We start from the raw sequence: 71,457 nt of genomic DNA on the forward strand, positions 1-71,457 counted from the left end.
ACCAATATTATTATTACCCCTATTCGAGTGAGTGTTCTATTTGTCCCTTATCGACTTGCATATGTTCTAGTCTTTTCTCATTTTCATTTTTGTTTCTTAACAGAGATTGCCCAGATGGCGAAAAAGAAATCCGCTCCCGAGCTGATCCCTCCCAATCCGAAACGTGTCAAAACTTCCAAGGCTTCGGCTGCCAGCAAGCGGACGGCCTTGTCTACTTCGAAGGTTTCGGAGCCTCCGAGCTCTTCTCCGGTGAAAAGCCTGGCCGAACCTTCTTCTGCCTCTGACCCTCTGGCTCCGGTTGTTACCTTCCTTCACGAGCGTTTTCCCGCCGAGAAGGTTCAGGAGGTTCTCAAGTTCGAGCCTTTAGAGCGGCTTAACCAGGCCACCGACTTGGTGGTTTCGGTATGTTTTTACTCATCTAATCGGCATCTTTCCCTTTCTTGACAACTTGTTGTGGCTGACCTTTTGATCATCACAGAGCTTTGTCAGCATGACCGGTCTTGTCGGACTGCTAGGCTCCGAGCTCACCTCTTTGAGACAACGGAATGATCGATTCCTCAAGGAGAGAGATGCTGCCAGGGACGAGACAGCCAAGGTTCGGTCAGAGCTAAATCGGAAGTTCCGAGCAGATCTTGAGGCTGCTCGCTTAGCGGCGGTGGAAGAGTACAAAGCTTCCGAGGACTATCGCAACATGCGCGATGATCTCTACACCGCTGGAATGACCGAGGCTGTTCGGCTCCTTGGTCCGAAGAATCCTACTCTGGATGCGACGGACCTCGATCTCGACTCGGAGTCAAGGGCTAGCGATGATTTGGGCGGAGGAGGCGACCAGGATTAGGATTTTTATTTTATTTTTTCTTTTCACTTTCTATTTTCAGCTAACCGCTTGGGTTTTGAACAATTGATCCGTGGTCGGATCTTTATTATGTAATTTTTGTTAACCCGCTCGGGTTTTGAACAATTGATCCTTGGTCGGATCTTTATTTCATGTTAATTTATCTGTGTTTCTGACTTCGGCAAAAAAGTAAAAAGTATTTCTGAATTTTGGCAAAGTAAAGTATAACTAGGTATATTTTAAATTTTAAGTTTTCTAAACAACTGTTTGCTAGTTAACCAGCCGCCCAGTTTACTTTGTTGAAATTATAAAAACAATGTGACTTAACTCCGAGTAGAGAAACGAAAGATAAATAATTTCTAGAAATCATAAGTACGTGCGACCAAGCCGCTTTTTTAAATTGTAAACACAACACATGCGACCAAGCCGCTTTTTTAAATTGTAAACACAATACATGCGACCAAGCCGCTTTTTGAAAGTTTAACAGATAAAAAAAAAAAAACTTAAACGTAAAATCGGCGAAAGTGCTCAGCATTCCAGGGGTTTTTCTCCATATCGCCGCTCAACTGTTGTAGTCGGTAGGCCCCATTTCCGAAGTCTTCTCGGATGATGTAGGGTCCTTCCCAGTTTGCGTTGAAGACCCCTTCCTGGTGGATTTTTGTGTGGAGAAAAACTCTTCTGAGGACTTTGTCGCCGACTTTGAATGATCTTGGTCGGACCTTCCTGTTGAAATACCGAGTAACTTTTTGCTGGTTAGCTAGATTTCTTAATCTGGCTTTTTCTCTTTTTTCTTCTAACAGGTCTAGGTTAATTTTTAGAATGTCGTTGTTTACCTCTGTTGAGTAATTTTCTCTCCTTACTGTTGGTATTAAGACGTCGGTCGGTATGGCCGCGTCGGAACCGTATGCGAGGGAGAAAGACGTTTTGCCAGTTGAGGAGTGCTCGGTGGTTCTGTATGACCAGAGAACTTCTTGGAGCATATCCACCCACTCTGACTTTTGCTCGCCTAATTTTGTTTTCAAGCCATGTTTTATTGTCTTGTTGACTGCTTCCACCAGGCCGTTGGACTGTGGTCTGACTGGAGTAGAAAAAACCTTGTTAATGCCATATTTTTCGCAAAAACTTTTGAAAGAATCGCAGTCGAACTGAGTTCCGTGGTCGGATACTATTTTGATTGGTATTCCAAACCGAGTAATAATATTCTTCTATACAAATTTCTCAATTGCATGTGCTGTTATTTTATTTAAGGGCTCGGCTTCAACCCATTTTGAAAAGTAGTCGATGGCTACAATCGCGTACCTGTATCCGCCTCGGCCTGTTGGCAAAGCTCCGATTAGGTCTATTCCCCATTCTGCGAATGGGATCGGGCAGGAGAGGGAGATGAGCGGATTAGGCGGAAGCCTCAGGATGTTTGAGAACTTTTGACACTTGACGCATCTTTGCGTCATGCGCCGAGCATCGGCCTTTAATGTTGGCCAGTAGAGTCCTTGCCGGATGATCTTTTGTGCCAATGCTTCGCATCCGATGTGACTTCCGCATATCCCTTCATGGATTTCTCTGAGAGTGTACTCGGCTTCGTCTTCATCTAGACATTTGAGTAGAGCTTGAGAAAATCCTCTTTTGTAGAGATTCTGACCTTCGAGGAAATATCGAGCAGCTCTGAATTTCAAGGTTGTGTTTGGTAGCTAACTCAAACTATTTTTTGTTTTCTGTTTTCTAATTTTTGTAGTTGTATTGAAAAATTGTTTTGCAGTTGTTTTCAAAAAGCTGTTTGGTACAGTTTTCATTTTTGTTTTTGAGAAATTGAAAAAACTGGAAAAACTGTTTGGTACACTTTTCATTTTTTTTTTTGAAAAAATGAAAAGTGAAAACTGTTTGGTACGTGAAAATAATTTCTTAACTCAAAATTTGTTTTAAACCCCATCTGCAAATTATTCTTTCAAGCTGTATCTGTCAATAATAATGCTTTATTTTTTGAACGACACGATAATGCTTTACGCCTTTACCTTTACGCCTAAATACAAAACAAGGATTTCACTCCTGTAAGTTCTAAACTCAGATATGGAATACTTTCTCATTAATGAAACCCACATTCGAACATAAACTGATAAACACATACCAGTAAGTAATAATAATAATAATAATAATATAATAATATAATAATAATAAAGTGCATAAAACTGCAAGCTATCTCCCACCGAAAATGCTCTGATAATAACACCTCTCTCTCATCACATTTCTTTATATACTGACAGAGTTTTATCACCGCCTGTGTCCCCAAACCCCTTCTCTCTCTCTCTCTCTCTCTCTCTCTCTCTCTCTCTCTCTAAACAATGGAAAAAGGAAGAGCGAGAAGACAAAATGCACTCATTGTCTTGTTCCTCGTCTCCTTCACCGGTGCCGTCTCTGCCGCCGTGGAGCTCCAGAGCCTAACGATAACCTCCCTCCCATCACCTGCCCAGACAGTCTCATGGCCGGAATCCGAGCTCGCCGACTCGGAGGAGACGACCACCGCCGACCTCTCGCAGGACCTCCACCACGTCGACGCGCTCCTCACCAACTCCGCCTACTCGCCAGACCACGTCTTCACGCTCTGGCTCAGCCGCGACGCGCGGCGCGTGGAGAGCATCCTGGCGAAGGCGAACGGCGTTTGACAGAAAAAGATGAACGAAGAAAAATAAGAACCGATACCTACAAATGACAAACAGAGAAGAAGAACCGACAACTCTCCGGCGTCTCTCTCTCTCGCTCTCTCTCTCGGATCTGCTCTTCGTCTTTTTTTTTTGCTCGACAATCCTCTTCGGCTTTTTTTTTTTGCTCGACAATGATGAGAGATGAATGACACAGAGGATAGAAGTACACGCGAGAAAAAATTTCGGAAAACACCTTTCTTTTCTTTTCAATTTCCTTTAACATCACTTCCACTTTTTTTTTCCTATTTTTTTAACTCAAAATGTTAAAAACCCTTTTTGAAATGAGTACCAAACATCACCCAAGCTTCTAGCCTCATTTTTCCCTTTGGGCAGAGCTCCGTGCTGCAAGTATTCCCTGATCGGGGTTTGCCAAGATTTTCGTTGATCGACCTGAAGCACATGGGGGGCTTGCTCAATACTAGGCTGCCCAATTTTGATCACTGGGATTGACTCCGAGTCGGATCCTTGAGTGGCGTGCTTTGCTAATGCGTCGGCCTCTTCGTTCATGGCTCTGGGGACTTGGGTGATTTCGCAAAGTTCGAATTTGTTTGCTAGGTTTCTAGCTTTCTCGGCATATAGCGACATCTTTTCGCCTTTTGCCTGAAATTCACATTTCATTTGATTAACAATTAACTGAGAATCCGAATATACTTTGAGCTTTTTGATTTCTAAATCTTTTGCTAATTGTAGCCCATGTATCATAGCTTCGTACTCAGCTTCATTGTTTGAAGTATTAAAATCGAATTTTAAAGCGAATTTTACCTTGTCTCCTTCTGGACTGGATAGCGCGATTCCGACCCCGGACCCCTTTTCGTTGACTGCTCCGTCTACATACATGTCCCAAATTGGGAATTCAACTGGTCTGTATGTGAATTCTGCAATGAAGTCAGCAACTGCCTGCCATTTGATTGCTGGTCGGGGGCTGAAGCGTATATCATACTGTGTCAGCTCAATCGACCACTTCATTAGCCTTCCGGATACGTCAGGTTTTTGCAGCACTTGGCGCAGTGGGAAGTTGGTGAGAACGGTAATCGGATGCGCGAGGAAGTAGTGTTTTAGCTTCCGAGAAGCAGTGATGAGGGCGAAAGCTAGCTTTTCGAGTTCCGGGTATCTTCCTTCTGCCTCGTTAAGGCGTCGAGAAGTATAATAAACTGGGACCTGGTGTTTTCCCTCATTCTTGATCAGTGCTGAACTTACTGCATGCTCCGATACGGCTAGGTAAATTTCCAGGGGCTCTCCTTCCTGTACTTTTCTTAAAGTCGGAGGCCATGCCAAGTGCTCTTTTAGAGACTCGAAACTCTCGTCGCATTGCTTGGTCCATTCAAATTCCTTGGAGCCTCTAAGTACATTGAAGAAGTGAATGCTTCGATCGGTAGACCGTGAGATAAAACGACTCAATGCATCTATGCATCCTGTCAGTTTTTGCACTTCTTTGATGTTTCGTGGTGGTCTCATGTTCCATAGGGCTGTGATCTTCTCTGGATTCACTTCGATACCTCGTTCATGAACGATGAAACCTAAAAATTTACCTGCAGAGACACCAAACGTACATTTTAGAGGGTTTAGTTTCATGCGATATTGCCTTAGAAGTTCGAATGATCTTCTAAGATCATTCGTATGTTCATCTATTTTTCGGCTTTTAACTAACAAGTCATCGATGTATGCTTTCATCGTAATCCCGAGTAATTCAGCGAACATTCGATTTACTAATCTTTGATATGTTGCTCCAGCATTTTTTAACCCGAAGGGCATTACCGTGTAACAGTATAGCCCCCGATCAGTTATGAATGCCGTGTGATCCTGGTCGGGACCATACATAGGAATTTGATTGTAGCCAGAGTAGGCATCCATAAAGCTTAGGATTTCATGGCCTGCTGTTGCGTCTACTAACTGATCTATTCTCGGCATAGGGAAACTATCTTTAGGGCAAGCCTTGTACAGATCTGTAAAATCCACACAAGTTCTCCATTTCCCGTTAGGTTTCTTGACCAGGACGGGGTTGGCTACCCATTTAGGATATTTAGTTTCTTTTATTGATCCGTTAGAAATCAGTTTGTCTACTTCTTCTTTTAGGGCTGTATACCTTTCGGAGTTTAAAGCCCTTCTCTTTTGTCTGATAGGTTTTTCTTTAGGATCTATATTTAACCTATGACATGCTATTTGAGGATCTATCCCCGTCATGTCGGACTGTGACCAGGCAAATATATCTAAGCTATTAGATAGGAGAGTAATTAAGTTATTTTTGGTACCTGATTCAAGATACTTTTCAATCTTGAGCTTCTTCTCAGGTTGTTTTGGATCTGGGGCGACTTCCTCGACTTCGTCTCCTCGGCCAATTTCTTCTCGGCTCGGAAGGCGTGGGTCGAAGTCCGAGTCGATCATCATAACTTTGTGGACATCTTTGTCCTGACTCTCTTTGAGATAATTCGCATAACAGCTCCTTGCTATAGCCTGAGTTCCGACTACTTCACCTACCCCGTGTTCGGTAGGAAACTTCATCTTCAAATATTCAACCGACGCGATGGCCCCGAGGGACTGCAAGGTCGGCCTGCCAATGATCGCGTTGAACGAAGATTTTCCGGGGACCACTATCCACGTTGTGTTAGTGGTTTTACTCCTCGGGCTATCCCCCAGAGTTATTGGGAGTGAGACTAATCCCTTAGGCTGGATCGAGTCTCCTGTGAAGCCATAGAGATTTTCAGGGGAGGGAGCCAACGCATCTTGCTTAAGGCCCATCTTATTGAACGTGTCTTCATAGAGCACGTCGACAGCACTCCCGGTGTCCACCAATATTCGGTGTACATTCCTGTTGCCGATAAGAGCTGATATAACCAATGGATCGTTGTGAGGAAACATCACCCACCGAGCATCTTCTGCCGTAAAGGTGATAGGCTTCGAGCTAGGTTTGACTATCTTGTTAGGCCTCTGCTCGGCTGTAAACAAGATTTGGCGGGGTCCTGCGTAGGTTTCCCTTACATAGCTCTTTTGAGCGCTCCTTGAAGTTCCTCCCACATGTGGTCCTCCGACTATGAGTGAGATTTCAGCATACGCCTCACCCTTCTGTTCCTCTTGTTCCCCTTGCTCGGCCTTGAATTTCTTCAACGCTCCTCTTCGGATTAGAGCTTCTATGGCTTCTTTGAGGTTGAAACAGTCGGCAGTGCGGTGACCGATGTCCGCGTGGAAAGCACAATATTTTGTTTTATCTCTCCTTGAGATATCTTTCTTGATCGGCCTTGGCTTAGGGAAATCCTCCTTGTCCTGTGTAAGACTAAATATCTCCTCTATCGGGGCATTGAGCTTATGATATTTATCGAACTTATTGGAAAAAGGTTTCAGAGGTCCCGCTCCCGACCGGCTCTTCTTTGGTGGGCGGTTGTCCTCAGAATGTCGTTCCCTGTGCTCTTCTCGATAGCTCTTTGGTGGCTTTGCTTTTCTTGCCGCCAGCCTTGCTTCCTCCGCGTTGATATACTTCTGAGCTCTTTTCAGAAAATCGTTGTAATCCCTTGGACTAGTCTTCTGAAGTGACCACCAGAATTCTGATTCTGTTCGGACGCCGGAGGAGATCCCGAAGAGCTTAAAGTCTTCGTTCAGATCGTCAACTTGAAGAGCTTGCTCCGAATAGCGATTAATAAAATCTTTTAGAGATTCGTCATGGGCTTGTCTCACCGCTAGTAGCCTTTCTTTGGGAGTTTTCCCTGAGCTGGAGCCGACAAACTGTTCCATGAATTTTCTAGATAGCTGTTTCCAGGATCCTATGGAGTTTGGCTTTAGTTTTCTGTACCACCTTTTGGCTGAGCCAGTTAGAGTGATAGAGAAAGCTCTGCACATAACTTCTGGTCCAGCTCCTTGCAGCAGCATCCAAGAAGAAAAGGTGTCTATATGGTCTCCCGGGTCGGTCTGTCCATCGTATACTAGGATGCTTGGCATCCTGAAACGATCAGGCAACGGGTGTTCTAACACGCGTGCTGTGAAAGGGGAGACAGCTTCTCAAACTTTCGGACTAGACTCCTTCTGACCTAGGGCTACCTCTTCGATTCGACGTTCCAATCTTCTAAGATTTGTTTTGTTGGTGCTTGCACTATCTTCGGTCTCCGAGCTTTCTAAGTTGTGCCTGAAAGTGCTTGAATGACCTTTGTCCATGGTAGGCTGGTACCGATCAGGAATCTTTTCCTGACTGTACTGCTCCTTCTCGGACTCAGAATCATCTTCCATCCTCGCATACCGATCTCTAGCATGTTTCCGAGGTTTCTTAACCTGCGGATCCTGCCCAATGGGTTCTTTCCCTGACCGGTGTGAGGGCTCTTCATCTGGGATCACTATCGCGCTTCGCAATGTGACCTTTTTCGCCTGCAGTCTTCTCTTCAATTCCCTGTTATTTGCCTCTAAGACCGAGAGACGCTCTTGCATCTGTCTGAATTGTTCTTCGAGGCTGGGTTCCGGAAGAAGTTCAGCTATTTCTTCCGAGGTGAGAGGCAGGGTGCGGTTATGGTGGTCTATCTCCGTTTCCTGGTTTGAGACAGCGTTCACGGGTGTGGACGAACTAGCCATATTCTTCAGCTGGTCCCCCTCCTTCTAGCGCCAACTGTTGACCTGTAAAATTAGTACAACAATATTTCACGAAAATACACAGACTCCGAGTACAAGGGCTCCGAGTACAGAGATGATTTAGGCAATACTTTCTCTTTATACAGACGAATCTAATACAAGAGAGCAGTGTTTTCTAGAGGTTTCAAGTGAAAGAAAGTGTGTGAAAAAGTTCGTGCTTAGTTCTGTGCTGCGGCTTCTATTTATACTTGTCTGGTGTGGCCTCGCGGTCGTGTCTTTGACGGTTATTCTGGGGAACGTGGGGTGATCAGTCCCACGTTCTGGACGGTTTTGGGTAACTGCCTCTTACCTCTTGCTGAGGTGGACGGTTAATACTCTTCGTATAGTTCCTGAACCGTCAAGGTGTGCGTTTTAGAGTTTGAAACATGTTTTCTATTGATTTTGACTAGTCTTTGGCCCACGTTCTTCTCTTCTCTCCGAAGTTCTGATCGGTGGGTTTCGTTATTAACTTATGAACGGTTCGTTCATTTTCAATGGATAGCCCTTGGGTTTACTTAACCTGAGCTCGGTGCTGGATTCTTCTCGCTGCTCGGGAGTCCGACTATCCTGCTCGGAGTCTGATTAATTTATCCCGTAACACCTTTGATCTGGTTGATTGAAGATAACTCTAGTAAACGGACTATTTGAGATTGTTATAAGATAATTTTCTTTCTATCATCTAGTAATTACCAGAAATATGTTTTGGTTGATTTGGGATTATTAATAGATGTCAAAATCTCAAGATTAAAATTAAACTAATTTTATTAGAAACTCTTCTCTCCTTGTTCATAGTAGGCAGTATCTCCATTCCATGTATTCTGTATTTTCTTCATCTTCGGCATTTCCTTCTTAAAAATATGACCGCCTTTTTACTCAGAAAACGAACTCTCACATATCCATGGCGTCTCATCCATCGTTTTTCAGTTCCAGTAGTCGCTTCTTCTGCGTCGACCGATCCTCTAGTCTCCATCTCGAGCTACGCACCTTCGGAACGGACAGCTCGGCGGCGTCCGAGTGCTCGGAACTCAGGCTCGGTGTCTCTCCGTTTGTTCGGAACTGAGGCGGCGACCGAACCGTCGACCTCCGACGGCCTCACGGCGGAGAGGATACTCGCAAAGAGGTGGACGATTCTCGACGAGAGCCACAGCGACTGGACCAGCCACGCCGCCGCGATCGCTCAATCCATTCACGTCGTGAAGAAGCGTTTAAAGGTAATTAGGGATTTCAGATTAGTGTTTAGCTTTTACTACACTTTGAATTTGGATTTGATTGCGTGATGTTTGAATGGAGAATTCGATCGTCACTGAGAGGTGTTTAGATTGGAGTGTTGAGTAGTGTTTATGATCACTGCTGTGTCTAGCGTTTTGTTGTCAATATCATTGTCATGTCAAATTGTTAAGGTGAGAAATGCCAATGGGCGATTATATGTACTGGCCTTCGAATTAGTGTTAACCTATTTCTATACTTTGGATTTAGGCAAAGAAAAAATCTTACACTGACTTATGTGTTTGAATTGGATTGGATTATACTCTCTCTGATGTTTGAATAGAAAATTCGATTGTGACTGAGAAATGTTTGAGTTGTATTGTGAATACCATTTCCATGTCAAATTGTTAGGATGAGAAATGCCAAGAATGGGAGACTTAGACGTGTGTGGCATTTTCAAGACTTGTAATATACTCTTGTCTGATGTTTACTGTGACAGTGGAAGAAACTGATGTTTAGGTTGGATTTGCTGTCGGCAGAGCTGAAGAAGCCCGATATTTGGAACGACCCAGTGCATGCTGGCAACTTGAGCCGTGAGCATGGGTCGTTACTGGGAAAAGTGAAAGACGTCAAGGAATTTGAACGCGAATTGGTTGATCATATAGACATGATAAAGCTCAGCCGCGAAGAGAACGACACGGAGTTGGAATCGGTGGGCCCTCATATCTTTATCTGTAGGCATGTTACTTGCTCTCCTTGCCTACTTTGTATATTAGTCTGTTCTGTAACTAGTGTCAAAGCATGAACTTCATTAAACTGTTATCATTGATAGAACCACACTTGTTGCTTTTAATCCTTATTGTGTCGATATTATATTTTGCAGGAGTCGTTGAACGCTTTGCTTCAGTTGAGAAGAACTGTGAAAGAGAAAGAGCTTGAAGCTATGCTATCCGGAGAAAATGACCCTTGCTCTTGCTTCATAGAGGTATGTTATCGATAGTGTTGAGTTTTAGTAGATTCTGAGCCATTGTTGCGGTGCGGATGCATGAAAAACCCAACTAAACCCACGATGTTTTTCATCAAGTATATATAGGTTCAAGCAGGTGCTGGTGGTACCGAGAGCATGGACTGGGCAGCAATGGTCCTGCAGATGTATAAAATGTGGGGCCAACGCCGTGGCTATAAAGTAACTGTTATGGATGAAATGGCCGGCGAGGTCGCCGGAATCAAGGTTCACCATCTTGCCACATCTTCATTTAACTTTAAGTCTCGTAAAAACTACATACCTGTATGATAAAGTGGTTAGCGGGTTAGAAAGGCATATTGATGATCACTCTATGTTACTCTTTAGTGGATGAAGGATATCCTATAAAGTCAACCGGTATCAAATATGATCTAAAAAGTGGTTTAGGCTCTAGCTCGGTAAGGAAAAATGTAGGGTTGTGGGTAGGAGTTCATTTTGGCCTGGAGTTCATTTTCCTGTGAAACATCATTAACCAAATATAGGTGGCTACTGGGTTACAAGTCTGAATTAATCTGATATTTCAGAGGGCAACCATCAGAGTGGACGGGGAATATGCCTTTGGGTACGCCAAAGCGGAAGTAGGGGTTCACCGGCTGGTACGGATATCTCCATTTGATAGTAACAAGCGCCGACATACTTCCTTTGCTGCCGTGGCTGTGATTCCAATTTTGGGCGAGGGATCTACTCGTGTGCAAATCAACGAATCCGATCTTCGCATCGAGCGATTTCGTTCTGGTGGGGCTGGAGGCCAGCATGCCAATACGACGGAGAGTGCAGTGAGAATAATCCACGTTCCCACCGGAATAACTGCAACTTGTCAAAATGAAAGGTACGACACAAAACGCAAGACATAGACAATTCTTTCGGTAAATAAAATGAGTATAATTAGTGCTTGATGTATAAAACTAGACCACTATCATTAAAGTTGGGAAAATCCATTTCCTAAAAGTCATTAAAGGCTAATTCTCCCAATATTGTATTCAAAGGACCCATTTGAATACTATATTCACAAGTTTTTGTTTTTATTTTTATTTTTATTTTTTAATATTCTATGCAATTTAATGAGTTTTCTAAAAACGAGTCATAGTGGTATTGCTGTGTCCTCTTTAAGTTTTGGCTAGCTGAGCAACTGCAATGCAGGTCTCAACACCAAAACAAAGCCTCTGCAATGGCTGTACTTCAGTCGCGGCTCGACCAGCGTGAAATGGTGCGTCAAGCTCAGGTGAACGCTGAACATACACAGTCTCTCACCGATATAACTTGGGGTAGTCAGATACGCAGTTATGTTTTGCAGGTAATTCCTTTCTCTATAACATGCTGTGGTGTGTGATGTGGTAATACATCATTCTCTAACACGGTTATGAACAATTTCTTTGAATGTAGCCTTATCAAATGGTGAAAGACCTTAGAACTAACTATGAGGTTTCAGACCCTGGTTCAGTTCTTGAAGGGGATTTAGATGGATTTATTCTAAGTTACTTATCAGCTTCGATGGATAAGGATGAGGACATTCACTAACTTTTGAAGCGCTCTAGATTTTGGGGTGGTATTCCAATTAGCTTATCTAAGGCATTGAACTTTCTGGCCGCAACAACTGAGAGTTGTCTGATTAAAAGAGCAGCCCTTCTGAAGATCGTGATATATGCTAGTTATCAATTTTTTTTTTTTGGTGTAGAGTGTGCTTTTTATGGAAGGCCAGAATATAAAATACGAGGATTCTTCAGCTTTCCAGGAAGAATCTAGTAAGTCACCTTTGACATGCTTGTATACCCCCAAAAAATAAATTTAAGATGTTTGATTACTGTGGGGATTACCTTACTGTTCCTTTATTATATTTGGTTGCCAAAGATTTTTTCTAGTTGCAGGTTAGGGTCAATATTTCAGGGACGTGTAAATTAGCAATTTCATGTGCTTAACAATGTTTTGGAGCCCTAAAATAAGTCATTATAGGAACATTAGGGAACGAGAATTTTGTTTTTGATAAGAGTATGTAACCGAAGAGATTGATTAATGGATTCACCTTTCGATCATTATAGGATCAGTGTTTTTATTGTTACTTTTTTTTTTTTTTTTTTTTTTTTAACATGAGTTATACAAATAAATTATTTGAAGATGTTATATCCCTGAATATTTTAAAGCCTTCCACCAATATCCTTTTAATTATAATTTTCATAAAATTTTGCCCTGATTTTTCATGAAACTGTAAATAGCAAAGAAAAACTAAATGAAACTGTAAATAATTAAAAACAAATAAGTAACATAAAATTCCAAAATTATGTAAAAAAGAAGTATTTATGGAATATAATAAATGGCTTATTTGAGGGGTTAAGTTTGAAAATAGCTACCGGAGATTGTTTTCGTCGCGTCTGAATAATAAGGCTGGATTAGATGGAACTCTAGATAGGCATTTGTGGTACCATAGAGTTGATTTGTGGTTCATTTTGAATCTGGCCATGAGCTGAAATGACGGGTCATGGGGGCTGTAAACGAATAAAGTTGCTCGTTAGCTACTCGAGTCTGGATTTTGGACCGGCTCACAGATCTTAAAAAGGACCAAGAGCCGTTAGTGGGCTCATAATTCCTATCCTTGCTTCTTCCGTTGAGTTGTTGATTTGGGTTATTTGCCGCTGGCTGTAGGAAGTGGTCAAGAATGAATAAATGAGCTTATTTATGGTAAATAAGAATGAAGGAAGATATGTATGATTTTTGTAGTGAAATTTACCCTTTTAGATGTTCTTTTCACAAAATTAAGCTTCATTGAGGCCTTTGGCACCTTTGCACTACACAAATAATTGATACATAGTTTATTCGAAGATTGATTCTCAATCTACGAATGACCATACGAAGCTACAACACCGACTAGAAACTCACAAGCTCTGCACACAGAAAAAAAAAAAAGAAAAAAAAAAGAGCATACATATTACAACCAAGGGCTCATATAGTTTTGGTTGGTCATTGTTTGATCTTGGCCATAATGGTTGGCATACCCTATATTTTCCTCAGCTTCTGTCCAATTCACATACTGAGGGTAATATCTGCAGTCTGTGTTTTCACTGCTCATACTGTCTCGTTCATCGCATCTATAATTATTATTGTTTATTTCCGCTTGACCAATTCCTGAGTAGTTGTAGAAATGGCTTTGACTGTCCATCACTGCAACAGAATTCGGATTTGAAGGATTCAAATCCGAAGCAATCAGATGGAACGAATCTCTTTGCTCTTCTATTTCGTCATAATGATCAAGTTGTTGATCCCAATGACCAATACTTGGGATTGGCACATCTTCAATGTTGAAGGGTTCTTCTATAGGCTGAGAAAGATCCATAACTACACAAGAATATGGAAGAAAAAAATTATTCATCATTTATGTTATGTGGAAGCTTGTAGGTCAAGGAACAAAACTCAACAATTTTCGGTACCTGAAGTGGGCGAAAAATCGCAGGATGAGACAAACGATTGGTCGCAACGAAGAGGCGTTAATTCTTGGTTGAAACTATTTGAGTAGGCCTCTATGTTTGTATTGCAGCCAAAAGACATGTTGTATCCGACGAAGTTGTAAAGATTGGAGTCAAAGTAAGGAGAGCCGAGACTTGGGAAAGGCATTTGGCTCATCAGAGAGAATCGAGGCTCGCATTTAAGAAGCTTCTCGTACAGCTTGTTGAGAGCGCCCGGAGGGAATTGCAGGTAGTGTCTCCTGAGAATGATCAATATTTTGGTTTAGAACAACATTGTTTTCCTTTTGGTTTTGTTTTTTTTTTTTTTTTTTTTTTAAATGTCATAAAAATGTTTATATATGTGTGAACCTGCAAATCATAGCTTGACCGCCAGTGAAATCTGAAGCATTTTCCCAGAGTGTGTGCTTTCTTGGTTGCGGTTCCGTTTCTCGGAAAAACAAAGGCGGATCACTCAACTGCAATTGGATAAAAAAAAAAATTAACAAAACATAAATCTAGATGTGGATCAAGAATGGATATTTATATTAAAATAATCAAGAGAAGAAAAAATATTGTACGATACCTCAACTTCAAGAATCCCCGGGCGGTCTTCATCGATTTCGGCTCGGATTGCCAAGATGTGTTCCCAGTGCATCTGAATCTTTCTCTTCAGACCATTCTCCAAGATTTCCCACATCAACTTTCTCTTCGCGAAGTAACATTTCGCTACCAAGTCCTCTTTGTTTTGAGCTACTCTCTGTAGAAATAAGTACATAAACTATTGAGTAAACAACTCTTTGGTTTATAAATTATTCTGTTTTGAGATTCATATGAAAGAGAGAAGTGTGTGTGACCTGCCATGAGCCGATTCTGAGATGGAATATGTCGGCATTGGAAGCCTTTTTGAGGTTGAACTCGTTTGAGCAGTTGAGACTTTCTTCAGGGAATAGCTTTGTTTCAATCAAGTTCATGAAAGAGGTTGGTTTGTGAAGTTTCAAACCAAGTGGAGGTAGACTCCTCAGAATTTCAGCCATTTTAGCCTTCTATCAAAAAAAAAAAAAAAAAAAAAAGTAGTGAGATACTAATCTACAGAAAAAAAAAAGGAATATTAAGGTGCAAGTATAGCATAAAATTTGAAAGAAAAAAAAAAATCTATCTCAAAGACTAATGATTCGTTACACGATAAACATGCCATTATTTCTCATTTTTGTTTGAATTATAAAATTTCATCTTATGTACAACTAAATCTCCTACAAGTAAAATTAATATTAATTTAACTATGTTTAAACATAAGTTAATAATACTATATTTTTTTTGCTCTATGATTTATTTTTTGAACGTGTTTTGTTTTTCATACATCTTACATGCAATAATGAAAAAAAAACAATCATATACGAAAAAAAAAACCTTAAAATTTTGTAAAAGAATTGAAAGATAAAATCTACCCACTGAAATAATTATACGATCAACTCACTAGAGTAATTAGTTTTCTATAAAATGCGAAACATTGGCCATTTTACTAAAATATTATTTATCCGGTTGTTTTACTATATCTCTATATAAAATAAAAACCGTAATACCCTTTCACAAATTTTTTTTCTCCTCGAACAAAGTAAAAAAAAAAAACAATTATGTTTCAATGAAAACAAATAAGAAAATGATCAAACGAGAGAGAGAGAGAGAGAGAGTTAACACCTGCTGAGTAGAATCTGTAGGTGATTGCATGATGCTATAATCTGCAGATCCATAAATAGGAATCTGAGGAAAAAGAAGATAACTTTTTTCTGAACTCACAAACTGCTCTGTATCATCCGCGCTCTCATAAGCTAAATCAACAAACTTGTTCATCGTTATAATTTCTTTGGTGTAATCTTTTGGTCCTGAGCGTGTGTGTAAATATATGGCGGATATAATAGAATATATATACACACGTAGACATACACACACATGCACTCGTAACTTGACCCTTTTGTAAGAGAAGGGACGCGGAGAGAGAACGCAATCTATCTATCTAGTGCACGAGTGTCATCTACGGATTCTAAAGCTAAATATTATCTTATTTTAATAAAAAGGCGATTTAGTTTTTCTTTATTATATATATATTATGATGGTGATAAGAGACTTTCATTTCATATGATTATGAACCCACCAAAGACTCGGTGATATCATCCCTATCATATGTCCACATCACACTCTTGAATTGGGAAATGACTCGTGCTTCGCAAGAGGGAGAAAATATTAGCCACAAAAAGAGAGAATGTATAAGGAAAAGCATGTATAAGAAACATGTCGTATTTTCTTATGCTTTCTTTAGATACTAACGAAAGAAAATAGTTCACTTATAAAATAGAAAAATCATGCATATACCAAATCAAACTTTAACATAACATGACATGTTTCATAGTTAAAAACTATAATATTTTTTAAAATTTTCAATAAATAATTAATCAATATATTTTTAGATACGGGTGTAAAGAATCAATATACCTAAATTAACCTTATTTATTTTGGAATACAATAAAATAAAAATTAAAAGTTATTCTTATGTATAATTATTGTTTAAAATTTCAATTAAATTTTTCTTCTCTCTCTCTCTCTCTCTCTCTCTCTCTCTCTCTCTCTCTCTCTCTCTCTCAAACCAGATTTGTTCTACTTCTTCTTCTTTCCTCAATCAAGATAGTTATTGACTCTATTTAACATTGTTTATTAAGCATGTTTTTAGCTTATTTTTTCAAGCTTAACCGTTTTGAATGGTTTGGTGAAACAATTTTTAATAAAAGCTATAAAAGCACTTATAACATATTTGATGCAACTTTTAAAAACTAAAATTTGTAGCTTTTGAAAAATAGATAATTTAGAAACAGTTTACCAAATACCAGTATGCTTTTAAAAACATTAATTTTTTTCTACAATAGAGTCTAAATATAATTTTTTTTTAAACATAACAACGCCAAACGGAGCCATTGTTGAGTATATCTCTTCTTCTCAAACGCTGATTTAAATTATTTTTTTTGGTAAATATTGACCTATTGTAAAAATTTATACTTTTTTTGGACGTGTGTTTGCTCGATATTAACTAATATATACCAAAACAAGTTACGAATTACAAATCTCGAATAGTTTATAATTTTGGGATTACTTTAAAATTATGAATATTTCAGAGAGAATAAAGAAGATTTTTAATATCTAATTATTTATCCTTTATTTATATGGACATGATATTGAATTTGAACATCTAGAGGGACACATTCTTTTGGAGATTTTCAAGTAATTATGTCATTTTAATGTAAATTATAATACTTAATGCATTTGTAATATAAACAAAACGTTGACTCTTTTACGAATTTAATTTGACTATTTAGCTAGATTGCCTATTATATTACTTTTCTACTTTTATTTTTTATTGCTTTATATTTTATACCCATTAGGAAGGATGATTATGTCATTTTAATGTAAAGTATAATACTTAATGCCTAATTTTTAATGTAAACAAAATGTTGACTATTTTACTAATCTAATTTGACTATTTAGCTAGATTGCCTATCATATTACTTTTCTACTTTATAACTATTAATAGATTTAATTTTAACCAATAGTTGGATCAACATTTCGCGTGATTTAAATTTGAAAGAAAAATTACCCATTTACACGAATTTAGAGTTTGCGTTAAAATATAGTTTTTATAATTTTTTGAATGTATGACGGGATCCAACGACCATATTCAATTAAAAAAAATGTATTTGATACGGACACGGGCATAACATATATCAATTACGTTCAACAAAAAAAGGGCGAGCATATATGGATTATATCGACATATTGTCTTATATGGACGATGGATTTCATCCGTAAAAATAATCGAACAGACGGACGGACTTTAATCCGTATGATTATGTTGAAGTTGACCATTTTACTGATGCTCAACTTTTAACACGATTTAGTGTAAGAAAAACGTGATATAATATATATTTTTTATGATCATGTTCGTTTCAAATGATCTAAACTATACTATCATATTTTAGACTACATATATTTATTTTACTTAATTTTGACTCTGTTCTTCATTGCTTTTGTGCTGCGCCGGCTGGTATGAATTTTTTTCGTCTTTAAATATATTTGTTAAAGAATTAAATATGTATTAAACCAAATATGTTATGCATTGTGACACGTATTCAACCAAATTTCTCAAACCAAAGTGTATCTTGTCCAATACCGAAAAAATCTAGTCAAACTTTCCTTTCATTTCACTTTGCGAAATGATTATTATATTAATCTATGAACCAAACCATTCTTTTATAATTATAGGAGAGATATTGATCTAATTAGGCATGATGTCACGGTATAATCCAAAATGTAAGCCAACCACAAATTTTGCACTTACGAAATGGAAAAACCGGGAGTTTATAGAATTATCTTGCCAATAAAAACATCCAAACAGGGTAAAAAATCCCCAATTATTGTTGTGCATCAGTGCATGTATTATGTATATAAAGAAGCTTATGTCTTTAGAGGCCACGTCATATTGTGTACTTGCTCCAAACAACATTTTAAAAATATTTGCACCTCTAATCTCACCATCTTTTAGGCTGAGCTAATTGGAAGAACAGCCTTTACTCTTATCTCAATTACGTTCTAGATTCATCTACACATTTTGTCGACAGTCCAAATACCGAAACTACCCTTATATATTTGGCACTTGAATAAAAGAGCGGTTCAATAGTTCTATACCACCTTTGTAATTTCCAAAGGGCCGGTATATATGGTCAAAATTCTCATTGTAATCTTGAGATATCTGTACTTGATGAGCATATCCGCACTAATCTCAAGAATGTTAAACTATATGAAATTAGGCACGTGACTGATTTAAAACCGGGTTTAGAATAATTTGTTATTAAAAGTGGAAGCCAATCATATATATAGATATATATTATAATTTAAATGCGTATAATTGAATGTAATAGCGTGTGTGTAGTGTGTACTGTGTGTGTGTGTTGTAGTGCAAAAGTTTTGCCGTCTTTATCTTATGTCAGCCATGGGAAATTTTCCATATTGTGATGATTAATTTGTGGACCAAATCGCTTATTTACTTTATTACCATCATTTTGATTTGATGTTTAAATTCGGAAAACAATCTTTAGCAAACTGTTGCTCATGCCTCAAAGACACGCCTCCACGGCTCCACAAAAGAACAAATCTATTTTTTTTCCCTTTCTATTTTTGTATAGCCTTTTTTTTTTTTTTGGATGGCTTGTTCTTGGGTTGGTGAGCTTTAATCTTCAGACAAAAAAAAGGGGGATGTGATTATGATACTGGTGTGATAACTAGTGTCATTTTTATGGACACTTTAGATTTTGGTGATTGATACGTCATTAATCATTTGCAACAAGTGAACCGTATAAATCCAAATATTTAGCCTGCGCTCTCTAATTACATGAGGAGTTGACTATCAAAATTGACAAAACTATTAATATTTCAGCAGCCTCCGGAATATATTTATATTTATAATATTAGTGGTTCGTTAATTGCCTCATTATTTAGCCACGTTGATAAAAAAACAATCACACGGAAGCAAATAGAAATAAAGAGGCTATGAGATGAGAAATCGCCCTTGTATATAGTTGAGTGGTGGTGGGTAGTTTGCTTTTCAGTGTGAGAGAGTTGTAAGGAAAAATACGTTGCATATAGTTTCTTTAATGTAATAATTGGAATAGGAGGTCTAAGTCGACTTTGATTTGTTGGTGTGGGAGAAAGAAGGAGAAATACAACTTAATATGTGTTTGGAAGACCATGACCTAAAGTGACCTGAGGAAAAAAATTAACTAAAGAAAAAGACTTGTTTCAAGTCAAGTTTTGAGTAACAATATTCTAGGTGTGTAATTTGGAAATAAGTTCAGTTAGGTTGATCTTAATTAATCATTAAAGAATTTTACCCTTAAAATTGTAAGAAAATTTTCATATAATATCTAGCCATTACTTTTTAAAACATATTATTTTGACTAAATCATTTAGGTACGGAGAATATTTCAAATGAGCATGTGCTAAAATAATTGTTAATTATCAGAGTTATGCGTTGATGACTAGTCTAATACATATAGTCGCGCTGATAGTAAAGATTTTCATTGTTTGAAAGGCTTTGTAGTATATAATATATATATATATATATATATATATATATATATATATATCTAAAATAATTGTTAATTATCAGAGTTATGTATTAGACTAGTCATCAACACATAACTCTGATAATTAACAATTATTTTAGATATATATATATATATATATATATATATATATATATATATATGTTAATCGCTCATAAAGTCGATACTTATTGGAGAAACAAATATTGTCAAGTGTCATGAAGTGTCACGACCCGCAATGACGAGTCGCGGTGTTTACTTATTGTAAAGCATTATTCACCAAAATGCAATTTTTTTTAACTTTTCAAAATACACAACTATGCTTCCGTTGTTAATCTCTAATCCAGTCTAATCTTCTATTGGTCGGACTCTTATGTACGATTGTCACTCCCACCCAATCATCGCTTTTCTTAACCATTTATTAAGCGCTTACCTGAAACTAGAATAACCTTTTAGGTTTATGCATAATCCAAAGTCAACATACTTTATTTCTTCAAAGTGAATTGAATCAAAGTACATCGAAGATGTAATTGTTTATATGTTTTTGTGTTTTTTGTGATATTAATTACGTGCTTTTCATTTGTTTTATGTACTAACATGATCTCAGTATAGGACTTTAGAGAGTAAAGCTTGATTGAGAATTGTAAGAGTTTATCATTATTGATTTGAATCGATTACATAGTACAAGTATTAGCTCATAACAAATCTAATAGAACATAACTAGCTAATTCATGTGGCAATGTTCTATTGGGTATTATTACAACGTATAACCTACTCATAGACACGTGCACCCGTTTCACACAATATTTTTAGTGAATCTATACTGTTTCACACAATATTTGTAGTTAATCTAATACTTAGTGTACTTTATAACTCCCCCTCAAATTGAGGGCGGTTAAATGTTCAACACGAAAATTTGGTCTCTAGTCAAGGAAAACTGGCTGCTTCGGACGGAATTGGTGAAGACATACACAACTTGAGTTGTTGATGGAACGTGCCTCATCTCGATTTCTCTAGGGACCACTTTTTCTCTAATAGATAACATGTCAAGCTGTATATTTTTTGGTTCTAGCATGCATAACATAGTTTGTGGCAAGCGTCACTATACTTAGATAGATTATCACACTAGACAATTGGTGATATGGACATATGAAAATTGGAAAACAATGGTGATTTGAGCGAGGCCAATTCAGCGCCAACACAAATAGAAGTTTGATATTCACCTCCAGTACTTCAACTGGGATATCATCTTCAGTGCTGCTTGTTGAGCGGCGATATTAGGGTATGATGCCTAATCAGCATAAAAAAAAGGCAAATAGATTGAAGTCGGTGCATCGATAAAGATGAAGAACAAAATTTGATGTGGCTATAATCAAGATATTTTGATGCTCTTGGACGTTGAAGAAAGTAGCCATGAGAGTAATAGTTCGTCTTGTTGCTTGTAATCAAGATAATTTTTATTCACAATATTGTTTGTACAATCAGTTCCAGAAAGAAACTCGGGAGATTTCAAAGAACCTTTGAGAGATCGTTGAAGCTTGTGGCTTTGGACGACAATGAGGACTTGATGACTTCGTAGAAAAAAACTCCCATTCAAGAATTTGATTGAAGTAAAATAATGAAGATCATTGGTCTAGTCTTTGTTGATGAAGAAGACGATGCTTAAATTTAATGACGACGAGGTATTCTTCATTGCTGCGGAAGTATGCTCTTATGTCATGAATATATCATTATTGAAGTTTACATAACTTTTTTGTATATATTTGTACTTAAATGTTCAATATAATCAATCATATTTTTTTTTATTAATCAATCATACACCATATGTGTGAATGTACAAATAAAAAAATAAATTACGATAAAATTATAGTAATACTCAAATAAAAAAAATAGTAATATACTCTATCATTAACAAATTGATTTCCAAACTATCTATCGAGGAAGGGTCATATATTTCAACAATTTATGATGAATGTAAATGAATACAACTATGAGGGTTAGATTTGTGTTGTATCTCTCAAATCAGTCATAGCATGGTGTACGTATACTTCTTTGCAATTTGCACTTAAATAAAAAAATAGTAAAAAATGACGAAAAAAATAGTTCAAATCGTAAATAGTTAATCTCAAATCCAAAGAAATATAATGCTCTATCATTATTATGATGAATGTTGTTCAAATCCCATTAATTTCCAAACTATCTATGGAGGACGGGTAAAATATTTCAACAATTTATTATGATGAATGTGAAATTGTGAATGAATAAAATTATGAATAGAGGATTAGATTTGTGTTCCATCTCCCACGTGACCACGTCAGTCATATCATGATACGTGTACGTGACAGAGCAACATACAAGGACGGCTTGAGGATGATGATTTATGTGACGTGTAGATTTTGATTTGGTAAAAAGAGTCATCTCACTCTTTTTTTTTGGATTATTCAGCGAAAGTGGATAATGGCATTTAGGCGCCCGCAATTGTCATGGGAAAAAGCAAAAGGCATAACCGTCCATGTCATCCGTATATATATTATATTATTAATCATCAATCTATCACATTGCTTTCTTCACTTTTTTGCTTTATTTTTATTCCCTATTTTTTGGCTCGTTCCCATTTTAAAGAGAGATAAAAAAAAAAAAAATCCACTTTTGACTATAAGCGCACATGATCTAATTGTAGTTATTATTTTTCTTAAAAATATACGATGGAGCACAAGTTCTGGATAACGACTGATTTCAAGCTTCATTCAGTTCATGAACCGAATTTTATGAAACTTCAAAGACCTCACAATCCCATCATATTTTTCCCTGTGATTAAATATTACACAATAAGACCTCTTTCTTTCAAATCTCAGTGTGAGCTGATCTTGAAGGTTCATGCATAGGATCTTAGAGGGGTCCATACAAAACTCATAAATTTGTTTTCATTCTTTTTTCTCTTGTAATTGGTCAGAACAAAAGGAGTTCCCAATTCAGGCATGATCACAAAAGTACCAAGATTTTGCTTATCATATATATATATATATATATATATATATAGGACATGGCTCGTTTCTCAAAGATCTTCAATCATATGCACGCGTGATTTGATGGCATGGAAATAAAAGCAAACGAGTAGGACGTGGCAATCTGCCATTTCAGTAAAAGCGGATACTCAAATATGTAACGATATATTCAGTGCTATTTTCTATTTGTTGAGGAGAAATAAGTTGGTAGGTTTGCTCATGATTGCAGAGAATAATGCAGGCTTGATTTGATTTCCTCTCGTGAATGACCCAAAAATGTCCAAAGAAAAAAAAGATGTCCAATGGTCTGTCTGACATTCAAGGACTTGGCATTTTACCGCCCCTTTTTTTAATTATCTTTTTAAATCTACTCATTTCGACCGTCTAAATATCTAAAATGGCATTGACGAAGACCCAACACAAACTCGCACAAAAAAATGGAAGTTTAGTCACACTCACAACCCCCACTATATAGGTTCAAACGTCAATGTAGCAATGATGTTTATTTTATTTTCTTCATGATAACATAATAGACCGCTCTGTGGACTTAGATTTGGATTATATCACGTGTCATCTATTTATCAGAAGAAATTTTCCAGAAAGACACTTGTTTTCTTCATGAAATATCTCGGAAATAGTTTTTGAGGCTAAAACCAAAACGTACGTTATGTGAAATAAACGTCAGCAATCATTTTAAACACCAAAATCAAGATTAGAGTTCAAACACTCCCTCCCGCTTGTCCATAATTTTATTTTGTTGTCTGTCAAAATATTCCTTATTAGTAATATAACTCGATAAAAAAAAATTGGGAGAGATCTGAATATCATCTCCTAGTTGCATGAATTTTAAAGAAAATTAATAATGGACAAAAATTAAGTACTCGGTTCTAAAAACGAGTTTTCACTCTGCTAAAGCTTCCCTTTTCCCTCAAACATGTATAATTAACTCTACGGAATTTAAGCATGAGTAATTTTGATACGGGTTGCTGAAGAATGGCTTCTGATTTGGCTACTCTAATCATCGCCGAAAGCTATGTCGAATATCTGGCTGTATTCATCGACAAAACAAACATCGAGGCCTTCTTTCACGTTCTCTGCCAGCTCATCATAGTCCCTCTTGTTCGCCGAGGGGAATATGATGGTCTTCACGTCGCTCCTCCTCGCCGCTATCGTCTTTTCTTTGACCTAAAAGAACCCGAATCGATATATAACTCAACAAAGTCACCTTCAGATATCAAGAACCAAAAATAGAGGCTTAGTATTGGCATCATATTATTACCCCGCCAATGGGAAGAATTTTCCCGGTCAAAGTGACTTCGCCGGTCATGGCTAGATCCTTCCTGATGGGCTTCTTCAAGGCGAGAGAAAGCATGGATGTGATCATCGTGCAACCGGCGCTCGGTCCGTCCTTCGGAGTAGCCCCAGCTGGGACGTGGAGATGAAGCTTTGTGTTGGCGAAGAAAGTGTTTTCGGGCTCTTTTTCGAGCAAGATCGCTCTCGCGACGGTGTGAGCTATCTGGGCGCTTTCTTTCATGACATCGCCGAGCTGGCCGGTGAGAACGAGCGCTCCTTTCCCGTCCCCTTGCTCTACCAGTGAGGTCTCGATGTACAGCGTGGACCCACCCATGGCTGTCCAAGCGAGTCCCATCACGACTCCCACTGGAGTCCGATCGAAGATTCGTTCCGCGTGGAAAACGGGCTTGCCTACGAAATCGCCGAGGTTTTCTATGTCAACCAACACTTTCTCGACTGTCTTTGTCTCGGCAATTTCCTTCAGGTTTTCGGTTTCTTTTGCTTCCTGTAGAAAAAATATTTAATATTCAAACCTCTTGACGTGTTGGATGGAAGGCTTTTAAATAATCTATGAGTAGGTTCACCTCGAGTGTCTGGGTTTGTTCTGAAGAAGGCTCAACGGCATTCTCATGACTCTTGTTTTCTGATGATTCAACAGGCTGCTGATTCTCGTGGGCCTCTTTACTTTGAACCAATTCTTCCGCTATTGCTTCATCAGTTTTAGCATCTACATCTTCTTCTGAAGCTCCTTCTCTAACAAGTTTCAGTGCTATCTGTCATGGCACGATAAATTACAAACTTTTTAGTAAATCATAACAACGTGAAGGCGTATCGCAAGGAATCTCAAGTTTCACCATAATTATCTAAATAAGTGAACGAACCTTGCGGTATATCTTTTCTATCTGTTTTTGGAGATTCCGAACACCTGATTCGCGGCAATAATTTTCTATGAGATGCAGCAGAGCCGCGTCGGTCACTTCAACCTGATAGCAGTTATTATTATAATCATAACAAGATAAAGATAGACAGCTATAATGCAGGAAATGAACACGAGATAAGTCTAAACCTGTTCCGGTTTAATACCACAGGCTTCGCGCGTGCTCTTCTCCAAGTAATCTCTTGCTATATGAACTTTCTCGTCAGTAATATACCCGGCAATGGAAATGACCTCCATCCTATCTAGGAGAGGATTGGGTATCATATCAATCACGTTTGCTGTGCAAACAAAGAGAACCTGCAACAAAAAAAAACACTTTCAAAATCTGAGCTATATTAGCAGATAAGTGTCAATAATGCCATCAAAACCAACCTTTGACAGATCAATCGGCACATCTAGATAATGGTCTAAGAAATTTGCATTTTGCTCCGGATCAAGCAGCTCTAACAAAGCACTAGCTGGATCTCCAGCGTGTCCTCTTCCCAACTGCCATTACGAAAGGGCAAATAGCATATCATCAGAAAGCTATAAAAAGCATAATTAGAAAAGGGGCTACAATTTGAAGTAGCTCAAAAGCCATTGAAGACAGCAAGCATCAGCTAACAGTTTACAAGTCCCTTTGGGCTCTAGAGTCCAAAAATTGCGTACGCAAAGCTAAAATCAGTATAGGGAAATCCCTTGTGTGTTACCTTGTCAATTTCGTCAATCAGAACTAAAGGGTTAGCTGTTCCAACACTTTTAAGGCATTGCACCATCTTCCCTGGCATGGCACCAATATAGGTTCTACGGTGGCCCTGCATGTGGTTTTCGAGTAAACGCTCATTAAAGCCATTGTAGAACTATACATTGCCACAGTTCGATACGGAGATCCGATAAGTACCTTAATTTCGGCAACATCAGCAAGCCCTCCAACTGAAAACCGGAAGAACTTACGGTTCAACGCACGTGCGATTGAGCGACCGATGCTGGTTTTTCCCACTCCAGGTGGACCAGAGAGACAGATTATTTTTCCTGTGATTGACAAAAGTATCAAACAAAGAAAGACATTTATACCAAATAAAATCTGTCGTAAGAATTAAGAAATAAAAAATAATAACAACAAACCTTGTGAGCTTCCTCTAAGTTTTCCAACAGCAATGAATTCCAATATCCTTTCTTTCACATCAGTTAATCCATAATGATCTTCATCGAGAATCTTTTGTGCGCGAAGGACATTGAAGTTTTCATCGCTGCAATAAAGATAATAAAGTAACAAAAATTACAAAAAACAGTTAGAAATAATGTGGAATGAAAAGCTCAAGCAAGACAGGAACAAACAAAGGAAACCACTTTAACTTTAGAAATCCTTTTAAGCCATGAAGAACATTCAAAATTAAGAGCTGAGTTGAGATGTTAACCTGTAATTCCCCCAAGGAAGAGCAGTCAGCCAATCCAAATAGTTGCGAGTTACATTAAACTCACTTGAGCTTGCCTCTAACAGCTGAAGCTTTGTAAGTTCTTCGTCTATAACTTGCAAAACATGAGGTGGGCATTTCTCCCTGTTTGGTTCAATCCGTTCCCTAAACTTTGCTGAAGCAAAAAACAGAATCAGAAAAGCATTTTTTTTCTTAGAAATAAGGCTATACTAATCATTAATATTTGTAAATAAATGATATAAATTAGGGATAAAATCTATTCTTAGGCAAGACCAATCATGCAAACAGCAAAGACTAAAAAACTAAGAACAAAGGTAATTAGAAATCAGAAAGAGTATTAAGTAATCTATCCACGAATAGTGGCGCTGTCGTCTTACAATACAACAAACATAGTAAAGAGAAAAGCGCAATTATTACATAATGAAAAGCAATCAGTCCCAGTCCATAACACATTTTCTGTTTTAAATTGTCTCAGCGAGATATCAATATTCAATAAACATCACTCATGAAGCTTAGGTCGACTGGTCAGGCTCATCTCCCATGTGGTACGATACGTCACAAGGAAAAATTAGAACTTCCTCATAAACATTGTAGAGTTCGGCGAGTGGACAAATATATATATATTTTTTTTTAAACAAAGATATCAATACACATCCAAATCATTGGTAATATTTCAGAAATCAAATGGTGAAAAACGTTTATGTATATGGCATTTTTCTCTTTGAATGTTTACATTAAATTACACAAATTGATTTGTAATTTAATATTTGGTTTGTAAAATCTGAATCATTTTGTTCAAAAATATAAATTGTTATTTGGATAAGGGAAAAATGTAACTGAGAATAAAATCATTTTTTACTTTCCAAAATAGGTTAAAGGATGGAGAAAGTATACTTTGGATTTTAAGGACTCCATGTAATTTTACAATTAGATTTGTGTACACACAGAAAAATGGCAAACAGCCATTAGAATGATATCTTCGAATGAAATTGGTTCAAACCCGAAACAAGGACTGAGTTTCTCTTAGGTACAATTGGCTGTTAGACTTAGAGTAAGTAAGAAGTTCATTGTTCTTGTATCACAGCACAAGCATTAAAAATTCTTAGCCAGTCAATTAACTTGGAATTTCAGAAGTTGAAATCTGATGGCAGACTAACCTGATAGTGCTGTCTTATCATCTGTCTCCAATCCCAATTCCTACAAAATATATTCCAAAACAGCTCAAATCTCTTGCGAAAAAAAAATTATAGTAAATAATTATACGATTGGAAAATGTATGCGTATCAATGAACACGAAAGCAGTACCTTCTTAATGGCCTTAAGTTGCTCGTTCAGTAAGTACCGTCTTTGTTCACCACTAATTTTCTCTTCAATTGCTTTTGCAATAGATTCCTAAGTACAAGCCAGGCATAAGAATTCGTATCAGGATCAAATGACAGTATGTTAATGTACATTTAGATCAAGACAACGGAAGTAAATACCTGAATCTTGGTTATTTCAATCTCTTTCTTCACTAGTTCGAGGGTGAGCTCCAAACGTTTATACACCTAAAAATTTCAAGTACATAAGCACCAGAATTTTATTGCATGGAGTAGGCTCAATGAAGACGCCTCAGAGTAGAAACCTAGGTTGAGAGGGGAAATAAAATAATGGAAATAAACATGACATAATAAATGTTTGGAAAAAATTACATCAAGCTCTTCAAGAACTTCCTGGCATTGTGATTTGTTTGCTCCAGAGATTGCCGCTCCAAAATCAGCTAACCTTGGAAAATTAAAATCACCTATATGCTGCACAGTTTGGTAAATACATTGTAAAAAGTAAAAACCATATAATGAAGAAATTTGAAAACCAAGATAGCCAATCCTTAGTAGTAGATACTAAGCAGTTTGCAATATTCGATACCAGACAAAAGTAACAAAGCGGAAAACAATGTAGATTGTTTCAATCTGACTCTTAAGAGTAACAATGTGCAGCAATAACCTAAATAACCAACACAGAAAGTATTTATAACCCCCCAAACAATCAGGAAATGGGAACATTTATTGCATCAAAGGTTCAAGCGCTAATCCAATCATAATCATGCAATATTCAAAATCTAAAGAAACCCAAAGGAAGTATTGCAGAAATAATAATGTCAACCACAATGAGAATGAGAATCTTGGAACAGATTCAAAATCTTATATCCAAAACAAAGACACGGATTTAAGCTAATATAAGTTAATTCTTCGCTCCAATGTAGCATGGCAGTTGTATATCAACTGCTCATATCTCAGATCCATATGTAATAAATTAGTTCAACAAGAAAAGCAGTGCCTAACTCAGCCCTCCTTTTACTTTACATATATTCGTCCTCTCAAATTTTTTTATTTCTTCATCCAAAAACTACTGCAGCATTTTTTTTTTACCGAGGTGTCTGGGTTGGACCCGACTAAATTCCATGAGTCCCTGGGATTATCGACCGGATGACCCCCAGTGGCCCCAGTTGTTGGGTCCAAGGGAAATCGAACTGGGGCCTAATGAGGTCCCAACAATCGCCCTTACCACTAGTCCAACCCATTTGGGGTTACTGTAGCGTTATTTTAAATCAGAGATTTAGTTGAGCTACTAAAGTTAATGACTTGTGGAAGCCATACCAAAACAACCAATTCAAGTGGTACTATGGCCTTAATCCCGTACACAGAAAGTCATCAAACACCGCATGATTTCTACGACAAAGTTCAAAAAAGGGTTTACCCATTTAAACACTACCAAAACAAGAAATTCGATATGTCAACTGTCTAATCTAATAATTTGTCAAAAAGCTTGAAAAACAAAATGCACCTGAGTGTATGTTTGCACATGATCTCTCCAAAGGGAACTAGTCTTGAGAACATCTCTCAAGGTTGATATAACCTCAAACGAAGTTGCCTTTATGACATCATCATCCCTATTATATGGCTTGTCCTGTAACAAAGGATAAAAAACACTGTAAACAAAACTCTTACCTCTACTAAAGCAATGCACCAAATAGTATTTGGTGAGGAAAGAAAGAAAAAAAGTTATGTAATCAACATACCTTGAGATGATCAACTTTAACAGTTAGAGGCTCCTCACTGACCTGTCATCAGCCAGATATTTTCTCAGTTTTACAGTAAGTACTGACTTAAACTTGATTTATGCAAACAAAATTTATTAAAATCTCTTGCTAGTATCATTTGGACAAAGTAATTAGAAGTTCGTGCATGATTATAATTCCTACACACCATCTCTGTAATACGAAGCCGCCTGTGACCAATAAGTATGACCTGGTCGCCTTGGATACTTGAGATCTGGTGCATAATGTTATAAAGGGAAAAACAAAATCAGCAAGTGATGGGAGTGATTATGGTACACATTTCGTTTAAGTCATGACCATAGAAGAGCAAAGATTGAGCACCTGGGCAAGTGTCCCAACTTCATGTAGACGGTCAAAGAGCTCTTTTCCTTTCAAATCATGTACATTCTTCTCGGTTTCAGACCCAGAAACCAAACTGGGATCGGTCCCCGGCTCATCCTTGAGAAGGAAAGCCCCGGCATATGGAGCTTGCCTTTTCCGGCTTTCCTGTAATGCTGCCAAAAGCTTTGGATCCTGAATCCAGACCACACATGTCCAACACCAAAAATCAACGTACACTAATTTATGAAATCCAGCTCAAACATTATTCAACAAAGAGTTATCATTAGCCTATAGAATATAATGACTCATTCGGTCACAAAAATGAGAAGACTGTGCCAAGAAAATCTGCGTGAGCTTCCATACCTTGACATAGATTGGCATATAGAATCCAGGGAACAGTGGTCTATGTGGTAAAGGCAATGCTAAAACCTGTCACAGAAGAACAATTTAAGAGTGAATCTTTTTTAAGTTGAACATTTTTAGGGACAACAACTCAAATTTAAAAATAATCTAAATGACAAAAATAAGCAATTGAGCAAAAATGCAAACTATAATTAAGCCAAAAGCCAAACAAACAAACCGTTAGATAATCCTCCGGTCTAGGGTTCGTGGACACTATCGCCGAGGATTTAGACTCGCTTCCCGACTCAACCTCCTTGGGAGGATCGGCCTCTGTCGCCGGTTCTGAACCATCTTTCGCGTCGGAGCAGAAAAACACGCGTCCGATACGGCTCCTATTCAGCGAGGTGAGCGAGCTCAGGGCTCGGAGAATCGGCGCGGCCGATTCGGCGGAGCCGGACCGTATGGCGACCGGAGCGAAGGCGTTGATTCGGTTATGGAGGTTCGAGGAGGATGAGAGAAGCTTCAACATTTTTGCGTCGGACGGCGATAGAAGAACGGATTTGAGCTAGGCTGTACGGTGGTTCTGGTGAGAAATAACCGCCATGGGTGAAGCCTAAAGAAGAGAATTAGAGAAAGGACTGGTCTTTTCTTTTGTTTTCTTTAAAGCCCTTCCAAAACCCTTGAGCAATTGACGAAATTGTCCTTGCGTCGCTTGTAAAGAGAAGTCCAAGCTATATATTTCCCTTCAAAGTTCGGTTTTGTTCATGGGTTAATTTTTTATTTTTTTTTACCATTCACTTGAATTTTAACTGGATACAAATGGTAAATTAACGCTGATGCTAGTTAAGTAATAAAGACTACTCTTTTTAACTTAAAAAAAAAAAACTTGAGACACATGGTAAATTTGAATTTATTAGTAAAATATAGTTATTTAGTAATGATATTTGGGATTATACCACAAGTATGAGATTCCCAATAATTTTGAACTAAAATTCAATAAATTATTTTAATTCAAAAGTATGACTGTTAATTTTTTTATTTACTTTCTTAACCATTTTCCCCTCTCTCTCTCTCTCTCATTACTGATTTTTTTGTTTTTGAGTTGCAGAATCCTCACGGCATTCACTTTCGTTTCCATATAATTGTTTGAAGTTTTTTTTTTCATTTGAAAAATATGGGAATTCGTTTGAAGATTAATTGACATTTTGTCAATATATTGACACAATGTCAATAAATCTTTGATTCTGCAAATTTCTTTGAAGATTTATTGACATCTTTGTCAATAAATTTTCATCTTTGTCAATAAATTTTCAACAGACCCAGAATCTTTAAACGAAGTCCAATAATCTTTGAAAATTTATCGACATCTATGTCAATAAATTGAAAAAACGTAAATAAATCTTCAAACGGATTCAAAGATTTTTCAAATGAAAAAAAAAATCTTCAAACGGTTATATGAAAATGAAAGTGAACGCCGTGAAAATTCAACAACTAAAAAAAAATCAGTCACGCACGAGAGAGAGAGAGAGAGAGAGAGAGAGAGAGAATAAAAAGGTTAAAAAAACGTAAATTCACAAAATAATTAGTCATACTTTTTATTAAAATAGATTTAGTATATTTTGATAAAAATTATGGAGAAAGTCATATTTGTGATATACTTGTGGTATAATCCATGATATTATATCCATGTTATTATTTTTCATAATTTTATTTTCATTCCATTAGAATAAAAAGTTATATTATAAACAGTAAATAAAATTAGTTAGTAAACAAATTTCAAAAAAATGGTAAACATAAAAAATAAAAATAAAACTACATATAACTTATATAAAACTATTTTATAGTATAAACTTTAAATATGCTATCTTTGCAATAAAATAAAATAATATAAAAAAACAAAAAAAAACACTTTCCTACATCTTTATTTGTCGCTTATAAATATTTCTGAAGCGCGAACATAAATAAAAGCCACAAGTATGATTGTTTCCTGGTTCGACTCCGACAGTCACTGAAATCCAGCCCTTTGGTCACAAAAAAAAAAAAAAAACCCTTCGCAGACTCGTGGCCTCTGAGAGAAAATGTCAACGTCGCTTCTTCTTAAGCTGAAACCCACTTTACCGATCTCCACAAGACCTCTCTGCACCAATCCCGGCCTCGACCTCAAAGCCATTGGCGACCTCATAGCGAAGCAGCGATGGTCAGACCTCAAATCCAACCACCTTCAACACTCCAACCCTACTGAGTTTCTCCGCCGCATGATCGCCTCCGGTCTCGACCCGGTTCTCGTCTCGAACTACTTCGCTTGGTCCCGAACCCACCTCGGCGCTTCCCACACTCTCGATCTCACCTGCAAACTTCTAAGCTCGCTGGCTAGGTCAAACAAGCTCCAATCGATCATGTCATTGCTGAACAGCTTCGAGAAAGAGAGCGACACCAAGGAGCAACATTCGATATCGGCGATCATTCACTACCTCTCGATCGTCGGAGACAAGTCTCGCACCGGCTCGGCCGTGGCCGATTTGTTCGTCTCGTCGTGCGTCGCCAACTCGAAGGCTAGGATGGGCTTCGAAGCTTTCAGGAGAGCCGCGAATTACGATTTCCGGCTCCCTCCGGCCACGTGCAACGCTCTGTTGACATCTATTTGTCGCTTATAAATATTTCTGAAGCGCGAACATAAATAAAAGCCACAAGTATCATTGTTTCATGGTTCGACTCCGACGGTCGATGAAATCCTGCCCTTTGGTCACAAAAAAAACCCCCTTCGCAGACTCGTGGCCTCTAAGAGAAAATGTCAACGTCGCTTCTTCCGAAGCTGAAACCCACCTTACCGATCTTCACAAGACCTCTCTGCACCAATCCCGGCCCCGACCTCAAAGCCATTGGCAACCTCATAGCGAAGCAGCGATGGTCAGACCTCAAATCCAACCACCTCCAATACTTCAACCCTACCGAGTTTCTCCGCTGCTTGATCGCCTCCGATCTCGAGCCGGTTCTCGTCTCGAACTTCTTCGCTTGATCCCGAACCCACCTCGGCGCTTCCCACACTCTCGATCTCACCTGCAAACTTCTAAGCTCGCTGGTTATGTCAAATAAGCTCCAATCGATCAGGTCATTGCTGAACAGCTTTGTGAAAGAGAGCGACACCAAGGAGCAACATTCGATATCAGCGATCATTCACTACCTCTCGATCGCCGGAGACAAGTCTCGCACCGGCTCGGCCGTGGCCGATTTGCTCGTCTCGTCGTGCCTCGCAAACTCGAAGGCCAGGATGGGCTTCGAAGCTTTCAGGAGAGCCGCGAATTACGATTTCCGGCTCTCTCCGGTCACGTGCAACGCTCTGTTGACATCTCTGGTGAAGGAGAACGAGACTAGGAAAGCTTCGAAGCCCATCCTGGCCTTCGAGTTGGCGACGCACGACGAGACGAGCAAATCAGCCACGGCCGAGCCGGTGCGAGACTTGTCTCCGGCGATCGAGAGGTAGTGAATGATCGCCGATATCGAATGTTGCTCCTTGGTGTCGCTCTCTTTCTCGAAGCTGTTCAGCAATGACCTGATCGATTGGAGCTTGTTTGACCTAGCCAGCGAGCTTAGAAGTTTGCAGGTGAGATCGAGAGTGTGGGAAGCGCCGAGGTGGGTTCGGGACCAAGCGAAGTAGTTCGAGACGAGAACCGGGTCGAGACCGGAGGCGATCAAGCGGCGGAGAAACTCAGTATGGTTGGAGTGTTGAAGGTGGTTGGATTTGAGGTCTGACCATCGCTGCGTCGCTATGAGGTCGCCAATGGCTTTGAGGTCGAGGCCGTGATTGGTGCAGAGAGGTCTTGTGGAGATCGGTAAAGTGGGTTTCAGCTTCAGAAGAAGCGACGTTGACATTTTCTCTCAGAGGGCACGAGTCTGCGAAATGGGTTTTTTTTTTTTTTTTTTTTTTTTGTGACCAAAGGGCAGGATTTCAGTGACTGTCGGAGTCAAACCAGGAAACAATCATACTTGTGGCTTTTATTTATGTTCGCGCTTCAGAAATATTTATAAGCGACAAATAAAGATGTAGGAAGGTGTTTTTTTTGTTTTTTTATATTATTTTATTTTATTGCAAAGATAGCATATTTAAAGTTTATACTATAAAATAGTTTTATATAAGTTATATGTAGTTTTATTTTTATTTTTTATGTTTACCATTTTTTTGAAATTTGTTTACTAACTAATTTTATTTACTGTTTATAATATAACTTTTTATTCTAATGGAATGAAAATAAAATTATGAAAAATAATAACATGGATATAATATCATGGATTATACCACAAGTATATCACAAATATGACTTTCTCCATAATTTTTATCAAAATATACTAAATCTATTTTAATAAAAAGTATGACTAATTATTTTGTGAATTTACGTTTTTTTAACCTTTTTATTCTCTCTCTCTCTCTCTCTCTCTCTCTCTCTCTCTCGTGCGTGACTGATTTTTTTTTAGTTGTTGAATTTTCACGGCGTTCACTTTCATTTTCATATAACCGTTTGAAGATTTTTTTTTTCATTTGAAAAATCTTTGAATCCGTTTGAAGATTTATTTACGTTTTTTCAATTTATTGACATAGATGTCGATAAATTTTCAAAGATTATTGGACTTCGTTTAAAGATTCTGGGTCTGTTGAAAATTTATTGACAAAGATGAAAATTTATTGACAAAGATGTCAATAAATCTTCAAAGAAATTTGCAGAATCAAAGATTTATTGACATTGTGTCAATATATTGACAAAATGTCAATTAATCTTCAAACGAATTCCCATATTTTTCAAATGAAAAAAAAAACTTCAAACAATTATATGGAAACGAAAGTGAATGCCGTGAGGATTCTGCAACTCAAAAACAAAAAAATCAGTAATGAGAGAGAGAGAGAGAGGGGAAAATGGTTAAGAAAGTAAATAAAAAAATTAACAGTCATACTTTTGAATTAAAATAATTTATTGAATTTTAGTTCAAAATTATTGGGAATCTCATACTTGTGGTATAATCCCAAATATCATTACTAAATAACTATATTTTACTAATAAATTCAAATTTACCATGTGTCTCAAGTTTTTTTTTTTTAAGTTAAAAAGAGTAGTCTTTATTACTTAACTAGCATCAGCGTTAATTTACCATTTGTATCCAGTTAAAATTCAAGTGAATGGTAAAAAAAAATAAAAAATTAACCCATGAACAAAACCGAACTTTGAAGGGAAATATATAGCTTGGACTTCTCTTTACAAGCGACGCAAGGACAATTTCGTCAATTGCTCAAGGGTTTTGGAAGGGCTTTAAAGAAAACAAAAGAAAAGACCAGTCCTTTCTCTAATTCTCTTCTTTAGGCTTCACCCATGGCGGTTATTTCTCACCAGAACCACCGTACAGCCTAGCTCAAATCCGTTCTTCTATCGCCGTCCGACGCAAAAATGTTGAAGCTTCTCTCATCCTCCTCGAACCTCCATAACCGAATCAACGCCTTCGCTCCGGTCGCCATACGGTCCGGCTCCGCCGAATCGGCCGCGCCGATTCTCCGAGCCCTGAGCTCGCTCACCTCGCTGAATAGGAGCCGTATCGGACGCGTGTTTTTCTGCTCCGACGCGAAAGATGGTTCAGAACCGGCGACAGAGGCCGATCCTCCCAAGGAGGTTGAGTCGGGAAGCGAGTCTAAATCCTCGGCGATAGTGTCCACGAACCCTAGACCGGAGGATTATCTAACGGTTTGTTTGTTTGGCTTTTGGCTTAATTATAGTTTGCATTTTTGCTCAATTGCTTATTTTTGTCATTTAGATTATTTTTAAATTTGAGTTGTTGTCCCTAAAAATGTTCAACTTAAAAAAGATTCACTCTTAAATTGTTCTTCTGTGACAGGTTTTAGCATTGCCTTTACCACATAGACCACTGTTCCCTGGATTCTATATGCCAATCTATGTCAAGGTATGGAAGCTCACGCAGATTTTCTTGGCACAGTCTTCTCATTTTTGTGACCGAATGAGTCATTATATTCTATAGGCTAATGATAACTCTTTGTTGAATAATGTTTGAGCTGGATTTCATAAATTAGTGTACGTTGATTTTTGGTGTTGGACATGTGTGGTCTGGATTCAGGATCCAAAGCTTTTGGCAGCATTACAGGAAAGCCGGAAAAGGCAAGCTCCATATGCCGGGGCTTTCCTTCTCAAGGATGAGCCGGGGACCGATCCCAGTTTGGTTTCTGGGTCTGAAACCGAGAAGAATGTACATGATTTGAAAGGAAAAGAGCTCTTTGACCGTCTACATGAAGTTGGGACACTTGCCCAGGTGCTCAATCTTTGCTCTTCTATGGTCATGACTTAAACGAAATGTGTACCATAATCACTCCCATCACTTGCTGATTTTGTTTTTCCCTTTATAACATTATGCACCAGATCTCAAGTATCCAAGGCGACCAGGTCATACTTATTGGTCACAGGCGGCTTCGTATTACAGAGATGGTGTGTAGGAATTATAATCATGCACGAACTTCTAATTACTTTGTCCAAATGATACTAGCAAGAGATTTTAATAAATTTTGTTTGCATAAATCAAGTTTAAGTCAGTACTTACTGTAAAACTGAGAAAATATCTGGCTGATGACAGGTCAGTGAGGAGCCTCTAACTGTTAAAGTTGATCATCTCAAGGTATGTTGATTACATAACTTTTTTTCTTTCTTTCCTCACCAAATACTATTTGGTGCATTGCTTTAGTAGAGGTAAGAGTTTTGTTTACAGTGTTTTTTATCCTTTGTTACAGGACAAGCCATATAATAGGGATGATGATGTCATAAAGGCAACTTCGTTTGAGGTTATATCAACCTTGAGAGATGTTCTCAAGACTAGTTCCCTTTGGAGAGATCATGTGCAAACATACACTCAGGTGCATTTTGTTTTTCAAGCTTTTTGACAAATTATTAGATTAGACAGTTGACATATCGAATTTCTTGTTTTGGTAGTGTTTAAATGGGTAAACCCTTTTTTGAACTTTGTCGTAGAAATCATGCGGTGTTTGATGACTTTCTGTGTACGGGATTAAGGCCATAGTACCACTTGAATTGGTTGTTTTGGTATGGCTTCCACAAGTCATTAACTTTAGTAGCTCAACTAAATCTCTGATTTAAAATAACGCTACAGTAACCCCAAATGGGTTGGACTAGTGGTAAGGGCGATTGTTGGGACCTCATTAGGCCCCAGTTCGATTTCCCTTGGACCCAACAACTGGGGCCACTGGGGGTCACCCGGTCGATAATCCCAGGGACTCATGGAATTTAGTCGGGTCCAACCCAGACACCTCGGTAAAAAAAAAAATGCTGCAGTAGTTTTTGGATGAAGAAATAAAAAAATTCGAGAGGACGAATATATGTAAAGTAAAAGGAGGTCTGAGTTAGGCACTGCTTTTCTTGTTGAACTAATTTATTACATATGGATCTGAGATATGAGCAGTTGATATACAACTGCCATGCTACATTGGAGCGAAGAATTAACTTATATTAGCTTAAATCCGTGTCTTTGTTTTGGATATAAGATTTTGAATCTGTTCCAAGATTCTCATTCTCATTGTGGTTGACATTATTATTTCTGCAATACTTCCTTTGGGTTTCTTTAGATTTTGAATATTGCATGATTATGATTGGATTAGCGCTTGAACCTTTGATGCAATAAATGTTCCCATTTCCTGATTGTTTGGGGGGTTATAAATACTTTCTGTGTTGGTTATTTAGGTTATTGCTGCACATTGTTACTATTAAGAGTCAGATTGAAACAATCTACATTGTTTTCCGCTTTGTTACTTTTGTCTGGTATCGAATATTGCAAACTGCTTAGTACCTACTACTAAGGATTGGCTATCTTGGTTTTCAAATTTCTTCATTATATGGTTTTTACTTTTTACAATGTATTTACCAAACTGTGCAGCATATAGGTGATTTTAATTTTCCAAGGTTAGCTGATTTTGGAGCGGCAATCTCTGGAGCAAACAAATCACAATGCCAGGACGTTCTTGAAGAGCTTGATGTAATTTTTTCCAAACATTTATTATGTCATATTTATTATTTTATTTCCCCTCTCAACCTAGGTTTCTACTCTTGAGGCGTCTTCATTGAGCCTACTCCATGCCATAAAATTCTGGTGCTTATGTACTTGAAATTTTTAGGTGTATAAGCGTTTGGAGCTCACTCTCGAACTAGTGAAGAAAGAGATTGAAATAACCAAGATTCAGGTATTTACTTCCGTTGTCTTGATCTAAATGTACATTAACATACTGTCATTTGATCCTGATACGAATTCTTATGCCTGGCTTATACTTAGGAATCTATTGCAAAAGCAATTGAAGAGAAAATTAGTGGTGAACAAAGACGGTACTTACTGAACGAGCAACTTAACGCCATTAAGAAGGTACTGCTTTCGTGTTCATTGATACGCATACATTTTCCAATCGTATAATTATTTACTATAATTTTTTTTTCGCAAGAGATTTGAGCTGTTTTGGAATATATTTTGTAGGAATTGGGATTGGAGACAGATGATAAGACACCGATCTCCACAAGAACTCTCTGCACCAATCCCGGTCTCGACCTCAAAGCCATTGGCGACCTCATAGCGAAGCAGCGATGGTCAGACCTTAAATCCAACCACCTCCAAGACTCCAACCCTACTGAGTTTCTCCGCCGCTTGATCGCCTCCGATCTCGACCCGGTTCTCGTCTCGAACTACTTCGCTTGGTCCCGAACCCACCTCGGCGCTTCCCACACTCTCGATCTCACCTGCAAACTTCTAAGCTCGCTGGCTAGGTCAAACAAGCTCCAATCGATCAGGTCATTGCTGAACAGCTTCGTGAAAGAGAGCGACACCAAGGAGCAACATTCGATATCGGCGATCATTCACTACCTCTCGATCGCCGGAGACAAGTCTCGCACCGGCTCGGCCGTGGCCGATTTGCTCGTCTCGTCGTGCGTCGCCAACTCGAAGGCCAGGATGGGCTTCGAAGCTTTCAGGAGAGCCGCGAATTACGATTTCCGGCTCTCTCCGGCCACGTGCAACGCTCTGTTGACATCTCTGGTGAAGGAGAACGAGACTAGGAAAGTGGAACACGTGTACAGAGAGATGACCAAGAGGAGGATCAAGCTCGACGTTTTCAGCTTCAACACGGTGATCAAAGGGCTGTGCAAAGCCGCGAAGATGAACGAAGCCAACGACGTGGTTCAGGACATGAAAGCCTTTGGTGTTCCGCCGAACTCCGACACTTACAACGCCATAATCGCCGGGCATTGCAAGAGCAAGAAACCCGGGAACATGTACAGAGCCGAGGCCGCTCTGAAGGAGATGATCGACAGCATAATCAACCCCGACATGCTTACCCACAACACGCTCATCGACGGGTTCTTCAGGGACGACAATCCAAGAGCCGCACGGAAGGTGTTCGACGAAATGCCGACTCGGAACTCGTTCACCTACAACGCGATGATCAACGGTTTCTGCTCCTCCTCCGGCGAAGAAAGCCTCGACGAAGCTCACTGCCTCAAGGACGAGATGGCCCGGCTCGGGATCGGCCCGAACATTGGGACATACAACGCGATCCTCATCGGGCTTGTCAAACGAAACATGCTGAGCCAAGCCCGAGAGCTCTTCGACAGCCTCGCGACCCGAGGCGTGTCCCCGAACATAATCACGCACAACACCCTCGTCAACGCGTACTGCAAAGAGGGAAAACCCGAAGAAGCCCTCCGCCACGTCAGCGCGATGGCCGAGAGAGACCCGACCCTCTCTCTCCTCAACACGTGCACGTACAACACCCTCATCGGGGGGTTCTGCGGGGCGGGGGATTTCAAGAGGGCCCGCGAGATGTACGACGAGATGCGAGGCAGGGGATTAAAACCCGACCTGGTGACCTACAACGTTCTGATATCGGGTTTGTGTGGGAAAGGGCGAGCGAGGGACGCGAAGAGGGTGTTGGAAGGAGTGAAGAGAACGGCGGGGATTGAGCCGAGCCACGTGAGCTACAACACGGTGATGGAGGGGTTTTGCAAGGAAGGGAATTTGGGGGCCGCGATGGGACTGAGGGCCGAGATGGAGAGAGACGGGAAGCTCAGGCCCAACGTCGCGACCTACAATGTGTTGATTAAGGGGTGTTGTGTCACGGGACGGCTCGCCGAGGCCAACGGGATGCTCAACGAGATGTTGGAAAAAGGTTTTGTGCCGAACCAGACCACGTATGGGATCGTTCGCGAGGAGATGATGGACCGCGGTTTTGTTCCTGATATCGACGGCCATTTTCGCAACGTCTATGGTTAGGGGATTGGGTTTTGCTTGCGTAGAGTTTGTCCATTTTGCATAAATGTAATTTGAGCTAGTGGCGGGGCGGGGCTAGGAATTTCAATGAAAGGAGGCAAATTTGAAGACAAAAATTATGGGGGGGACACATTTAGATAAATTGTATAAATTTAGGCTAAAATTATAAAAATTAAAGTAAAAATTATAATTTTCAAAAGTTGAGGGGGCATTAGACACTCGGTGCAGAGAATTATGGCTATCACAAAATATGGCTATTGCAAGCTAGCCAAGTTTTATTTATTTATACAACAAATAGTCATATATGGTAGTTAGAAATCGTTGAATGGTATAGCTTTTATTTTCTTTCTTAAATCAATGAGAAACAGTGGTCAGTTTGCATTTTAATATATACAACAAAGATTTCAAAATTCTAGATGAAAATTTCTATTTTAATATCGATTACATATCAAACTTCTTTTTTTCTTTTCTTAAATCAACAGAAAAACACTTAAACCGTAATTCACTATAAAAATTCGGTCAATATGAAAGTGAGAGATTAACTAACTGCAATAATGTTTTTAATGTATTTGCAAACATTCATTGAAATAATATGAGATTAACATGAAGGAGAAGATGGAAGTAATATGCTCATGAAAATAATAAAGAGACTAACTGACGAGGGAGATAATGAAAATATAGAATTTATGTTGTCTAATATCTAGTGTAAAGGATTTTACAGATTCAACTCAATGAATTTTTCCTTTGCAAAATATTTAATATACTCAATAAATAATTACTTTACAAAATATATAAATTACAAATTCAAGAATATAAAACAAATTTATTCCTGGGTTAACTTTCAACGATATTTAATTTGTGAGAAAACGTAAATTTTATTTTAAAATTAGCTTATATATAATTTGAAAATTCCAATAACTTTTACCTTGAAGTTCTTTATTTTATTTGTATTGATAATTTTGACTTACTGAATCTCCAATGTCCTCAATTTAATTTATTAATATTTAAATTATGTATTTTTTATTATTAAAATGCATCAATCATCGCAACGCGCAAGCATACTATATATATATATATATATATATATATATATATTGGACAGTGTAGCAAAATAGCAAAAATGAAACTATAGAATTTGTTTTTAGCCAACGTTTCATAACTTTTCGGGAAATAGCCAACATGCTTAGGTGTCAATAATTAATAGACTAATTTGCCCTTTTTATTTAATCAAATTGAAATAATGAATATATCGATATTAAATAATAGACAATTTCAAAATTGTTACATGTAGCCTTAAACCTCTAACAAATCTCAACAAAATATTTTATCAAAGATATTGAAATTTAAATATCATTAATTGCGGCGCGCTAATCTAGAATTGCTTCACCTTCACCTGGATTGGACGCGTTTTTTGGGAAGCTCATAAATGCTAAATAGCCCGAAGGTAAAAAAAAAACAATTTTTTCAACGCCATAACCAAACCTTTCGAAACTCTAAAAGCAGTCGAAAGTCCACCGAAATCAGTCAAGGTAATACATGCAGAGGAAGAAGAAAACGATTAAAAGAGAAAAAAAGCTCATAGGACTCGATCAAGATCATCGAATGTATGTTTTCTAAACACATTTACAGATTGCATGTTTTACACATTTGGGGAAAAAAAAGCGTTCATGTGTTATCAAATAAAATTAGGGATTTGGTAATAAAAATGGGTTCCGATGATTGGTTATTTTCAAAAATTTCTGATTATTGGTTATTTTCAAAAACTCATGTTTTAGCATCAACGATTGATATTTTTTATTCCAATAATTTACTACGTTAGGATGAGTGTTGAAAACAGAATGACTTCTGAAAAAATTGACTCGGGATTTGCCCAACTGTTTTGAACATTTTCAATAATTTCCAATAATTTCTGTTTTTTTGTAATCAATGACTTATGACTTTGTATTTGAATGACTTCTGTTTTTTTTTTTTTTTTTTTTTTTTCAATAATGTATGTTAATCAAAATTTTATACTTATTTCAGATCCCACTATAAGGAGAAGATGGTTAAGAAAAAAGTTCCAAGTTCAAAAGGGAAAAATGTTATGCATGAGGTAAAAAAATTTCTTGAATGTGTTTTGAAAATATTTATTATCAATAATTAACAATTATTTCCTAAATTTGAAGAAAGGTGATTGGGTTGTGAAAGAATCAAATTGGAATAAGGTACAAAAAATTGTTAAACATAGCAATTTTAGTATCTTCGACAAAATACATAGCGGGTTGACGAATGAGAGGCAGAATATGCTATTCAATGATGGAGCGTTTGGACATTTCTCGGAAATTGAAGGAAAATAATTTCCCAAGACATTAATGCACTTACTTGTTCTTCATCAACTTGAGAGCAAGAACTCTCATGAACTATGGTTCAGCATTGGAGGGAATAAATTGATTTTCACTTTAAACGATTTCGCTCTAACCAAGTTAATTTAAAAAAAAAACAAGCAAACATAACAGAATCCACCAACAACCAAGACGAAGAAGCCATATTTTTAACGTGGGAAACAAATAATTATTTCTTCCAGGGGCAGAATTTTTTTTTTTCTTCTGCGAAAGAGTTTCAACTGCAACAAAAAAAACGTGAGATTGGTTATGTTTCAAAAATTCAAACGTCCAAAATTTAAAAGCTAACTGCTTCCTTAAAAACAACAAAAAAATATTCTGTGAGTAAAATAAGAAGTCAAATACGTGAATTATAAAACACACGCACACAAAAAAAGGTGTCATAACAACCTTAAATATAGAAGTTATTGGACCTAATTCTAATTAACACACGCACGCTAGAAAATACAGAAAGAAAAAAAAAACGTGTCCAAAACCTTAACACACGCAAAAAAAAAGGAAGAAAAATTATACGCTAATTAAAAAACTGTCTTAAATATTGAAAGATAAAAAAGTAAAATATATTTTGCCACCTAATACGTTTGACTATTTCCCTAAAAAAACTCCAAACATAGGCTAGATCTCAAACCTAACGTTATAAGTGGCCTAATTAGTTATAAAACTCTATATATATAGCACTTGTATCATGTAAAGTAGTTGAATAGATTTGTCATTAAGATCATTAAGGGGCTGTTTGGTAACGTTTTTATTTTTTGTTTTTTGTTTTTAAAAATAAAAAAGTGACCTTAAGAAAAAAAAAACGTGTTTGATAAAGTCATTTTTGTTTTTTGTTTTTAAAAATATGGGAGAGAATAAAACAAAAATTAGAGAATAAAAAAAACTTGTTTTCAAAATTTTTAAAAACAAAATCTCTCGAGATTCTTCTTCTCTTCGAACGCCGATCTCCTCGACGCCGACGCCGCATCTTCTCCGCCGATCTCCTCGACGCTGACGCCGTCTCCGCCGCCGTCCGAGGCTGCCGAGGCGTCTTCCACGTGGCGTCCCCCTTCACGCTCGAAGCCCTGTGGGACCCGCAGGCCGAGCTGCTCTCGCCGGCGGTCGACGGCACCGTCAACGTCCTGCGCGCCGCCAGAGACGCGGGCGTGAAGCGCGTGGTGATCACGTCGTCGATCTCGGCTATGGTTCCGAATCCTTCGTGGCCTCAAGGGAAGGTCTTTGACGAGGATTCCTGGACTGACCTTGAGTACTGCAAATCTCGTCAAGTCTATAGTTTTTTTCTTTTCTTTTCTTTTTCTTTATGTTTAGAAATCTTATCCGCAAAAAAAAAAAAAAAACAAACAATTATCATTATTTTACGAGAAAATTTGTTATTAAATAATTTCACATTAATTTGTTGCTTAACAGATAAATGAATTATTTATCCTTATTTAGTAATCTTATTTCTAAATTACTGTATATGTTTATAACCCATTCCCAGAATTATTAGCTCATGCTATAGCTCTCTCAAAAAAAAAAAAAAAAGACCTTAATTTTTAATTTTTTTTTCGTATCTTATACTTTAAATAATAACAAATTTACCCCATGATTTTTGTTATACTTTAAAAGCAGACAAACCAAACATGTTTTTTATTTTTTATTTAAAAAAATAAAAATGTGATTACCAAACATGTTTTTGTTTTTTCGTTTTAAAAACAAAAAACAAAAACGCAATTACCAAACATGTTTTTATTTTTTTAAAATTAGAAAACAAAACAAAACAGAATTTATATTTTGAAAAACAAAAAACAAAAATGTTACCAAACATCCCCTAAGTGAACATGTTTTATCATTCAAAGGTTAATTGTGTCGTGCAATGTATTTTTACCCATAACTATCATAACTTGTCATGTAAAATCAATATTTTTAATGATTCAAGTGAGAATTCACCTTAACCTTAAAGAGTCTTAAGCTTTCAAAAATAAAAAAGCGAATTCAATATTTAATTATGAACTTCAAAATCTTGTTATAAGTTCGATTTTCATAGTAATAAGGAAGAAGAAAGAATAGCTTATAATAAAATGTAGGCTGACGTAGAAATGCCATAGAATATAGGATGCCAATAGCTATGTAGCTTGGTTTTAAGAAATTAGCCAACATTTCGTTTATTTTGGTAAATTAGTGATTGATCAAAATTTACCAAAATTAACGTATAAAAATGTTAGAGACAATCGCGTAAATATTATCTGATTAATGCGGTCACGTCATCAATTTTGATTAAATTTTAAACATGCTTTGCTTATAACGTTATCATATTACAAATCCAATGTTTCAAATGGTATAGTCCGTGTTATTTTTCTAGAATATATGTTTTATTTGAAATTTTGAATCGTGAAACAACAATACAGGTGAGGATGAAGCTCATGAGCTCAAAACAATGAGAATAACTCTTCATTCCATTGAACTCATCTTCATCACTTATGTTCTTTGAGCTACGTGTATTGCAAAAGACACGTTGTAAACTCTTCATACCAATAGTTGTCTAACCGAATCGAGCTCCGAACATAAGTTAGGGTTTTAGGTAAGCTCAAGCCTTCAACAAGTTGACTTTAACTGGGTCTCAAGCCCAATCCAGCGTACTTGGGCCGCGAGCTCAATCACTTTTGAGGCCTAAAAATCAGCTTTGCTTAAAGGTCTCAATCATTATTTTTGGTGTTATTAGATATGATCTTATCGAATGGCTAATTATTCACCGCAATATATTTTACCTATAATATCTTAACCGCTAATAGGTAAAAAAAATCTTCTAACATGTTATGTATAATCAATACTTGTAATCCATCTAATGAAACTATTTACTTTGTTTTGGTGTAATGACATTAGTTTTGGTGATATTGGATAGATACCTTATTATCCGAAACGACACATTTCGTTTGATTGAGAGAATTGCCGTTTGACGGGAAATCGGTTTCCTTGCACGTACGAAGTTCTTTCTGGTCAACTTCGGTAACGAATCTATACTTGTCCAGTGCAAAGCCATTGGTTTTTGAAAATTCTTCCTTCTTTCTCACTCTTTCGACGACTTGATCTCTAAATCAAAATAGGCTTTCGAAATTTGTGATTTTCACTTGAATTTCGATGGATCTACAGAAGAGAAGAATCCAGTTTCTCGTCTTCGTCGTTGGAGTCATCGCTCTCAGCATCGCGGGTATGTGAATTCATGTATGTGCACGTAAATATATAGGCTTTTAATATTATGTACGAGGTTCTATGTCTGAACTCTGAACCGGAAAGAAGAAGAAAATAGAAACAGTGTTCTGGAAAGAAAAAAAAATAAATCGATTTTGTTGCCGAGGGAATGCAATTTTGAATTTATTTAGAAAATTTGTTTGTGTTGATGAATTCAGTTAGGCTTATGATTTGCCATGGGTTTGTAGGATGAAAAAAGAGGGATTGTGATCATCTAACAAAAAGGAACAAATTAAAATTCATGTAGGGAGAGACATGGTGAAGCATCCTTCAAAGTTGTTTGTAGTTTGGGAAGAAAAGAAAAAAAAAAGTAGAGTAATTTGTGGCTATGGATTTATCTTTCTGTTTTTATGGTTGAGAATTTGAATGTTTCAAAGTTGACCGAACCGGTGAAATGATTCTGGTGAGACCTAAGCCTTGTATCTTTTATTTTTATGTATATATATTAGTGAGCGAAAAAGAGGATCCCTTTTAGCTGTTTCAAGCTCCAAGATCTCCAACATTGAAATTCTTCGTCTTTCTTGCTTGTTTAGCGCCGCTTTAAGTACGGTGGAGACTTTTCTTAGAGATATTGATAACGATGGAGTATATGTCTTATATTGAAGCCTAGGCTTAAATTACTTTTCTGATGTGTAGAAATGTAACCCTTTATTTTTCTTTTCATTCCATTAGCAACCAAATGAATCACTTAAGTGATGCTGGAGAGAGTCGAAATTTACAACCTCTGGTTATCACCTTCAAAGCACGATTTTTTCCGTCGTTTTTCTTTCAATTTTTTTGGCACTAGGTCTTGTACTAGTAATATGGTTATACTCTACTTGGTCAATCTATCAGCCTTCTATATTTTTTTTATCCCAAACCATGTTGGTATATAGACGAGCCTTTCCCTTTCACTTTGCTGTCAATGGATCACTTTAATTGCTCAAAATTTAAGACATAAGCCAAGTTTGCGAAGAATTTGTGTTATTTGGTTGCTTGTTACCGCCGGTTTCTCGATCTTTGATCTCTAGATCCCGTACTTAAATGACTGCGGAATCTGTTTCAACTCAACCACCAATCTATAAGTGTATAGTTGCTGGCGATCCAAAAGTTCTTCTGCTCTTCATTCCCAATCATGCATATTCTTAAGCACTTCTCTTGACCCATCTACTCTTTACGCTGTTTGCATGTCTATCATGCAACTATTGACTAGTTTCATCTCAAAACCAATTGGAAATTAGAAGAGTAACCTATAACGTTATAAACTTCGTTAGATTCTTTTATTTTTCTAATTGTGGGATAATATTAACATGCCTTCACAAGATTGTGGCTCATTGAGCTCACTTATCTTGGGCCGAACCCAATATCTTTGAACTGTGCTCTTTTGAGCTTTGCTGACCTTGGCACCTTGTTAAGTATCACGAGCACACTCATGGGTCATGATCTTACCTTGTTAGTCCCTATGTATATATCTGATGCGAGATCCTGAACATGTCGTACAAGATGATGGCTCTTTGGGCTCACTCATCTTGAGCCATATTTGACTCTGCTACCTTGTTAACATTATAAATATTGTCAAGTCCATTTATATTTCCAAGATAGGCTCGTTAACATCGATCAAGTGTTGACTTCTGTTTTTTTTTTTTTTCCTACACGGGTGTAGCCGAAAAATGTCGACAGCTGGTTGGAGAAGAGGGTTCGTCGCAGAGCGGGCAATTCACGTTCTTGAACTGCTTCGACATGGGCACGGGGTCGCTAGCGTGCGCCGTGAAAGAGGGAGTGAAACTCTACTCGTACAGCATCAGATCAATCCACGTCGAGAGCGCGAGGCACAAAGCGACCGAGGCCGCGCTCGTCGACGCGCTGTCGCAGGGCTTGTCCGCTCCGGAGGCCGCTAAACAAGCTCAGATCGAAGGAGCGAAAGCGGCGAAGCTGGCGACCCGGAAGGCCAAGCGGATAATAGGTCCCATAATCTCTTCCGGGTGGGACTTTTTCGAGGCTTTGTACTACGGCGGTACTTTCACCGAAGGCTTCCTCAGAGGCACGGGCACTTTGTTCGGGACCTACACTTTTGGGTTCGTTGGGGAACAGAGGCTCGGGCGATTCGGTTATCTTGTGGGAAGTCAAGTGGGGAGTTGGGTCGGCGGTCGGATAGGACTCATGGTCTATGACGTGGCTAATGGTGTCCATTTTCTGATTCAGACGTTTCAGATTGAAGGAGCTGAACCTCGTGAAATTTCTAAAGTTTCAGAGGACTCGTTCGCCTATGAGTCTGTTAGTCCTGAAGCTTCTTTGGAAGAGTCTAATAATGTCTATGAAGCCGCGGCTGAAGAATCTCCGTCCTATGAGGAACCCGAAGCGTATTTGAATACCGAGTTGAGGTGAGATGTCATTGAATTCTTTGCTTAGGATTGTATACCCATAATTGCCTAGCAAGTACTGCATAAACTTGTACAACAATTAGAATTCTTGTAATTTAAACGTTCGTATTTTTCTCTCGTCATTTAATTCTATTTTATAAAGGGATGCCCGATGCCTATAAAGAAAAAAAATATGGACCAATCATTGTAAATAAGTAGAAGAATTCTATGATTTTTCTCTTTTTATGATGAAGTGGGGTTTCGTTTAATTGGTAACGACTGGTTGAGAAAGTGGCATTTCTAAACTACTGGTTAAACTCAGCTTTAGAAATTCTAAATCTGAACTGTCAAATGGTCATCAAGTGCAACTCTACTGCTGGACAACAAACACGGACGTTTTATCAACATAGTTAAAAATACATGTACAATGAAATTTTTTATTTAAAAGTTTAGGTAATAAAGAAAATAGTCCACTATTCTTCGTGTTTGCTATCAATAAACTAAGATCTTCTATCGGATCTGAGTTATCTTACTTGAATATAAATAAATAAGAAGTGTTTCCGGTCAAGGTTTAAAATATCGATACCGATACTCATACCGAGATTCTGAATTTACGGATATATCGAGTATCGATGGATATATCGATGGATATTTTATAACAATTTTAATACCGACCACCGATTATATCGGTAATATATCGATGATATATCGATTACCGACAAATATATCGACAAAAATCTTATAACAAAATATAATAAAATATGTACACTATTTATATTTTTAAATTTCTAATAAAACAATCAAATTTAAAATATACGTATAGCTTTTTTCTTATAGATATACATTATTAATATTTTTTTCAAAGAAATTGTAATATTTTCTACTACATTATAAATAGTCTTTAAAATAATAAAAGGAATAGTATTATATATTTAATTATTTAGTCTATTACTATAGATATTCTATATATAATACGTTATTTGTCATATATATATATATTTATATGTATTATAAAATATAAATAAGGAAATATTGATAATATCATTATACTAAGTAAAATTAATAAGTGAAAGATATAAATAATAAGAAATAATTAATAAAAAAAGAAAAAAAAAATAAAATATACAAATAGTAAATTTTTTTATTTTCTTTTATTAAAAAAATTCAAATTTCGACGATATTTTGGATTTTTTAACTATTAAAAATATCGGTATTTTGTCGATATATCATCGATATTTTAACGATATTTATAAACGATAACGACTATAGCTTATATTTTACCGAGACTCTTCAAAAAAAGGATATATGAACATTGTTTGTGGTTCATAATATTTCATTTTATAAATGCTATAAAATTATCGTTTTATTAATTATTACTCAATTTTGACTTAGCACGGTGATGTCTAAGTTTCATTCCAATTTTCTGCCTCTTAATCTATATTTGGATCAACTATATTTTTCAATTTCAAAATTTATACATTATGTTTCATAAGATTTACCATGTAGTAATAAGATGTGTACGATGAAAGTGCGATTTATCAATAAACAGAACATCTAACAAAGGTCTGTACGGTCCGTTTTCATCTCAAATCAAGGATTAAACCGTATTTGTTAGATTCCAAATGTTCTGCTTTCCTAGTTTTTTTTTTTTTTTTTTCATGAATTGATAATATATTTGCATGCATTAAAATAACACATTTAACGCGGTTTAAAAGTGTTAGCAAACCATGGAAAAAAAAATATATCACAAATTATCGTAATTCATCACAAAAATATTTACAAAATTATTGAAAACTATCATAATTAGTAATAAAATCATCTTAAAAACCTATCACAAACTATGATATACCTATCATTAGAATATTTGATATTTCTATAATCGGCGGAGGCTAGCTCTAGCTTGATAAAGCCACAATGAAGATGTAGGGAGTAATGCATTTGGGATTTTAATGTTGTAAGGGTTCAAACTTAAAGAGCTTGTTATCTTCTTTTTTGTTTTATTCATTTATGATGTTTACAGTGTTGATAACAAACGAGTGAAGCACGAACAATCGCTCTGATACCACTTGATGGTGAAACACGTAGGATATTAGACACGAACAATCGCTCTAATATCACTTTTTGGACAATACATGGGTGGTATCAGACATGAACAATCGCTTTGATATCAATTGTCAAGAATAAACGAGTGGTATCAGACACGAACAATCGCTCTGATACCACTTGTTGTAATTACGGAGGTGGTATCAGACACAAACAGCCGCTCCGATAACACTTGTAAGAAAACGAGGGGGGTATCAGACACAAATGATTGCTCTGATACAACTCGTTGGGATTATATGATTACCTTGATAACCATATAAGTTACGGAATAAATTAATTACACTAACAAGAGCTAATTAAAAGAATGGTTATCTAACAAGATCTAGATTTACTTTATTAATTAATTAATTAAAGCAATCAAACATGTCAAGCAACCAATAAGAGCGAAGAACAAGGTTCATAGAGAACTTACGGATTGAGCTCACGAACAGAAACTTCTAGCTTTCACAATCCGTCTTTAAACGCCTTGATCTCCTTCTTCAAGCTTTCAGATCCTCATCTTTGAACTCCTTGATCTCATTTTTCAAGCTTTCAGATCCTCATCTTTGAATGCATTGATCTCCTTCTTCAAGCTTTCAGAACCTCGTACTCCCCTTGATGACACCGTAGTCTTCCGAAACGTAATCTCTAGACGAATAAAGAAATATGGCTTGGGACCACACTCTTTAATATCACACGATCAAGAAACAAATATTGTTTCAAGATCTCACTCTTATTTTCTAAGAACGGAATAGAGCAATTCTAATGAGGGAGAAAGAGAAAGAGAAGTCGTCCAACACTAGAGGAGTTTGGACGAATTTTCTCAATGCAAAAGTGTGTTTTTATCTTCTCATGAACCTCTTATTTATAGTAGTGGAAAAGATATATTCTTGGTTGTTTCCAAAATATATTGTTTCTTTTTATTATGTTCACACTAGTTAATCTAAGCTTGACCATTGGATCTTATCTCATGAATTATACTTTCTCTTTTAGCCATCAGATCAATATCTATGAGATTTTATTTCCTGTCTAAATAGAGAATATTTATTAATGAGAGGATAAAGGAAATATCTTATTTTCTTTTAAATATTATTCTCTCATGAGAGAGAATAAATGACAATATCTTATTTCCTTTTAAATATTATTCTCACTAATATTCATGAGAGAGAATAAAGAACAATATCTTATTTCCTTTTTAATATTATTCTCTCATTAATATTCATGAGAGAGAATAAATGACACTATATGATTTCTTTTTAAATATTATTCTCCCCTTATATTCATGAAAAAAGAATAAATGACAATATCTTATTTCTTTTTTAATATTATTCTCTCATTAATATTCATGAGAGAGAATAAATGACAATATCTTATTTCCTTTTAAATGTTATCATCTCCTAATATTCATGAGAGAGAATAAATGACAATATCTTATTTCCTTTTAAATATTATTCTATCATTAATATTCATGAGAGATAATAAAAAAAATATTTTATTTCATTTTAAATATTATTCTCTCTCCTTTATTTAAACAACTAAAGAGAGAATATTGGTAACTACCAATATGACATGGACGATTTTTATGGCACACCGCCTAGGGGTTTTGGCACAAATTCCAATGCCCGAAACTCTATAATTCGTCCACCTCATTTAGTGCAAGGCCCAATTGCTTAAAACTCATTTAATTATTTATTTACTTAGTCAAACAATAAACAAATAAGTAACTGATTAATTATTTACTTGATCAAACAATAAATAATTAATACTACCATAAATAATTATTTAATTATGCAAATACCCATATTTCAAAATCGATGTTGTCAATAATAATTACATCTAGTGAGATTATATAAGGGCCGGTTAGGTATCTAGCCCAAATTGGCCACCTCTTTTAAAATTCTAGCCAAACTATTACTTAAATTAGATAACTAGGCCAATCCACTACCAAACAATATTATATTCATATCTTACCCCTCATCAAATACACACCAAAATTTTCGCATCCGACTCCAAATCCTTCAATCCTCCGATATTGCCTCCAAACTCTCCTTCGATTTCGAATCCTTCAATCCTTTGATATTGCGTCCGAACTTATTTTCCGTCACCAATTTTCTGATTTCGTCACTTCCGAAGCCGACGAAGCGTCTCCGTTCTCAAACTTGGAAAAAATGGTAAGTAAATATGATTTTCAATTCGATTAACCCATAGAACACCATAATCGAAAAACTACCCCGCATCTCCGATCAATTCTCTGTTAGATTAACTATAAAATATGGTAAATAATATTTTCAATTCGATTAACCCATAGAACACCATAACCGAAACTCTAGAACTTTAATGGTAAATAATATTTACAGTCTGGCCATTCGATAGTAAATATTATTTACCATTCGAAAAAGCAAAATACTTGTCTCCGATTTGGAGAACGATTCCATGATTCAAATCTGATGATGAATAACTGGAAAAAATTTAGAATTGACAAACAAATAAGAACGAAGTTTTAAGAAACCAAATAACCTAAACACCTACACTAGACAAACATAAACTAAGAAGGATTAAATGACTAACGTCGACAAACATATAATATAAGAACAATAGAAGAACATCTACGAAATCGACGATCCTAAGCATCTATTCCAAATGAGTCATCGAATGTCCTGATTGCAAATCTATGACAATTTTAATGGTAAATAATATTTACTGTCGGACCATTCGATAGTAAATATTATTTACCATTCGAAAAAACAAAATACATGTCTCCGATTTGGCGAACGATTCCATGATTCAAATCCGATGATGAATAACTGGAAAAAATCTGGAATTAACAAACACATAAGAACGAAACTTTATGAAACCAAGGGAAATTTTGGAAGTATGAGAAATATGAGCTATTTCCCTAAATAAATAGATAGTTAGGCTATAATTTAAAAGTCCCCTCTATAAGTAGGCTAGTTGTTTATAAATCTCTTATAATAATGAAACACATTATTATTAGAGGTTCTTTATTCGTCTTATCGAAGCCGAATCGGGGACTATAGACCTAGTAATAGAAGCTTAACAAATCCGATGAAAAGACGAAAAAGTTATTTCTTTTTTCCACATCGATTTGACTAATCTTGGTCAGACTCCACCTAGGTAAGCCAAGACTGGACTCTCCTTTATACTATAATTATATTTACTCATCTTGACGAGTGTCCTCAGATCTAGTCAGTACGTGATCAAGATCCTCCAGGTTCAATATCGAGAAAGGTCAATTAATCCGTTATACATTTCTTGATACATATATACCTTAAGCAATGTTGCTTCCCCATCGAAAGATTCTTCCGAAAGTGTCGGCAATCTATCGGTTCTGGAATCAACCTTTAGGTGAGTGAACATTGACCTTCTTTCAGGAAGGCTGGATTCCGTATCTGTCAACCACTTCCCACTCGAATCATGCTCCGAAACTCCCAAGACATGAGCTGTGATTAGCATGATAGTAGCCTTTTAGCGAATGAGTCAAAGAGTTCGGTAGCATGATCCAGTGTCCATGATCACTTCAGGATTTATAGATCAAGTATCATTGTGACCATCATAGCGACCCCGGTTAGTGTGTCGTAACGGTACTTAAACAACACATCTACAACCAAAGTCTGTTCGGGTCGTACACTTACCACACGTGTAGAATGCTCGCACGTCGTGATTAAACTTCACTAGTGTTCCGCATATATGACTTTAGATACAGTTGTCCAGACATGTATCAGTCATCGACCATGTTTTAGAAACACCGCCCGAACTCAGGTGACAAGCACGTGACGCAGTTAAATACGGAGGCTATGGATGATAGTTGCTATTAATTCTGATGTTCAAACATCAACTCACTAATCATATGATGCTAATAAAGTAAACCATTATTCTATTTAGCAATCATTTATTTATTATCTCTCATGGGCAAGAATTCATAACATACACAACGATACATATGTACAGTTGTTAAAATTCTCGCCGTAGCGGGAGTTTGCCTTCATCACGGCGAGATTGTCCAAATTTATACAACGAGATAATGGTCCCATTATATAAAGTTATGAGAATAAAATTACTCATCTCGTTGCGGCAAGATTTACTCATTGCCGCAACGAGATTATACAATAGTACACTATACCATTGTAAAATGTCCAAAAAATCACTTGTTGCGGCGAGATTTACTCATAGCCACGACACTGTACTGTTGTATAATGTTTAAACTTGAACATTTTTTACAACGAGACAATTGTACCTTTGTGAAAAGTCACATATTTTGTACAAAATAATCGTTATTTTTTACAACGATTATTTTGTGCCATTGTAAAAAGTGAATTTTTTACAACGTTTATTTATATTGTTGAAAATATTTTGTTGTATAATCATATTTTCAGTTTGTAGTCGTGTTATTATGCTGCATAATCATATTCCTCCATCTAACTGAGATATTATTTCTCGCCTCCTCAATAGAGAGAGCATCAAAGCCAAAAGGACAACAATAATAAGACCACTAAACTTTTATAAATAAATAAAAATTAAAACTCAATTTCATTTGAAATTTCGTATCCAGATTTGATCAAGGCCCGGTTAAACAACTAACCAAAACATCTCTACTTTAAAATTATAGCTCAATTATTAACATATTTAGAAAAATAGCCAATTTATCATGACAACATTCCAATATTTCAATAATACCCTTATGTTAAGATTATTAACTATCATAGTAAATAATATCATCCATAACAAAAAAAAATTTAGTAAATCTAATTAACAATAACAAAAACTACAGTAAATCTTATTTACCGTAACAAGAATAATAGTAAATCTTATTTATCGTAACAAGAATAACAATAAATCTTATTTATCGTAACAAGAACAATAGTAAATCTTATTTACCGTAACAAAAAAACAATAAATCTTATTTATCGTAACAAGAACAACAGTAAATCTTATTTATCATAACAAGAACAACAATAAATCTTATTTACCGTAACAAGAACAACAATAAATCTTATTTACCGTAACAAGAACAACAATAAATCTTATTTACCGTAACAAGAACAACAATAAATCTTATTTACCGTAACAAGAATGTTTTTGTGAAATATATACACGAATTATTTCTGGATTATAACTAGAACCCCTCCTTTTCTGGATCCATCTCACTTAATAGTAAATCTTATTTACCGTAACAACAACAATAGTAAATCTTATTTATCGTAACAAGAACAAAAGTAAATCTTATTTACCGTAACAAGAACAATAGTAAATCTTATTTACCGTAACAAGAACAATAGTAAATCTTATTTACCATAACAAGAACAACAGTAAATCTTATTAACCATTACAAGAACAACAATAAATCTTATTAACCATAACAAGAACAACAGTAAATCTTATTAGGTAAATTTACATATTAACCATAACATTTTCTAGTTAATTTAACATGAAAAGTATCAGAGATGAGGACTAGTTAATATAACAGTAAATACGATTTACTAATTATTTCTGTGAACAATCGAGGACAGTAAATTCGACAATAAATCATATTAACCATTGAGTAAATCATTCGTTTCTGTGGTAAATATAACAGTAAATCCGATTAACTAACACCAGCGACTCTATCGACATGTTTGTGCGGTGACACAATTGCTGATACGCAATGCTCCACCCATACAACAATAACTTGATTTTAAAGTCAAATATAAATCTTAGTACTATCCAATAAAAATAAAAATAGAAAAAGGAATTAATGAGTGGTAATGGGAGAGATCAGCGGTAGAGAGCTTAGCGGCACGAGATCGCATGGCGTCGATCTTCTGGCGGATGAAACCTTCCTTTCGCTCCTCATTCTGGAAGTAATTCGATCCTTTGCTCATCTTGAAATCGAACTTGTTCCTAATCAAATTACGCAAACATTTGGCGACAGTCTTTCCTATTTCGCAATTGACAAAGGATTTTTCATATCCTGTTCAAAACCTTAGGATCGCCATACGAAGAAGACGACGAGGAGGAAGAGAACATAAATAACAGAAATCGCAGCTGCGAGAGAGTTGGAATTCGAATCTCGAATCAGAGGCTAAGATGAATCGCGATCGAGATCGCCCTCGTGCTTAGTCGGACTCGCCGCCATCAACACATCGTGAGCTTTATCGGATTTCGAGCTTTTCCTTGCCGCCCTGTGAATGAAACAGAAGTTTGGGCTGCCTTGATTCGGAAGTCGAAATCAGCGGCGACAAGTTGGAGAAGAAGCGATCGAGGTCTAGATCTTCTTCAATGGCTGGAAAGCCCTTCGTAAATAATATTTACAGTCCGGTCATCGATATTAAATATTATTTACGATTCGAAAAAGCAAAATACCTGTCTCCGATTTGGCAAACGATTCCATGATTTAAATCCGATGATGAGTAACTGAAAAAAAAATTGGAATTAGCAAACAAATAATAATGAGGTTTTATGAAACCAAAGAACCTAAACACCTACACTAGAGAAAAAAAAACTAAGAATGATCAAATGACTAACCTAGACAAACAAATAATATAAGAATAATAGAAGAACATCTACGAAATCGATGATCCTAAACATCTATTCCAAATAAAAATCCGTCGTCGAATATCCTTATTGCAAATCGCAGGATAATCATGAAAGATGAATCGATTAAAAAAGCTGATTCAAACCTCTGGAAGAAATTGGAAATCGCAAATCGCAGGGAAGAAATTGAAAATTGCCGCCGTGAGATTGCAAATCGTCACTTGTCTTCTCGTGCCGAGCTTTGGAAGAAAAATCCAGTGAAACGGAATGATTGGAGGAGCTGAGTGAGCTGAGGAGACGAGTTAGTTAAAAGAGTTTATATGAAAGATAATTTTGAAAGATTGAGAAATATGAACTATTTCTCTAAATAAATGGATAGTTGGGTTATAATTTAAAAGTCCCCTCTAAACTCTAAACTAGTTGTTTACAAGTCTCCTTTAATCAAAAAAGATAAAACAAGCTGATGGGTCGTCTTCGAATGGGATCTATCTTCGAATTAAGTTGGAATTTGGGATAGTTGACGTGAAAACGGACTCTCAAACACAATGACCCAAAAATTAAATGGCTTAAGGTGGCTCAATGGACCCAAAGAAAATGACGGGTCTTAATGGAAATAGCCCATTTGCCCTCATTACCAACTGTAGACCACACGAAGTCGTGTGGTTTCCACACGCTCCATATATGTTTTTCAATTTCATATAGCGCAAAAGATAATTTGACTTTGAGTGGTGGCCAATTAAAATGCCATGAATGAATGAGCATATCATTTTATTGGGATTTCTATGCTTTTATGTTGAAAACAGCTGATGATTATTAAAGTTTATATATTTAGAGCCAACTTCGCTTTCTTAATTCACTTGGCATGAGACACGCCTCCACACATTTTTTAAATATTTATTTTAAGCAATATTATACATAATTAAAATTATATGTCGTCGGTTTATTTGGTTTTAACAAATATAGACCTGTCACATAAAACTCTCCGTAGGAAATAAGAAAAGAAAAGACACGTAGTTGTGTGAGATCAAGAAATCAAGTATTTTAAGCTCGTAAGTTAATTCAGAGAACGTTGCTTAAGGTGTAAGTTGAAAGCGAGTTCTTAGTATATATGTCTGTGATTAGATTTTATAGATTATTATGAGGCTAAATCACAATGAAGTGTATAACAACTGCATTAAATTATAACCATTGAATTTGTACGTGGTTATTTCAGAAAAACCCAAACCCCACCATTTGAGAAGGGTCCTATAGCGCTCTCTCTCTCTCTCTCTCTCTCTCTCTCTCTCTATATATATATATATATATATATATATATATATGTATATATATCACCTCAACTAAAAGAGAATCCAAATTCAACGTCGAGTAGTCGCATTACTTGTCTCAATGGTAACAAAAGCGGCCAAAAGTTAAAAGAAAAGAGGAAGAGCGCTTTGTAATTTATATAAATTATATATATATATATATATATATATATATATATATATATATATATATATATATCAGAAAATTGCATATCGTATTGCCCTTTCTCTATCTCTTGACCCGAACAATAATTAGATCATACAATAAAAAAAAAGGGTCTAGTAAATATATAGTCACATTTACATATATGATTTGCTATTTAGTTAATTTTTAATAAGTATTCGGTAAATAGTCAATTTTTATGTAATCAATTGTAAATAACAGTTGTAAATAGTCGTAAATAATAGTGTAAATAGTTGTAACCATAATAAATATTAGTTATTTACCAAATATCTACAAAAAGTTGGCTAAATAGCAATCTAAAAGTGTAAATATGACTAATTTGCTACTTATTTGTAAAAAAAAAAAAAAATTCTTTTGATGGTTATATATTAATTTCTCACCTTCCTTAGTGGAAATTAAAATACTACAAAAAAATGGCAACCATCAAAATAAGAAAAGGAATACGAACTATTAATGGACCGAAAAGATTTTCACAGTGCGGGAGAGAGAGACGTGTATGTGAGAGTTCTAATGTATTATGTACGATCTTCTCACTTCGATATATATCTATATATAATATGTGTGTGTGTGTGTGTGTGTGTGTGTGTGTGTGTGTGTGAGAGAGAGAGAGAGAGAGAGAGAGAGAGAGAGAGAGAGAGAGAGAGAGAGAGAGAGAGAGAGAGAGAACAAAATTATTGTTCTCTAACCAAACTTATCGTATCCTATCACTTAAACAAGCCGTGAGAGAGAGAGAGAGAACAAAATTATTGTTCTCTAACCAAACTTATCGTATCCTATCACTTAAACAAGCCGTTAAAAGAAAGGTTTTTTTTTTTTTTATCGGTGGTGCATTATAAATTGGAATTTTTACTTAAACGAGTATAGAGCATATTTCTAGGTCAAAGATAAGATGAGACAACTATCGATACCTTGTTAACCATACAAAGCGCATACGTGCACACTTTTCATCTTCATCTGTCTTAAATTTATTACCTAGTCAGGATTCAGATTCTATGAATACTCAAGTAATATAAAAGAAAAACAAAGAGCACACATAACTGATATCTTCTCCTCCTAACCTAAGTGCCTTATTACATGTAATAATAAATAAATAACTCAAAGAGATAGTTACTCTTATTATGTCAATATTATATATAAAATTCCTATCATTTGATTAACTTGTTAAAATAGTAAAAGGAGAGATATGTAGATTTCAACACTCAAACGCCAATAAAACTAAGTTGGCCATCCGTTTTACGTAAAGCCACTTCTTTTAATAAGGTTTTTTTTTTTTTTTTTTTAATTATAAGAATGGAAAGAAAGAAGAAGACCACTATGAACAAGTCATGCAAATTAGTCGATATGACCCCATATTTGATTTTGCAGCCATACACGAAGGCCCACAAATAATGCCTATGATTTGGGCGGCAAAAAATACTGTTTGGTGATACAAAGTTACGTGACATAAGCATTATTGTGGCATAGATAAGAGCTTAAAGACCAAAGTCCGTTTTCTTTATAAGTAATTATTTGCTAGGGTTTCTTATGTTGACAGTAGACAAAAAGGAGAACTTAGTCGTCTAAATGATGAATAATAATGATTATAACGCCTAATCGTGTTTCTAGAAATTTAAATGTGCTGAATTGACCCTGCTTAATTTTCAGAATATATATATAGCAGTCGTGTAAACATGATTATATGACATTTAATTCTTAAATAGTTATTGTCAAGCATTAATGTAGATTTGAAAATAAATAAAGTCAATATGTAACAAGTTTTACTTAATCAGACGCTACAAAATGTCAAATACTATTTTCTTTTTCTCCATATATGCGCAAAAGAAATTATATTTGGATGTAATATAATGTTGTGCAAGAGTAGACCAAGTTGATTATATCTTTTGATTTTGTGATATGTAAAATAATATGAGATCAGACGAATGTGCGCCTTCCTGTTGTTTTCACTTTGCAAGCTAGTGTGAACTGAATTTGATGCTCATAATAACATATTCGGATCGTTTTACAACACGCAATAAAAGGTTGACATATTTTATCTATCTGATATTCAACTACTTCATTGGGCAGGATTTTTTTGTTTGTTTTAAATTAAAACAAACAAAAATTTGTTATTACAAAAATTAGACCGTTTTATTTTCTCTTATTTAGTTTTAATTTTCTTATATAGTAATTGGATCGGTTCACTTTTGAACCGTATCGTTTAAGACATAACATCTTTATTTTTTATTATTGAAAATACTAATCGGTCCGGTCCAGTCCAAACATCGATTTAAAAATTTTAGACCGGACCGAACCGTTTTAAAAAACAAACCGGATCGATGTTTAGACTGGACCGGTTTAAAAATCTCACCAGTTTTTTTACTCCGCCCGAGTTTTAATTACTTCTTCCAAGTTATGACTTACGAGTTAACTCTGTCATGTTATACATATATATATATATATATATATATATATATATATATATATATTGAAAGGTATGTTATATATATTTTTTATGGTTAGGACTGGAAGAACTACAGGACCGTACGTGTGAACACAATTACTGTTTGGAATCTTACATATAGCCCTATAATTAATTAATTGTTTATATATATATATATATATATATATGTTTTTGCTTGAAATTAATTATAGAATGGAATATATACGTATTTAGCCCCTTTACCCTATGTATATATAAATTAATGATATATGTACTAGGATATCGGTACATATTCGATAGATGATGCCGCGCTCAGCTAAATAATAAAATAAGTGTACGGATTTGAGTATAAACAATAAACAAATTTTTTACAATTGGTGGGCTCACAGAAGACATTAAAAAAAAAATCAGTTTTTAATTTATTTTTTCTGAGGTAAGTTATGATCTAGAATCGGTGTTATATAACATGATCAGAGCTATAAACAAATTTTTAACAGTCGGTGGGCTCACAGAAGACATTAAAAAAAAAATTCAGTTTTTTTTATTTTACTGAGGTAAGTTATGATCTAGAATCGGTGTTATATAACATGATCAGAGCTGGCAACCCGGGTGAATAAATCAGTTTCGTGTTGAATGAAGGAACCATATCAACTAAATTTATAGAAGGTTAAGTGTCAAAGATTAAATATTGGGAGATAAAACTAAATCATCTATCGAATATGTACCGATATCCTAGTACATTTCTAATATACCAAGCCGTCCATCTAGCTCTATCACATCTGTGGAACTTAAATATCATAACTAAACATTAAATCTTTATTTTACTACGCTTATATCAAATGATGATATATAATATTCTATATTGTTTCACAATTAATTTTATAATGACGGATTCCCTATGATGCATATTAACAATCATGTACTTAGTTTTCGTTATGAATGAGAAAGAAAAATCTATTATGAAGTATTATTAGATTTTAGAAAGAAAAAAAAATTGTTTCGAAGATTTTTTTTTTAATATACATAAGAAATCAAATAATATTTGTGATATACCAAACTTTATAAGTTTTAATGGTTTTCTGAAATTAATTTCAATGCGTTTGTTTAAAGATGTACATATATATATATATATATAAGAAAAATATGTTGATCATGTTGAGATTATTGTTACTTGACGTATATATATTTGCATTGGTGGAGCCAAAATTTTAGGGGAGCAGAATTGAAATAAAAAATCAGGGAGGGCAATCATAAAAAAAACCATGTAAATCTGGACTACAGTGTATAATAATAGCATAAAATTTGTTCTGCGTACCCCGTGAATACTAGTAATACTGGTGGAGCCATGAATTGAAGTAAGGGAGACAAATTTGAAAAAATAAATTCATGGAGACAAATTAAAAAAGTCATTTACTTTTAGTCTTACAAATATAAAATTGATAAAATGTTACGCAAGAAATTGCAATTTTCAAAAATTTAGGGAGGCATTTGAATTATTAGCCCAAATATATTATTACGAGGGTTTTGGACTGTTGAGTACGTCAGACATTATTCATAGGTACTATTTTTTTAGATTTCTTTTCGAAATGATGGAAATGGCAACATATTTCCACACTTGCATCACATATATCAGCCCTTGGATGCAAAAAATAATAATAAAAAAACGCAGTAGACTTGTTTTTACCGTGGATCTACAAACCCTGATGTCTAAAGTAAACAAATAAGTACACATATATGAAATAAAATAAGTTATATTGTCAGAATAATGGCGAAGCATGGTGTAACTATGTTTCACAAAGTACACATTCCCAAATTGCACACAATTTTGGTTATGTCCATTTTTCCACTTTTGTTTGTATATAATGGAACACATAATTCATTTCAATTATAAGGTGATTATTGTGCCTAAGCCAAATCAGGTTAAAGCTCTTGTGCTCATATTTGAAGCTGCTGATATATTTACAAGGTAAGTTTCATAGACGCAAAAGTTAATCCCTATTAGAATTTAGAACTCCAAAACCTCTTCTTCTTTTTATCTTATTTATTTATTTTAAATATCCAAGACCTACTTTAGTTTAAAGACGTACATCGACAACACCCTTCACACTAATTCATAAAGTCTCCGCTAAGATTTCTATAATAGTAATCCAACGCATATATGAAGTATATATAGAAGCTCGAAAAAGTATTATGAATCACCAAACTATAATACCTATTCATCAAGATCTGTGCTACGAATTTTTTCATCGTAGGTCATAGGTTTTTAGCTACGCCACTTATGAACTGCAAAAAGTCAAAGACCTTATTCTCAAGAATTGGATCTAAAAGATACAAATTTAATTAACCTAACTTGATTTCATAAAGAAAAAAATCATTAAGATTAAGGTTAACTACATATTTATATCATGTTTATATTCTTAATACTGAATTTTACAAACGTTGAACAATAAAATTTAAAAAAAAAATAGTTACATTAATTTTAACCGATTAAAAAAAATCATAACTAGACATCGAAATTATCACGAAATCGAGCGCCTTAAACTATATTATCCGCCGGAGCAAAAATTTACCACATTCATTATTTAACTCGCGTTTACTTCTTCGCGGGGGTGTGGTCCCCACGCTCACGCAAGTCGAGACGACACCCCCTTTGGCCTTGCCCTTCTTCTAATATGCTAGGCCGGGCCCCACACACAAAATATGCCCATAAAACACCATCTTCCCTCCCCCAAAACCAACACATCTCTCATACAAACAAAGAACAAGCTCTCTTTCTCTAACCCCTCTCCCAAGATATTACTATATCTCCACATATCGTCTCATAGCTAGTGTGTGAGAGGACAATGATGATTTGCCAAGACCAAGAGCCCCTCATAGCCCAAGTGTGCGAGCTCTACGACCGAATCTCGCGCCTCGACAGCCTAAGCCCTTCCAAGGACGTGGACACACTCTTCACCAAGCTTGTCCTCACTTGCATGCCTCCGAACCCAATCGACGTGTCGAAGCTCTGCGGCCGAATCCAGTCGATCCGGTCCCACCTCATCCGACTCTGCGGCCGAGCAGAGGGACTCCTCGAGTCCCACTTCTCGGCCATCCTCGCCTCGAACCCCGAGCCACTCAAATCCCTCCACCTCTTCCCTTACTACACAAACTACCTCAAGCTCAGCCGGCTCGAGCACGACATCCTCGTCCCCCACCTCCCCGCCGCAGCGGGCCCCGCCACCAAGATTGCCTTCGTGGGCTCGGGCCCGCTTCCCTTAACCTCCATCGTCCTCGCCACGGCCCACCTAACCTCGGCCTCGTTCCACAACTACGACATCGACGGCGAAGCCAACGCGGCCGCGGAGGCTCTCGTGGCCTCGGACCCGGATCTCTCGCGGAGGATGTTCTTCCACACGGGCGACATCATGGACGTCGTCGGGGACGAGCTCGGGAGCTACGATGTCGTGTTTCTCGCGGCACTCGTGGGCATGGACGCCGAGGAGAAGCTTCGCGTGGTTCGACACTTGTCGGACCACATGGCTCCTGGGGCTCTCTTGATGCTTCGGAGCGCACACGGGGCTAGGGCTTTTCTCTACCCTGTTGTCGACCCGAGAGAGCTCCGTGGATTTCGGGTTCTCTCGGTTTATCACCCCACTGATGAGGTCATCAACTCCGTCGTGATCGCGAGAAAGCTCGACGGGGACGGTGGTGGCCGCGGTGATGATGAGTGCTACGTGGCTCGCCGTGCTCCGGCGGTGGAGAGCACTAAGCCGATGATGGTGCTTCCGAGCAAGTGCTGTCACGAGATTCAGTTCGAGGGTTTCAACCCTCTGAACGTGCATGGGAACATGGTCGAAGACTTGGCTTTTGAGGACAAGATGTGAAATCGTGAATCATGAGGAAGAGAAGAATAAGAAGAGGTAGTGTTACTGATTATATATTTATAGATACATGTATATTTATGTATTTGCGTGCCCACTCAAACGACACGGGCATGGATTTGTTTGCCTCTCCTATACCTAGCTTTATAATTACTTCTGTTATTGTTATTGTTATTGTTAGTATCCATTATCTATTTCCTGCAAGTCTAACAACATATTAATAAGTTCCTTTCCATAGCTAGCTACTAGTACTCTAGTATAAATATTTATGTCTTGATGTTGTCTTAGAATAACATGGAAATTGAACTGTCTCATGAATTATATATATAATGTGTCTTTTATTTCGCTTCTACAAGTAAAAAGCTGCTTCTATTTTTATTTTTTTTAGGAAAGCTGCTTGTGTTTTCTATTTCTCTGTATTTCAAAGAAATATTATGGTGTTTTGGTATGTGCTTTTATTTATCATTTATTTTGCATCAAATCAGAACTTTACTCAATTGCATATAATATTGTTCATGGTACACTAGTTTTGATTCCATCTCTTCTCTTTATGTGTTATAAGTCTCTATTTTTTATTTTTTTTAACCTTTTGAGAGAGGGGATTTTTTTTTTGTTAAATAAGAGAGAGGGGATTAACTGTGGTAGTAACGTTAAGTGAGGTTATTTCACTATCACGAAACACGTCCATAGCACACGATTTCGTTTTTTTTTTCTTTCTTTCTAGTACCTACAATCTCCAATCAGTTAAAAAAACTCAATCCATTCCGTTGAAAAGTGACAAATTAATGAGACCACATATCTATATATTATCTTCTGTACACCATGCCTACATTTATTATACTTTTGTCCCTTTTGTAATAAATAAAGAGTCCCAATTTTATTTTTCATTTTAATGTCATATGAGTTCAATTATGTGGATATGCAACCAAAGCCTTTCACGTACGTCTTTCCAGTCCTCGGTGAAAATGATTTAGATGAGTTGAAAAGGGCGAAGGAAACCCCTTTCGTTTTATAGTGCACTTCATTTGTTTTTTTTCTTTATTTTGAATTTTTCCTTCTTTTTCTAATTCATAAATATATAATATCAAATAGATATGCAGTATAAATAGTATATATTCAATAAATGATCAGGTGGACTGGGTTCTTTGAAAGTGAATTATTGGTTATCTACAGAGAAACAACCAAATTGCATTAAAGTTGTTAACGCTGTTAACACGTCACTATTGTATCTCTCTATATTTCATTATTTACATGCTCACATAGATATTCTCTAAGCCACACAAAACTCTATAATGGTACATAAAAAAGATGTCTTTCCATGCCGTCACATCTTATAAAGTATACATATATATATTTATGGTTCCTGATGCTCCAATCATAGATTTTTATTCAGATATGCGTTCTTTTTATGTATTCATATTAATTTGATTTGCCACGAAAATAATATGTGTCCCCTGGGTAATTAGATTGTTTAGATACTTTTCGTAGGGCCATTCAAATAGGCTTTTAATTATTTAATTAAATCAATTTGTACGTAGGTGATAACCATCTCAATTAATCAAAGCATGGCTCCAATTTCCTGCATTCTAAGAGCATTTCATTTGTAGTAGACATCCTTAACAGCTATTAGTCCTTTTGTTTAGGGTTTTTATTTATTTTATTTTACTCCTACGTTATACCTGATTGGGATGGCAACTATGCAGAGCTTACTATAAATTTAAAATATCATAAACTACACAAATAATTTGATTGAATATTCTACATTTAAAATAGTGTGTGTATCGTTACAAAATATAATAAACTTGTACAAAAATTACGGTTCGTTTTGTTTTGTTGTGTGTACGTGACTTTTATACGGTTTTATTTTTACCTACGTAATACTTTATTTAAATGTATATCATTTGTACATATTTTTGTTTGTAATTTCACTTTCTACTTGTTTGGTTTATACAAAAGCAAAAACAAAAAAGTATATTGCAAAGCGGCATATGTAAATTATAGATTAAATAATAAAGTAATACTTAACTCAAACTAATAACTTTATAGCATCATATGATACTTTAAACTCTATTAATGATATATGTAATAAATACTATTACAACAAATGATATGCATTTATATGCATTCAAAATGATATATCATCAGGTGCTAAATGGATATTTATTAGTACCACATATATATTTTATTGATGGGTAATGTTACGTAGCAAGTTGCTAGAGAAAAACAACGAATCCAAGAGACATGCACTTGTTTGTCTATATACGAATGAGACGTGATTGAGCATAAATAGATGGTTTGTTTGTCCGAAGCCAGAAGACCGAAAAAACCCACCAATATTCTTGTTGATCTCGCCTTCACGTCAATCTGTTAAACACTGATTGGCTTCTGATTCTTGGCGCTCAATTTTATGCAAGCCAAGGAGATATCTATCTATTATTACCACTATTAGCTTTTTCTGAAGAAAAGACGTGTGAAGCCCTAGTCTCACTTGTCTTTTTATTGTGAATGACGTAGAGAATAATTGCAAAATTAATTCTTATTCAACACCGTTTTCACCACATACGTATAAGTAAACTCACGCCACCCCCAAAATAATAAAATGACAGTTCTTAAGTTGACATACTGGTATAGTGTGAATTACATTTAATTATGGTAATTAGTTTTGTTGTTGGACTTGGATGATAACTATAAAGAAGAGGCCTCATTTTCAGGGCGTAGAACTTTGAGTTAGATCAGTGCAAATGTCACTCAAGAACTTAATGAATACTAGAAATTAAAAAAAAAAAAAAAAAGTGTTGGATGGCTGAGACCACAAGAATTTTAACGGCCTAAATTGACTCTATTTGCTACGGTTTTCAAACTTGATCTCAAATTACTTTTTCAGAAGCTAGGCGTCGATTGAATGCGTGTAATCTGGAAATTAATATAACGTCAGTAGAATCGACCTTTTAAGATAAGGTTGTTCCGATCCTCTTGTTGATGTCATCTCATTCAAATGCGGTCTAATAAGATTACAATTCTAAAAGCATGAAATGTTAATATTCATGGCGTATATATGGTTTGAAAAACCAACTATAATGTATCTAAAATTATTAATATGTACTTACTTACTAAAGTCTGTCAACAATAACATACCACAAATAAATAATAATTAACTATCATCAAACTCAGCCTAGTTATCTTCCATTTTTCCTTTTTCGATATTGTCATAAACCCAATTTCGTCAAATTTGAACCAAAACTACACAAAGTTATACTGTGATAGGGATCCACCGGGATTTCACCAAGACAATGAATTTTGTACGTTATATTAATAAATTCGAATGAATATACATAATATTATAATTATCTTTTCAAGAGCTCGTATGTTTGACAAAGACTCAATACAAACATAAAAATAAGGATGTTATAGGTTTTTTTTTTTTTTTTTTTTTATATTAAAAGAAGGGATGTTATTGTTAAATAGTGGATTGAAATTAATGGATTTGTCTAAAATTAATCAAATAGCTAAAATTAACAAAATGTGCAAGTAAAAGGCTTCACTAATATTTATTTTCAATCAATTAAAGGGTCTATTAGGTAAATAGCCATATTTACAGTGTGACATTGCTAAATAACCAACGTTTCATAAATCTTGGGTAAATAGCCACGTTTATGTATTTACATGTGTAAATTGATGTAAATACCTCCCATTTTTATTTCAATCAAAGGGTAAACTAGGCATGCCACGTCATCATTATGGTTATTTATATAAGATTTACGAAACGTTGGCTATATATCAATTTCAACCGTTTAATTGGCTAATTACCTAATTTTTTTATAATTAAATTGTTTTGAAAGTTGGTAAATTGCTTATATATACAACGTCAAGTTTTTAATGATAGTGCCAAAAAAATTATTGACAATTTGACCTTCGCTATTTCGCTAAAAACCTAAATCTAAGGTGTCAATTTATAAGTTTAGAAACGTAATCCTAGTAGAAATCGTATTTGGGAAAAACTCTCTAAACTGCCTTTACAAACTTAATTAACCCCATAAACATATTTCTCGTTCCTTCTAAGGCTATACATGAGTAGGATTCTAAAATACAATTAGCCAAAAAAAAAAAAAAATTAACGCAAAGTGGAAACCCAAGGCAGCGGTTTCTTGGAAAACAAAATTAGCTGAGGATCTGTTTACATAAAAAAAATCATGTTGTTCATATTTACGGTGAGTCTATTAGCCCCTTCCAAAGAGCTCCACGGGCTTTGAAAGGACTTTAGTTTGAAAATTGCTCGAACTAACTTAGTTTCGTTCATATCTAATTTTGCATTCAAATTTTAAGTCTCATTTTATTCTAACATCACTTCTCTTATAGTTTTTTCCTTGCTGTTTATAGTTTTATTTGACTTTTTTTTATGTTTACATTACATTTCATTTTTTTTCTTAGTAGTTAAATATAATGGTACAACCATCTGAAACTTTTAAAAAAGATGTATTTATGGAATCTTTAAAAAGTTGAGATATTCAAGAAATTGTTATCTTCAAATGAGATATTTGTGAAATTTTCTATTTTGTTTCTTCCTTTTTTAAAAAAGTGTCTTTGGAAGAGAACAAGAGTGAGAGTGGGCTGGGATTAAGATTGAACTAGGCCATTCCCAAGTGCATTGACGCATATAAGGCTCGCTCCTCGTATGAAAACACAATTGTTTTCAGCTGAACTCAATAAATTATTTACTTATATAGGGCTTCCATCCATAATTTTTTTTATATGGTTAAGGTGATGAAGAAGACTAGGGATGTGCACGTTCCGCCTTTTGTATTTTTATATGCGGACCATTCCTATAGAGAAATTTCATTAATTGGGCTTAATAAGCCATTAAATATCAAGATTAGACCCTAATGTTTAAAAATATTTAAATATGGACTTTTGACCCAAAATCGGACAAAAATACCCCTCTGAACCCTATACATCTCTCACTCTTCATTTTTATCATTTCAATCACACTCAAATCCTCTCTACTTAAGCGGGTTTCAAAAGAATGATGGGTAAGATTACTAACTTAATCATTTTTACAAAGTTTATGATTGTATATGATAGAATGTAGCAAAAAAAATCGATCAGATCTGAAAACAAAGTCCAAAATCCGAGTTTTAACTTGTTTGTACGATGGTATACGATGTGGTATGATGAGATTTAACTTTTTGTACGATGAAATTTAGAAAAAAAATTGCCATCTGTACGATGCTGTACGATATTGTACGATGCTGTACGATGCATCTCTGTACGATGCTATACGATGTTGTACGATATAGAAACTAATTTTGCATAGTTTGTCTGTTTTTTGCAGTTTTTGTCATGTTTAACGGCACTTGGGAGAATGAAGGACACCAATGGGTTTTCACCAATGCAGAAATACGTGCATTCGTAGTTCCGAAAGAGGTAACGTACACGGAGTTAGTAGATTTGTTATATGAGAAGTTCGAGTTAGACAGATTCGCGTTCGACTTAAAACTCGAAGTCCCATACACAGTGGGTACAATTCCGCTGGGTCCTGCCGTATTGAAGGACAATGGTGATGTTTCGCATTTTATGAAGCACAAATATCGTAATAGATTTCCACTTTGTGTAAGTTTGGTACCGAAACAGATCATTGCACCTATTGCGTATTGAGGAGTATATATAGGGAAAGATGTGGAAGTTGGAAGGGTGTCTCGCAATGAACCGAAGAAGAGACGGAATACACTTGTTATCGAGGATCGACAAAATGATCCTATAATTGAAAACAAAGACGGTGGCCGTGACGAGGACTTGTTTAACGAGTACAAGGATGCCGAAAACGGTGACGAAGTATACAGGCGTGATAGAGATTGTAATCATAACAGTGACAAATATGATGGACACAATGGTGATGAATATGAAGATGGCGAAGGTGATGAAAACGAAGGTGGCGAAGGTGATGAAAACGAAGGTTGCGATGGCGATGAAGAGAATAGTGACGGATATGACGGAGATAACAATGGTAGAGGTGAAGAATTTGAAGAATTCGCCAATCCTGGAGAATATGAAGAATTTGTGGAAACGTTTACAGTACCAACGGGTCATTATGAACCATCGGGTCAATGTCAGCGTGAGCCTCCTATGATCGGATCACCTATCGTTCCTTATTTATGGAAAGCACCCGAGTTCACCGCCGATGATGTTGTGAAGGAAAACCCGAGTCATTATCCAAGTCATTCTTCTACAGGTAATTTAAGTGGATTCAAATGAGATTCAAGTATAATATGAAACCACCTATTCTTTAACTAACCTTTGAAACTAACAGGTAGCTTAGAAGAAATATATATTGGGCAGCAATTTGAAAACAAGCATGAACTGAAGAAACATATCCACTTGTACGCGTTGAAACATAATTTCGAATTTAGAGTGAAATCTTCTTCGAAAAAGAGATGGTATGTTCTATGCAAAGACGGGAGATGCACATGGAGGTTGAGGGGTGTCGTGCAGTGGTCTGAG

General features: G+C 36.2%; 6 protein-coding genes and 1 pseudogene across 10 annotated transcripts; 5 read left to right on the plus strand and 2 right to left on the minus strand.

The window, feature by feature from the left end:
* Positions 1-8,915: 8,915 nt before the first annotated feature.
* LOC149381360 (Peptide chain release factor 2) lies at positions 8,916-12,368 on the plus strand. Its single transcript, XM_089601546.1, has 7 exons — positions 8,916-9,323; positions 9,818-10,030; positions 10,202-10,303; positions 10,412-10,549; positions 10,867-11,171; positions 11,483-11,636; positions 11,726-12,368. Exons 1-7 carry the CDS (start codon positions 8,970-8,972, stop codon positions 11,858-11,860), a joined length of 1,401 nt encoding a protein of 466 aa, XP_089457672.1. The 5' UTR covers positions 8,916-8,969; the 3' UTR covers positions 11,861-12,368.
* Positions 12,369-12,689: 321 nt separating this feature from the next.
* Positions 12,690-15,775, minus strand: LOC149381361 (uncharacterized). Of its 2 annotated transcripts, XR_016293836.1 has the most exons (7): positions 15,472-15,775; positions 14,631-14,819; positions 14,360-14,533; positions 14,146-14,252; positions 13,762-14,036; positions 13,065-13,669; positions 12,690-12,973 (listed from the first exon to the last, which is right to left on the minus strand). XR_016293836.1 is itself a non-coding variant. In XM_089601547.1 (6 exons), the coding sequence occupies exons 1-6, from the start codon at positions 15,622-15,624 to the stop codon at positions 13,263-13,265; spliced, it is 1,305 nt and encodes a 434-aa protein (XP_089457673.1). In that variant the 5' UTR covers positions 15,625-15,775; the 3' UTR covers positions 12,708-13,262. The 2 variants fall into 2 exon arrangements, 1 of the variants encoding a protein (XP_089457673.1); XM_089601547.1 differs by having other exon boundaries at positions 12,708-13,669.
* A 7,861-nt stretch (positions 15,776-23,636) lies between these two features.
* Positions 23,637-30,964, minus strand: LOC149381362 (lon protease homolog 1, mitochondrial-like; annotated as a pseudogene). Its single transcript, XR_016302040.1, has 20 exons — positions 30,568-30,964; positions 30,351-30,416; positions 29,988-30,179; positions 29,815-29,880; positions 29,628-29,669; positions 29,393-29,515; positions 28,261-28,359; positions 28,051-28,116; positions 27,875-27,961; positions 27,727-27,766; positions 26,552-26,723; positions 26,259-26,383; positions 26,035-26,165; positions 25,844-25,948; positions 25,527-25,640; positions 25,284-25,451; positions 25,099-25,200; positions 24,802-24,990; positions 24,201-24,722; positions 23,637-24,073 (listed from the first exon to the last, which is right to left on the minus strand). The product of XR_016302040.1 is annotated as a lon protease homolog 1, mitochondrial-like (transcript).
* Positions 30,965-32,407: 1,443 nt separating this feature from the next.
* On the plus strand, positions 32,408-32,983 carry LOC149381363 (pentatricopeptide repeat-containing protein At1g09820-like). The gene has a single exon (XM_089601337.1). It carries the CDS (start codon positions 32,408-32,410, stop codon positions 32,981-32,983), a length of 576 nt encoding a protein of 191 aa, XP_089457463.1.
* Positions 32,984-35,617: 2,634 nt separating this feature from the next.
* On the plus strand, positions 35,618-40,940 carry LOC149381364 (uncharacterized). The gene is made up of 10 exons (XM_089601626.1): positions 35,618-36,052; positions 36,204-36,269; positions 36,441-36,632; positions 36,740-36,805; positions 36,951-36,992; positions 37,105-37,227; positions 38,262-38,360; positions 38,500-38,565; positions 38,655-38,741; positions 38,850-40,940. The coding sequence occupies exons 1-10, from the start codon at positions 35,762-35,764 to the stop codon at positions 40,635-40,637; spliced, it is 2,820 nt and encodes a 939-aa protein (XP_089457752.1). The 5' UTR covers positions 35,618-35,761; the 3' UTR covers positions 40,638-40,940.
* A 4,967-nt stretch (positions 40,941-45,907) lies between these two features.
* On the plus strand, positions 45,908-48,722 carry LOC149381365 (uncharacterized). 3 transcript variants are annotated; one of them, XM_089602055.1, is made up of 3 exons: positions 45,908-45,997; positions 46,096-46,199; positions 47,883-48,722. In XM_089602055.1, exons 2-3 carry the CDS (start codon positions 46,130-46,132, stop codon positions 48,602-48,604), a joined length of 792 nt encoding a protein of 263 aa, XP_089458181.1. In that variant the 5' UTR covers positions 45,908-45,997; positions 46,096-46,129; the 3' UTR covers positions 48,605-48,722. The 3 variants fall into 3 exon arrangements, with proteins under 3 accessions (XP_089458181.1, XP_089458180.1, XP_089458182.1); XM_089602054.1 differs by lacking the exon at positions 45,908-45,997 and having other exon boundaries at positions 46,008-46,199; XM_089602056.1 differs by lacking the exon at positions 45,908-45,997 and having other exon boundaries at positions 46,012-46,213.
* A 15,094-nt stretch (positions 48,723-63,816) lies between these two features.
* Positions 63,817-65,394, plus strand: NAS4 (nicotianamine synthase 4). Its single transcript, XM_089601920.1, has one exon. It carries the CDS (start codon positions 63,943-63,945, stop codon positions 64,963-64,965), a length of 1,023 nt encoding a protein of 340 aa, XP_089458046.1. The 5' UTR covers positions 63,817-63,942; the 3' UTR covers positions 64,966-65,394.
* Positions 65,395-71,457: the final 6,063 nt, after the last annotated feature.

The sequence above is a fragment of the Urtica dioica genome, chromosome 11 (genome assembly GCF_054948205.1).
Source record: "Urtica dioica subsp. dioica isolate 48M chromosome 11, U.dioica_male_clone48M_v1_H2, whole genome shotgun sequence".
Classification (NCBI taxonomy): Eukaryota; Viridiplantae; Streptophyta; class Magnoliopsida; order Rosales; family Urticaceae; genus Urtica; species Urtica dioica.

Bases quoted from the DNA above. Each gene is read 5' to 3' on its own strand.
- LOC149381363 (XM_089601337.1), top strand. From the start codon at position 32,408: ATGTCAACGTCGCTTCTTCTTAAGCTGAAACCCACTTTACCGATCTCC.
- LOC149381364 (XM_089601626.1), top strand. From the start codon at position 35,762: ATGTTGAAGCTTCTCTCATCCTCCTCGAACCTCCATAACCGAATCAAC. The intron at 36,633-36,739 runs GTGCTCAATCTT...ATTATGCACCAG, and splicing joins AAGTTGGGACACTTGCCCAG to ATCTCAAGTATCCAAGGCGA. The intron at 38,742-38,849 runs GTACTGCTTTCG...TATATTTTGTAG, and splicing joins AACTTAACGCCATTAAGAAG to GAATTGGGATTGGAGACAGA.
- LOC149381365 (XM_089602055.1), top strand. From the start codon at position 46,130: ATGGATCTACAGAAGAGAAGAATCCAGTTTCTCGTCTTCGTCGTTGGA. The intron at 46,200-47,882 runs GTATGTGAATTC...ACACGGGTGTAG, and splicing joins CATCGCTCTCAGCATCGCGG to CCGAAAAATGTCGACAGCTG.
- NAS4 (XM_089601920.1), top strand. From the start codon at position 63,943: ATGATGATTTGCCAAGACCAAGAGCCCCTCATAGCCCAAGTGTGCGAG.
- LOC149381361 (XM_089601547.1), bottom strand. From the start codon at position 15,624: ATGAACAAGTTTGTTGATTTAGCTTATGAGAGCGCGGATGATACAGAG. The intron at 14,037-14,145 runs GTTCACACATAT...GATCATTCTCAG, and splicing joins GGTCAAGCTATGATTTGCAG to GAGACACTACCTGCAATTCC. The intron at 13,670-13,761 runs GTACCGAAAATT...ATTCTTGTGTAG, and splicing joins CGATTTTTCGCCCACTTCAG to TTATGGATCTTTCTCAGCCT.
- LOC149381360 (XM_089601546.1), top strand. From the start codon at position 8,970: ATGACCGCCTTTTTACTCAGAAAACGAACTCTCACATATCCATGGCGT. The intron at 10,304-10,411 runs GTATGTTATCGA...AAGTATATATAG, and splicing joins CTTGCTCTTGCTTCATAGAG to GTTCAAGCAGGTGCTGGTGG. The intron at 10,550-10,866 runs GTTCACCATCTT...CTGATATTTCAG, and splicing joins GCGAGGTCGCCGGAATCAAG to AGGGCAACCATCAGAGTGGA.